Raw genomic sequence first — 72,089 nt, forward strand, 5'->3', positions numbered from 1 at the left:
GGAGGTCAAGGCCAGCTTCAACTTTGTAGTAAGTTGGATATTAGCTTGGATCACAGGAGATCCTATCTCTAGAAATAATTCCCAAACACCAAACACATACATACATACATACACACATACATACATACATTCATACATACACACACACACAACTCAAATGTGTATACATATAGCTAATGCCATGTATGTGTGTGACTCTGTGTGTGTCCATGTGTGTGTGTGTGTGTATTCAAGAAGCAGTTGTCACTCACAAATACAAACTGGGAAAGAAAGAAATCTTGAAAATTACAATATGTAGGAGGCAGAGGCAGGTGGATCTCTGTGAGTTAGAGACCAACCTGGTTTATATAGAAGGTTCCAGGCCAGCCATGGTTAGATTGTGAAACTTGTAAAAAAAAAAAAAAAAAAACAGAAAAGTCAAAAGATTATAAGTTAGAGTTGAAAAATTCCCCAGAAATAAACAGCAGAAATTCGAGGTGATTTTAGATTTTTTTTTTAAGGGAGCTATTAGAAGTGAAATGATGTTTTCAAAATCCCCAAAGGCACAGGCAACCTTGACTTTTACACCCAATACAACTATCCAGTCAAGTGTGAGGACAGAATGGGACAGTTTCCTGTATTTTTCTCAGAAAAATTATGTCCCACATATGCCTTTCACAAAAACCTGATAAGGGCTGTGCTTTTACAAAAGAAATAAAAGAAGAAACACCTAACTAGTCCACTCTTTGGCCCTTATCCAAAGAACTCTATGTCTTACCATGGGGATATTTGCACATCCATGCTTATTGCTGCTCTATGTACTATACAAAAAATAAGTAAGTAAATAAATTAAATAAAATTAAAAATGGAACCAACTTAGATGTCCATCAACAGATGAATAGATAATAAAAACATGGTGCACATACACAGTGGAATATTATTCAGCTGTAAACAAAAATGAAATTGTGAAATCTACAGGAAAGTGGATGGACCTGAAAAGCATATTTAGCAAGGTGAAAGAAAAGAAATGCATGTTCTCCCTCATATGCAAATCCTAACCTAAATTGTATATATGTTTATACGTAAATGGGTATAAGTATGGACATACTTTAAAATTTAGAAATGAGACCAAGGGGCTAATAACAAGAGATGAGGAAGGACGGATCGCAGGCAACAGACACATGAGTCCTGACTGATAATCTAAAGCTATTTTTTTTCCTAATTTCAATTCAGTTAATACATTCGTGTGTGTGTGTGTGTTGTATAAATGATTAAAAATGCAATTTATGTTAGAAGTATAAAACCCTAAGTGAAGCTCCTGGCTTCAGAATGGCTATCATAATTGTTCAAAAGTTCACTGAGAAGCATGGAGGTTGGGGAAATGTTTGAGAGGGTTCCTTAGACCTGCTGCTGGACACTGTTTTCATTTAGTCAATCAGACTAAAGCAATTTTATTTTTATTTTTTTTTAAAATAGTCATGAAATAACGAAATAAATCAGAAAAGGAAAATGGAGACCTAGAAAAGAGGAGTTGCAACCCAAAAGAGAGCAAAGGAGATTTGCTAATGACAGTAAATGGGGCGCATGGGGTGTCAGCACAGACAGGGTCTGGAGTGGGACCTCCAAAGACATCTGGGGAGATTGATATGGATGGGTGTGACTGCAGAGACTTACCTGTCAGGGCTTGGTGTCAAACTGATTGGACAGGGAGACCTAAATCAGAAAGACACTAAGATTCAGTGGGTTCTGAATAAAAGGTTGATTACCAGCATGGCTGTCAACAGCACTGTGTTTGTTCAGTCATAGAACAGGACACTGATATAGCCAAACTCTATGGCATAGTTCTTTGAAAGGAAGGGGAAGGAAAGCTGTGCCTGGGACATGGTTGAAAGACTATCCAATTGCTTATCTTTCATAAGGGGGAAAACACCATACAATAATACAAAAAAATATTAATCTGAGCTCAAAAACCATTCATATATGCATGAGATTTGGAACTGGATGGGTTTGTCGGGAGCAAGTTCTGTTTGGCCAGAGTCGCATGGAAGTCCAGGGTGATACTGCCTACTGATTTTCATTGCGTGGTCATCGGCTAAGATCAGCTTTTTCTTTTTTTTTTTTTAAATTATATACACAAAAGGCCTTAGCATAAACAAACAAAGCCAATCACATTCCTGTCTATCCACACGTGTGTATGAAGTCCAAATTAATTCTAACAATGTAAAGGGCAGATCCCAATGAGAGGGATTTTGAATACTTTAAGGAAGCAAGACAGTGGAGTCATGGTTTGCAGAGAAAACATCGCTACCAGGAGAATATGACACTGGACAATCTGACATGGAGCAGCCTCTACCCTGAGTCTATGGGAAACACAGGAGAGAGGGAAAATAGGCCAAGAACTGAGCCCCGGCCTTGAGCCATCAGCCCTTTCTCACACGTTGGCTGGCTCAATATTGGTGGCTGGTTTTATCATTACTAATGGAAACTATTTCCCCTGGTCAGGAGCCACACTTCAGAGGAGCCACATGACGGCAGGGAGGACAGAGGCACAGTGGGACTTGGCTTTGAAAAGCCTCCTTCCTTCCTACACATTTTCTTAACATTTCTTGAAGTAGCAGAAAGGTCCATTTTTCAAAAGGTCTATAGCACGTATTTTGTGTTTCTTCAAACTTTTACTCTTTCTTTTCTTCTTTGAAGTGATTTTAGTGGTCAAACATTGCTAAGAAAACAGAAACAGAAGTTCTACTTGAAAAAAAGAAAGCTCGGATTGTAAGTGCAATTTCTGGGTTGTTTTCAGTGTCTGATGGGCACCCCACTCCCATTATAGGACCCAGCAAGTTCATAGATCTTTATCCCCTAGTGCATTAACAAAAGACCCTGAGTTTGTGGTTACTTCTGCAGGATAGCTCCACCGCCCCAGCTCCCATCCTGACTGCCAGGACACCACCCCCCATTCTTTATCCCTTCACCAGGAGCAGAGATAGGATTTTGCTTTTGATTTGCAATCTTACTGAACACCATGGGGAAAAAGACCCACAAAGACTCAGGGAACACAAGCAAGTTTGGGCCAATGCAGTCACTGAGTTACAGGTAAAGGTGGAGGTCAGAGCACTCAATGCCAACCCTGAGGGCCATCCCCTCACACACACACACACACACACACACACACACACACACACACACACATCCTATGCCCTTGGCTGCAGTCTTCCCATAAGGAGACAACCCTTTCTGCAGTCACAAGCATCCCTGCATCCCTTCTTTCTGTCAGCTAGCACTGCCTGCCCTGTGTAGATGGCTATTCTCTCACCCTCGACCTGCCTTGACTGCAGGTCTTCATGGCCTTTCAAGTCAAGAGTGTACTCAATGCACAGCAGCTCACCCCAGGCAAACACAGGCAAAAGAAAACTAAGACACCGCATGTATAGTGAAGCATCTGCAGAGCTGTATGAACGTGTATCTGACAGCGTGAACATGCCTGCTGGGCGAGAACCAGCCATTGTTGGGTTTGGACAGCAAAACCTATGTGCACTTTTCAGATGGGCAAAGGCTAATGTAAGGAGATGACCAGTCAGCGAGGAGACAAGGAAGTGGCTCAGAAGGACTGGGACAATAGTGCCGTCCTGGAGGGGGTGGAGTTAGATACCTAACTTCAAAACACAGCCTTCCCTCGTCCATTCGCCTTCTATGGGACAATCCCACAACGTCAGGACTCATCTGCACAGTAAGCATAAACTGCTTCAGGACAGCTCGGCTGGCTGAGTTCTGGGTGCACTAGATGGAGGGAAAGTACCAGATACCGACAGCAACTCTGTGTGATAACACAAAGCGTCTCCAAGATACATTTCCAAGAGGCCAGCTGCATGGCAGAGCAGGTGGGAAAAAAATCAGACCATCTCCAGTTCAGAAAGGGAGTTGGTGTCGGTGGAGAACGAACGGCCTTGGTTGTATGTCCTCTAGTCTTGCAACTTCTTAGCTTTGGCTCCTGTTACTTTTCCAAATGAGGTTAAAACCGCCTTGGTGAATGCTTTCGCATACACTGTGACTTTCAAGTCTGTCAAAAGGGAGAGGCCAGCTCATCTACACTGGTGGTGACAACAGCCTTACCTCCCCTGACAGGAAGCTGGGAGGAAGCAGAGGATACCCCCCCCCCAAGAGAACCCCCTGCAGAGGAGTACCGCCCCTGGTAAGTTCCTCAGAGGCAAAATGAGGAAGCTGACCTAAGTCATCTTAAAATCTGGGTTCTGGTGCAAAGACATGGAATTTTCATTTAATCCGATTTCCTCCCCTAAGGGAGCAGGGAGAACGCAGAGCAATGGCTCCTGGTATGTTCTCTGCAGCACACCATTCTCAAGTCATCCATTCAAAATAATTATACACAGAAACATCATTTACATATATTCAGAGCACACAATTTATTGAACATTATATGGAGACAGCTCATACGGAAGTTTAGGCCGAGTCAGGGCAGGTTTCATCAGGCCAGTATACAACAGGTGAGACCTCTGGGTGAATGGCTCTTTTGGTCTGGACACTAGAAATCCGTTTCCTTCCCTCTGGAAAATGTAAAGTTAGCCGTAAAACCATGGATTTATCACACGTCAGACAACCAACGTGCACCACGACAGAGAGTCCCTCCCTGCTCTGATTCTGTGAACGAGTCCCACACCAGAACAGGAAATACAGCTTAAGAGCATAAAGGAGAGATCAGGGAAGAACAGCATTCTAAAACACCCCTTAAAATGCTCAGTCCCTAAAATGTTGACATATCCTGAGGTCAGAAGTGACAATGCACAGTCACAGGCTGCAGAGATTTTTAGAGATGAGAAAAGATGTAAAACCGGATGGGGAATTACTGAGACTGTGTCTCTCCTCCACGAGGAGGGGCCAGTGACGGGAACATTATATTGTGTTTATTATAGGAAGTTCCAAATGCCAGCAGCTCATATATTTTATTTAAAAATCAAAACAGAGGAAGAGGAGGAAGAAGAGGAGGAGGAAGCATGATGCATTTTGCATTCGACTTAAGACTGCTTACCAGTGAACCACACAATCACTAAATGAATCCTGCTGATTATTTTCTGAGGACCTCGTTGTATGGAAAATAGAGACAGCACTTTAGGAACGTCTGCCACATGGATCATGAACAGGAGGCAGTTTTGTACACACGGTTTCACTATCACAGACAATAAATTCTGGCCTTTGAGGCCATGTAAAAGACTCAATGGGAAAAGGCATTTTTTTTTCTTTTAAATAAATGCTGCACTAGAGGGCTAGCAGCTGAGTCTAGTTTACTTTCTAAAAAGCAAAGAGATGGGAATGCAGGCAGCCCGACCACAAAAAAGATGGAGGCCTTTCTTTCTGTGTTACAGGGAGAGCTGATGAGTTGGCATGTAGTGCGTGCATGATAATTTATCATGTCTGTACGCCATGTAAGCTCTGTACTCTTGTTAGCATGGAGCCTTAATGAGATTGTGTTAAAAGATCTGATTTGTCTCCCATAGTTGGTGTCTTCTGGAGAGAGGCAGAGAGGAACAGGTGATCTGTTTTGTTTCGGCCAGACACGGAACTGCAGCTGCTGCTCCAGTACACAGCAGCCCTGATGGCTACAGAGGCTCATCAGGATGCAGGCAGGGAAGCAGGACAGAGCATCCATCCTGCACCCACATCTATTAGAGAGATGATTAAACCCGCATCAGCCCCTCGCTGCAATACAGCAACTGTAATAGGGCATTGTTACAGGACCAGTGCTTCCTGGTTCAAAATAAACAGCAGCATTTATAGGCTGCAGTGCTCAGCAACACGCAGCCACTCTGCTCCCCAGTCACATCTTTTCATCAGTGGAACCCACACTGTGGCAAAATTCCAAAGTAGCATAACCACAAACATCTGTGGCGAGGTGGATAATAGCTGTGTTTTTTACTGTTAGCTTTCCTTCCTTTTCTGTAGAGCAGAAGCACACATCTTCTAATTCATTAATTCCATTAAGGAGAAAAATTAAAGTAATTATATTCGCTGTATCCACCTCTCTTCCACCTTCCCGGTATCTCTCTGAACCATAATACACAGATGTTTGTGTGTGCTGTGCCTTTAAAATGTTTACACATACCTATGTGCCGGAAATAAATGAAAACAACGTACGCACTGCTGTGGAAATGGCACTAGCCCCCTCCCTTAAGGAGTCTGGCTCCCTTGTGCACTCCAAACAGCAAATATTCTTAGTGGCAGAGCCTCATGTGTTGAACATGCAGTAACAGTCAGAGGGCAGGGAGCCAGGCAGCGATCCACTCACAGCGCCCAAGCTGCCTGCGCCCTATGCTCCTGTGACTGTCGCCTGTCATTTGTTCATGCATTTCTCCACAGGTTTAGAGGGAGCCCAGACACCATGAGCTCAGCTGCTTTCAAACCTCAATAGGCCACTTCTATAATGCCAATTTTAATGAACTTCTCTCATTCACATTTAATTTACAAGTTATGAGGAGCCTCCAGACACAGCAGCCTCACCTCACTGAGACACAGTGGTAATTTTCTTTCTAAAGCTCCCACAATTCCCCAGGCACATGGGCAGTGAGCAAAATGGAAACCACCATATGCATTTATCTTGTGGGATGTGTTCAGGCCACACTAGAGCCCTGGCTCTTCCTCCTGCTCAGCCTGGAAACAGCAGCTGGATCAGGGTGGCAGACAAGGCGGCTGGTGAGCTGAGGTGCCTGGAGCAGATACCTCCCTCTGCCTTGCTCCCTTCATTGATGTGCAGATCTCCAACAAGCAGTGCTTTAGCACGCATACACAAACTGGGGCTAATTTAGTTCCAAACTAAAATGCTGCCCACCTCAACGCACTGGGTCTTTTTTATAGGGCAGAGCATAACTTGAGGTTTTGTGAGGTGCTCTGCAGCCCAGGGTAGTGTTGACAAAGGTTCCCACAGTTGTAGCTCTGTCTGGGGAGAGGAAAGACCTTCTCCATGTCCAATCAGGCCAGGGAACCCTGAGGGAGCCATCGGGCCATGATCCCAGAGAGTGATAGCCCAGCCTCCCTATGCTGCATCCATCCATCTATGCTCTGCAGGGGACTGTTAAACACAATTGCATTTCTGCTCGGCTTTGAGAAGCATTCATTCTCAGTAACAGCAGACAAGGCCAAGTGTAATTAGGATGAGTCTGGTGCCTGCCTTCTGGTTACTTACAAAGTTTTACTCTTCCCCTCTGTCACAGCACAGGGTCCACAGGAGACACAGCTACCACGGCAGCAAGGGGAACATGGGCCTCTATACTGGAGAAGGCCTGGGAAGGAGAATGTCACTCAGGAATACAGAATGACCTAGATCACAGGACCAACTGTCCCGTGTTCCAGTCTCTCCCTTAAAATAAAGGTTTTGCAAACTGTAACTAGAAATTTGCATTCAAGCCAGTTAATTTTGAGAAGCCTGAAAATGACAAACGATACTGCATTTTGGCGTGGACTCTGAGTTTGAAAACACCAAGATCTGTGTGCAAAGAAAAAGCTACAGGCACCATTTGGGAACTGTCAGGCTGCTTACACATGGCACATATGCTACACACAAACACACACATGCACACACGGGGCTTGTTTTCAAATTAATCTGAGGGGCTATTTAGCTCTGGCTGCATTCAGTTCTGTCTGACTCAACACAGCCTGCAGGCTGGGTACTGCTATCTTCACACAGCAATGCTGCTCCTAGGATTTGTTTGAAAGCAGTTAGCTTTTCACGGCTCACTGGAGGCTCCTCATTCCCTCTTCTGTGTTATGTAGGTATAAGCCGTCTCTCTAGGCATAAACTGTCCACTGGTAAAAATCAATTTTGATTTTATCAGTATTTATTACTGCTGGTGCCAGCAGTTTAAAAGACCAGAGAGGGAAAACATGCAAAGTAGGAGGAGAAGAAAATTAAAGCCAGGGCCTCACACGGACAGATAATAGTGCTCGCTGTCTCTAAGAGGTGCTCTGTCTCTTTCCAAGCTTAAATTATCAACTTGGAAATTCAATCAATAGCAGTTGGTGGGACTCTGCTACTGTGTCCATCTGTGAGCACGGTGGCTGCGCTTCCAAAGCCGGGGCACTTAATAAGGAGGGGCAGCGGGCCCTGTAACCATGGAGGACCTGCCCTGGCTGCCGCAAGGCTGCTCTCCTACTGGCTCTCAGCTTCCTACCTTCCAGAACAGCTGATTCTGTCTTCTTTGGAGACGGCAGGGTTGCAGTACAGAGTGACACTCACCTCTTCTGTGTCAGAAAAGACACCCCAAATGTGCACAGCTTTCTTTAGAGCCCCCAGGCAAGTACGCTTCCTACTGACACCTCTCTTACAGCATTCATCAGTGACGGGGTGACTCAGAGATTTACCCACTCTGCCTTACTAACCTCCCTAGAGCTCCCATCATCCCCTTGGTCAAGAAGCCCCAACAACTACCACACTGCCAGGCATCTTTCCGAGGTCGGACTTGCGAGGACCAGACAAGTGGAGGATACCCTTGTATCTGGAGTTTGGTTGTTGCTGCTACAGCAGAAGTGTCTGCAACCTCTGGCCCTCTAAGAGCATTCTGACAGCGTTCACAGTCACCTTCCATGGCCCGAGCCACGGCAGCTCCCAGACACGCTTTAATCTCACGGCAGCTGGCTGTGCCTCTCAAGAGCTTTTCTGGCACACAGAGCCATCCATCCCTTAAGAACACTTGCAAACCCTGGCTCCTGTGTCATAGAGCTAGATGACACCCCAGGTCCTGTCAGAGGCACTGAGTTACTCTGCCCTCAAAAGCTACAAAAGGATTACTGGCAGCACCTGAGACTGCTGAACCTCAGTGTAGCAAGGGAAGCCAGGTGGCAGCTCAGACCTCACCCTCAGCTCAGTTGTACCCTTCCTCCCTTCTTCCCTTCCGCCCTCAGGTACACGGAAAGGGTCTGGAAACTCGGTAAGAGGCATCAGAGCGGGCGGGCAGGGCTGCTGAGCATTTCCTGAGGGGGCCTCGGGCTGCTTACCGCCCGGTCTCAGCCGTCTCCAGCTCCCACCCGCCCACTCAGGCACAGCAGCAGTGTGGTCTCGGGTGTCTAGGCCTGTCACTGAAGGGCCAAGGTCACAGAAGGGGAAGGACAGCCAGCCTGAGATGGCTCCTGCTGTTAAGCTGAAGCCAACCAAAATATAATAATAAAAGTAATAGTAATATATGTGTGTGCGTGTGTACACAGATGTGTGCAGAGTCAAATCATTACACATGTGTTTCCCACTGATGGAGCTCATTTTAAAATCAACCTTCCATAGCACACTAACGATGATTGATAATAAGAACCCCACACAGCAAATGTGACAAAATGACAAAAGGACTCTTAATTTGGGGCTTTATTTTAATCTCTTCCTTTAAGATGCTACATAGTTGAGCAGAACTGGATCGGTCTTTTATGGCATGAAATTAATTCACAGTCAGGACTCTTCATCACCAGCAGATGGATTTGCTGAGGGGCTCCCCCACCCCCACCCCCTCTATGCCCTTCACCCTCTGCAGCCTGACTCACTCATCCTGAGAAGGGCAGGTCAAGGCTGGCCTATGTTTTAGAAGGATGGATGGTAGGGCAATCTAGAAGACTGGGTAATCCAGAGCTGACTGTCGTTAAAAAGAGCGCCCCTCCTCAGGACAGCTCTTACTGACCTACAACAGAACACTTCCTGACTCAGACCCTCCCCATCCCTCAGACCTCCAGAGCCCACAGCAGCAGCTCCTGACTGGCAGATCTGCAGCACTCACTGCCTGTTCTCTGGTGACAGCAGGAACACCCGAGATGAAATAGGTCACGTGTGCATCTCCGAGAACAACTCGGTTCACGACTCGAACCAGCGGTAATTTAGCTTGGTCCCGTCAAGAGAACAGAGCACAGACTTGGATTTCCCTGTGTTGGACCCGCTGGTCCACTCATGTCTCTCCCGCACAACCCACAGGTACACGAGATGTGGCCGCTGTGCAATGCACTTTGGCACCTACAGCTCTGTAGGCCTGAGGAGACGATGCCTGGACAGAACAGCAGGTCTGGGGAAGCCACGTGGGTAAGAAAAGACAACTCACCCCACCTTGCAGGACTCCCGCGCCCACGGGCCAGCCCCAACATGCGAGGAGGAGCTTCTTGCTTTAAGAGTGATCTAGCAACACGTGCCCAGGCCTACCCGAATTGAGCGTGACAGCTACAAGATGCCACTGTGGTTAATCACGGCCCGTCCTACGGCAACAGACCATTCTTTCCCCATCCATTCCCTATACATTTTTAACTTTCTAAAAGATCATTATATTATGCTATATTTGTGTGTGCATTTGTGTGTGCATGGGGAGGGGTATTTAAAGGCAAGACCTGTGAGATGCCGTCATACATTAATTTCTTTTTACGCATGGTTATGATAAATTTGAATCCCATGGTGTGGTAGATCCGTCAATCCAACCTGCCATCCTTCGCATGCGGCCCCTATAAGGCAATCTTCCCTATAATGACACCAACGATAAAGAACAGAACCACCAGGGCCAGCAGCCGGGCGCTCAGGCCCTCCTCCTTCCCGGTGGCCACCAGAGCCGCCACGGGGCTGTTGCTCGGCATCGCCTTTCTCACCCGAAGTCCGTCTTCTTCCTGGGGGAACAAGGGCACATTTCAGAAGCAGCTCAGGGCTGGGCAGACACAATCCAGCCAAACCATACTGTCAGGCACCTCCTGGCTCGCTCTCTTTCTCTCTCTCTCTCTCTCTCTCTCTCTCTCTCTCTCTCTCTCTCTCTCTCTCACCAACCAAAAACACCCCTCATCTCTCCATGAACCACAAGGAAAGGTCTTCAGAGAGGCAGCCAGGCTTTTTAGCCATGTCTCAGCCTCACCTGTCTACCTGCAGGTCTGACCTTTGCCCTGTCTTGAACCCTCAAGTTTGTTCAGTCAGCTCATCTCTGGGTGAAATCTCAGGTATTCCTAAGCTGCAACCCACGGCCAGCTGTCCAGTAGGGACCTGCATCTCCTGCAGCTCTGGTGGTCTGGAACAGGTCTAGGGGACTGCCAGATCAAGTGTCCCTTCCAGTTTTAAACACATACTATGAACACCCACTGTCCCCATGGGGAAAGAGGAAAACCTTCATTTGCCTTCTAACTAATGCGTGACTTCTGGTCTTCAGGCAGGCAGACACCAGATCATACCCATCACAATCCCCAGGACAGGTGAAAAATAAATGAAGTGTCTGTCTTCCTTTGCTTCTGCTGCAACCCACCCCACCCCCCACCCTGGGCTAAAGGCTCTGCAGGTTCCTCCAACGGCCCATCCCAGGCCCCAGTTCTGCACAGGGCCAGCGCCAGGCCGACCCCGACCCCGACACTGCTGACACTCTCCGTCCTTTTCCTCTGCTTCTTTCTTATCTGCCAAATGCCAAGTGGATCTGCAGCTCTCCACAAGCCTACCAAGGACATGGGTTGTAACCATCACTGTCTTGTCTCCCCCTCAGCCCCACTCACAGGGAGCTCCCAGGGTAGCCTGCTCATAGCTGAGCCCACAACGCCTGGCACACAAGCAGATCTCACTAAACAAGAAGGCAATGTCTGGCAGGGTAAAGCACCCGGCACACACCCCACCCCACCCACATGCACATCAAGATGGCTCTGATATTACTTTAAAGACATTCTGCTCGTGGGCACGGCCAGCATCACCGCACAGTGACGAATGAGCTGCAGCATTTACTTTCCTGGGTTTACATGGAAGCTATCCCTACCTGTGGATCACTTTAAATGGTGCCGAACTCTGTTTCTGAGGAGAAAGAAACCTCAAGAGAAGCTTCTGCAAAGACACCGAGGGCAGCTCCAAGCTGCCATTTTCCTGCATATCCTTCAGAGCTAACGCAGGGGAGTCGGCTTAAGGGAGTGTGCTGTGTGCATCTGCTGCCACAGCAGGTAAAGAGGGGAAACCTATTACATGCTTGGGTGGCATCATCAAGATTAAGAACAAATAGGCCCCAGAATTTAAGCTACAACTCAAGTTCCTATACTCAACTGTTCAGGTATATCCACATCAGCTAAATCCACAGTCAGATGCACAGGTCTCCGGCCACAAGTCAGCCAGAGACACGCTCAGCAAATCGGCCTGAGGCCTGAGACCCAAGAGCTCATGCAAACTGTGTGGACAGTAACATGCAAGGGAGCCTCGGCCTCCCCAGTCATCCTGAGTTATCTACAGCCTAGTTAGGTGCCTTGGCTTTTGAGAACTGGAACAAAGCTCTGCAAATATGTCCCCTGAGGAGAAAAAAAGCAAGCAGATGCAAAGAAACAAAACAAACCCTCTAGGCTCCCCTCCCCCACTTCCCAGCTATGACCACTGGACCCTGGAGGGTGGGCGTTACCTTGAGCTGCCTGCTCTCCTCCCGAAGCCTCTGCACCTCCCCCTGTAGCCGCCTGCACTCTTCCATCACCTTCTTTACTTCTGTGTCATCGAGGGGCGATGTCAGGGACTTTGCAGCTGCCGGTGCTTCTGTCTTGGATGCACTTGTAGGTATAATTTTATTTATTTCTACATCATGCTGTTCAGACATAAATGAGAGCCCAAGTGTTACCAACTATGTCAGGAAGGATTTTATGCAAAGTCGTCCTCGACACACAAGACACAAGGCAGCATTTCATCCACACTGTACAATGTCACATTTATTGTTTAAATGGATCACTTTATCTAATATCTTGATAATCTAAAGCTACCAGGCCCTAGAAATTATGAATAAGGGCAAATAATGAAGTTGGGCTGAGGCTAATACTTCAAGGAGGAGAAAAGGGGCCATGCATATTGCACTATCAAATTCCTGCCATGCAAAAATTAGCATACTGCAATTGTGCAAGCTCAGGAATTATCAGCTGCAAAGTACCTTTGCAGGAGAGCTGAGCATCCCAGCAGTGGGGGCTGGGGATAGAAGGCCCAGAGAGTGCTACACAAAGGCCACCTATAGGCAGGGCAACAAGGCCGGGAGTCAGCATGGTTCTGCAGGGGCTGTGTTGGGGGTGTCACAAACTCTCTGCATAAAAGGAGGGAGGGTACCCTCTTGGAGGATGAGCTAGTCAGTGGAAGCAGGGCTAGGAAGCACTCAGGATGGTACCTGAGGTTCTAGGGCAGCAATCTGAAAATCAGGCATCCAGCTCCACTGTAAGGCAGAGCCCAGGCCAAGTCCACTTATCATGGGACTGGGGTCAGGATCCATATCTCCCTGCTTTTAAGTTAACTTTCCTGCAACAGGATGCTATTCTCTCTCCATTCAAAGAACTAAGATGCCAGTAGCTGATTACAGAGTAGAAGAAAACACGACACAGTTCTGACCCCAATCAACAGCATTCTTGGTGCTCATTACGATCACGTGAAGAAATACTGCAGAGCGTTTCCTCTTCCCAGCTCCTGCCATCACTGGTCCTCAGTGAGGGTCCAGATGAAGTTACCACAGGGAGAGGGGGCAGCCAGGGAAGCAAGGGAAAAGAAGGGCTCCCAAAGGGGCAGTGAGCATACAGCAATGTCTACGAAAAACTGGAGTTACCCCTAGTGTCTAGAGAGCAGGGTCTGGTTCATGCCTGACACTCCACAGTACACAGGATGCTGCTCCCAATCCAGCACAAAATGCCAGCAGCACTGGGGCCAAGAGTTTCTTGTCTCAAGGCAGACCTGCTGGGCTGAAGTGATGTGGGGATGGGGAAAGGGACACTGACAAGGAAGCTCTGAGAGCTGACCTGATGACAAAGGCAAAGACTTCCATTTTGGTCTCCCTACTTTACCATCCCAGCATTAATGACCTTGGGAGCCAACAGGCTGCACTTCTCAAGGGGAAACTGTTTCCGGTAGCCGCTTCCCCAAGGTTGACTTTATAAAGCCTATCTGTTGACTTGAGCTTATTTTTTCCTTCATACATTAGAGAGAGGAAAATAATTTGCCAACTTAAATCTTGGTTTCACAGGAGACAGCATGCAAATCAGTACCAGCTTGCAGCATTCGATCACCTTAAATCAGAGACATACTTACCGTTAACTAGAGACACACTTACTGGTTAACTAGAGACATACTTACTAGTTAGCTAGAGAGACATACTTACTGGTTTAGCATTTTCTGCTGGCAATTCAAACACACATCTAAGTTTTGAATCCATAAGGTCTTCCGGTTTTGCCTCCTTCCACTAAAACAATTTAAATTTAATAATCAGGGTATTATCAAGCTGCTGGAAGAATAATTCTCCTCCTATAACTGACAATTTCAGAAAAATACTCTTAATGAGAAAGCCCTGATGTATATCAAATAAAGAACTTAAGTCTGCTGAGATTTCAATATTTTTAACATGACAAGATTAAATGCACTAGCTCTCCTGAATATTTATCACACTTTGCAAACCCTGCAGTCTTGCTGCCTGGCTCCTTAGAGCCTGTCCAAGCTCACTCATTGCTGCTGCATGGGCAGTACAGGCCTGGGGAGCATAGCTAAACAGGGTCGCCCACCCTCTATAAAGGCAATTCCAGGTCTCCTTAAGACAATGAAATTTACACGACAGGGCAAACACTACCTAGCGAGCTGGAGGACGAGTATCTAGCCCACGTTGGCACATGCCAGTGGGGCACATCCCACTACAGTGGCTGCATCAGGGTGGCCCTGCCCAAGCTACCACAGCCATCAGTGATATTTTCTGGTATGTGCCCCTCACTGATGTCTCCATTCAGATGTGGAAGATGGGACTCCAGGAAGGGTTGGGAATGACAGACCAGTAGAGCAGCAAGGTGACAACTCAGAAAAGGAAGACACCCACCCTCACCCTCCCAACTGTGCATGGCAACTAGGGCCCTCAGTTTGTCTGGCACCAGAGCACTGCCACCCTAGGTGTGGCACAAGCAGTCAATGTGACAGCACATCCCACTCACAGGACCCCTGAGAGCAGAGAGCTACACAGGAAGACACTGCCATTCTGTACAAGGTCTGTGATTGTGTGCCACTTATGAGTCAGAGAGGATCATGAGAGGGCCAGCTCTGGGTGCTCATTGCTGGTCAGCAGGACACTTAAGTGGTCTCGGAGATCTGCCTACAATCTACAGGGCAAACAGGCTTAACACTGCCTGAGCCAACTCATCAAAACACACCAAGAGTGGGACAAGCCACCAGTAACACCACCTGAGTATGGGCCATTCTTACCCCCAGATTTGAATCTGAATTTAATGAGGAAATAATCAAAGCCCTCCAAGCCCACAGAACTGAGCCCTAAAGCAGTGAAACCCAAGGGGCTGTGGGTTTGTTAAAAACCACAGGCCACTCTGGAGTACTCAGAGAGCACTGGATGGGTGAGTGAGCCCTTTTGGCTACTGATAACTCTAGCTCACTGTACTGACTGCATATTGTACTATGTAGTAAACAGCGTCCTTGTTCTACAGGGCTCAGGGACAGTCAACAGCCATCCTCTGTAGGCAGCTAGCACAAGAAAGCCTACGACAGCTCAGGTAACAAATGTTCACACACAGGATATCGAGGCAGAAACATTCGGGCACTGCTCTTGGTTTCCTGCACGGTGTCAGCTTAAGAGTAACACGGGCTCTCTGAACAGCAGGGCCTGGTGTGGGAGAGTCAACAGTCACCTGCATCCAACTCAGTTTCACTCAGTGGGGTGTGTCCACAGTGCCCTCCAAGCTGCCCAAACACTTAAAATAGTTATTCAAGAACAACCCACCGAGAAATAAAAGTCCCTTTATCAGCCTGCAGCGCCCAGCCCTAATTACGTGGGTGACGTGTCAGACGTGGGCACACTCTCCTCAAAATCCTGTGGGCTGCATTTTTATGCCCAATTCACAGGTGGCCTAAACCTCAAGAAGTATCAACAAAGTCCGTTCAAAACAGGCCATAGCACGGGTAAAGGCAGGCCTCAGCTTCAGACGAGGACAGCCAAGCCCCCACCTTTCCAGCTACACCACAGAGGAAGCCAGGCCAAAGTCACGGCCTGTCAACGGTCCACCGTCTGTGCCTGTCATGTGTCCCTTCAGCACATAGACTAACACAACACAAATCTGGAAACGAAAGGTCAGAGAAATGCCCTGGGTCGGTCTTATGACAAGGTCTCGCTCCAACTCAAAACTTGTCTCAACCTTCTCTTTCTGCCCCAAGGTAGGCACCAATGCGAACAGAACAGCGGGCTCAAAGCAAAGCCTGAGCAGTGGGGGAGAAGGCCTCACATACAGCTCGGAGACAGAACAACCGCTGAGAGGCCATCTCTGGGCTGGCTAGATACTGAGGATCAGTGCCCCATGTGCTGTCCCCCAGGTCCTTGTCTCCTGGAGTCGGTGAGGAGCCACCTTTGGGAGAATTGCCATTCTAATGCCTCTTCTTCTGGACAAATCAATGCCATAAAACACTGCTTATTTATAAAAACAAAGGCATCTTAATTTTACCAACATTAGGGACACTGTTAAACATGTACTTACATGGGGGAGGAGGGATGGAAATGAAGGCAATTAAAGCACAAAGAAGCAGGGTCTGTTGTTCAGAGACAGACAGAGCCCATGCTTAGTGTGAACAAGACCCAAGCTCCATCCTCAGTAAAGCATCGGAAGAACGAAGCTGCCCACAGCTACTTCTACTCCGCAGAGAAAGCAACAGCAGGCAGTATCACTGGGGGGGAGGGGAGGGGCATTTAACGTTAGGCAAACCCTTCCGGGCATGAGGGCTGGAGACAGGCCAGAAGCATCCTGAGTGGAGACAAGCACGCCGCTGTGGTGCAGGAGAGGGAGGAGAAGGAAGGTCCACAAGCGCAGAGAATTGAAGCAAGTTCAGTTCACCGAGTCGGAAAAGAACAGCCATGTCAAATGTTAAAGCTATTCATCAAAGTTAGGAAAGCGGCACAGGGGCCTGAGTGTACACCTCCCTAACAGCACAGCGCCCCGTCCACAGCAGAAAGGCATGCACCCGCCATGGCCTAGTGGGCTGGAGAGAAGAAGAAGTGTTCGTACTTACTACTGCCTCCATATCAGAAGTGTCAGGTGGAGCAAACATAGACTGAACCATAAACTTGTGTTTACTTTTCTCATTGGGATCATAATCGAAAGGCTGTAACATCACTGAGAAAGAAAATATTTCATTAGGAGGGTCACAACGTGGTTATCGGAGTCGTTTGTCACGCTAATACTTACACTGTGGAGTAAAACAGCTCCCCAGCTCTCCCATCTGGACCCTGAGGAAGGCCGTGGCCAGCAGGGATATATAACCTCCCCAACCCCCATCTTTCAGGTCAGCAGCTAAGGTCAGAAAAACTGGGGCCTGTCCCAGCCTGACAGTAGGTGCCAACTGAACTGTAGGTGGGTCTGGAACTTGGGTGCCTGATTTCTGATACAAAGATTGTGTGCTCACACAGAGCCACCCTCACCTATCTCACAGCTCTCACCGAAGACATAAAATGGGAGAAACACCAAAGTCCTATTTTTCTCAAGAAAGCATTGTCAAATGATCTTTTTGAGAAAGAAAACAGAATAACTCAAATCGTTTCAGGATGGTTTTCACTTCTCTCCACCCCATTTCCCACGCAGCTCATCAAGGTAAGGCTTGAAATATGATTTTGCCAATAGAATTCTGGAGACGGCATAAAAGCTGGATTTGCCACAGCAGGAAAAGCAATTCCAACTCCTGCCCTACCCCCCACCCAGAACCCAGAGGAAGATCACCAAGGCACCCCGCTGTACTGAGGGAGTCTTGTATTCTGATTCACTTCCTCGGACCTGTTTCCCTGATGACTCAGCCAGGCCCAGTTAGAGGAGGGCTGCCATACTCTCTGCTGCACAGCTTTAATAAGCTTTGCCCTTAGTGGCCTTCCCTGAAACCTAAGTTCACAATCAGGGGGTGCCTCAGAGTCAGTGTGGGCCTTGCATCTCCAACCAGAACCTAGGCTCCTGCTCTTCAGACTGCCATTACCCCACTCCATCCTAAGAGGCAGGCGCTGCTGTGGGAGGAGGGCATTATTCTGCTCTCTATTTTTCTGATTAAAACAACAACAACAAAATAAAAAACAAAAAAAAAAAAAACCTGAAATAGCACCTAGTTTCCTTAGTCCACAAATGCGCGCGCGCGCACACACACACACACACACACACACACAGGCACGCACACAAACCCAAAGGTCTGCTTCACAGCTCCTGCTACTGTGTATCAAAGGATATCAGGCCTGCCCACTGCAGTCTGTCCCATGAGAAGTTTTTCCTTCCTAGATAGGAGGAGATAAAAGGCTAGGAGGGGTTCCTGCCTGGCTGATTCCAGGCTTACATTCATTCCCACACTATGGGTCCGATTTGCCTGTAGTTGGTAGCCCACACCTTTAATCCAGCACTCTGGAGGCAGAGGCAGGTGGATCTTAATTTGAGGCCAGCTTGGTCTACAAAGCACATGCAAAGCCTGGGTCAACCCTAGTATTTAAAAAAAAAAAGAAGAAGCAAAACAAAGAAAATGCTTCTTGTCTGCCTCAGAGCTGTCTAAAGATGCTATTAACTTCCTGTCTGGGAGACCAACCCACCACGACAGCAGTGCAGCATACTGAATGAAGCAGACATGAGAAGCAGCCTATTAAGACGTCAGATTTGCAGAAGCTGTCAACAACGCCAGCCTTCCAATTTCTTTGAGAATAGCTACTTTCATAAAAAGTATTACTACTAACATGTAATTGACGGATTGTAATTTTTAAAGAAATTAGTCATTTAAAAAATTTTAATATAATAAATATCACTACAGCTCACACAAACCTGCTACACTCTTTGGGGTCTTCAATTGTCCCTAACACAAAGTTTAGAGACTACACAGGAGCACGGCTGCCACATACACTGCCTTCCTGGCCCTCTCTAGAGGGAATCAACTGGACTAGTGCCTATGGGCAGCCTTTTTATAAGCAATCTAAAGAGAAAGGAGCTATCTGCAGCCATGCTTGAGCCACAGGGGCAGGTTTGAAGCCAGCACTGCATATGGTCCCTGTGCTACTCTGAGTAAGAGTATATCTCAAGACCTCAAAACTGCAGCTTTGCCTACAACCATCACTACCCCACTCCTGGGCCTACAGCATCCCTCACTACCCCCATTCCTAGACTACAGCACCCTACTGCTCAGCCCCATAGTGCACTTGAGCCCAGAGAAACCCTTGATGGCAGGGCACACAGGCAGGCCTAGTGGTGGCCAGTCACAATTCCTAAGTCAACATACATCAATGTTCAGGGCTCCAGTGAGGATGACCAGAGAACCTCAGCCCAGAATGGGAACCAGGGCCTCTGGAGGGCTCTTCTAAGAAGCTCTGGGTATAAGGTGGAGACTTGCCCCTCCCCCACTGCGGAAACCAGAAGAGAAGCAGCTGTCTGCCTCGCATTGGCTGTCCTTTTTGTAGATGACACTCTACAGACCCTTGGTACACCTAGGACCCACCCCCTGCCTCATGGAGCCCTTCACGTACACCTCCGAGTCCCTGCCTCAGCTGCCACCAGCACCTGTCAAACCCAGTCTCAGCAGAGGTTTTATGAGAACATGGAGGAATAAATGTTGGTCAGCGCTAGCTCGCTGCAAATTGTGGCACAAATTATGTACTTTTTCCATGACAGGCTATAAAAGAGCTTCCCATTAACTTAATTTATTTCATTTAAATACCAGAGACACTGATGATAAAAACCCTAAGTGAACCGTCCCTCCTTTCAGAGCGCATCTGCTGACAGAACATTAAAAGAGGCCTGTTACCAGGAGACAACCTGGGCTCAGTCACCCTCACCCACACGGGGATGAGGACACAGCCTGCTGCGTTAGACATGAAGGTAGGTTCCTTGCAAAGAACCTTCAGGGTCGTGAGGAAGTGGATCGATCACTCCAGACTTCCCTCAAAAGAGGAAAACCGGGCCACTTAAAACACACACTGGCTTAGAAAATGACGATCTGATTAAACGCAGCATACAGGCTGCTTCCGGGGAGCTAGGCAGCCACGGCCGTTTTCATGTACACCACAGTGGGTCAGGCAAGTAAGTAAGGAACGTCTATACAGCTCTACTGCGCAGTCTTTGAATCTCGCCTGAAGATGTCTCCACATTCGACAAAGCCACACCCATTTGACTCTCACTCACTCACGCTCTTAGTCCCAAGCAGCAGTTCTGCAGACCTGTCTCTTTCCCACCAAATTAGCTTTCTAGACCTAGGAAGACACCCTTACAGCCCCCTACAGCGCTCAGATGACAACTTCCTGTAACAGCAGCTACTGCCCAAGCAGAAGAGACCCAGTGGAGCTGCTCACGGCCTCTGGGCTTCCTCCGTCCTTTCACAGTCCGAGAGTCCATCTACCAACTCGATGCATTTGCAGCAGCGTCGTAGAAGACAAGTGTGAGCTTCTTACAGCTAGGGTGGTTAGTGTGGCCATGAATGCTGGACTCTAGCCTGAGACAACTGGGTAGGCCCCAAGCTCCTGCCATGAGTAAGTTCATTATTTCCTTCAGGGGCCACTGTGACTACTTCCCTGGGCCTCTACTATTCAAACCGAGCAGGTCTATAACTAAGCTCACCTGGTTATAAGAACACTGCTGCTCTACCTGTGTCCTCTATGGGCCTCTCTGGCTCACATGCTCAGCTCAGGTAACAAACACCTGGCCGTCTGCTCCGTCTGTTTGTGCAGAGCCCACGGTGAGGCCCTCAGCCTTTCTTCAGGATCAAGAGAGAGGATGCATGTAACAGGCTATACAGGTCAAACAGCAAGGCCCCTCACCCTCCCTATGCCATAGCTAACAGCAGAACACAGCCTCCTAGTATAACTGTGCACCCGGAGCCCCACCAAGCGTTAGCTGATCTCAGGGAGACTGAGACAAACCTCTGAGGACTGACCATCTACAACAGAGACCAGTGTGGCCTAAGGCGGGCAGGGGCAGTTCCTGTGCCTGGCAACTTCTCTCTCGCCTGCTTTCTGGGTGCTCATGGCCAGGAATCTCCCAGCTAACTTGTCCTCTCCCTTCCTTCTGCAATGAGCTGGCACTGAAGTTACAAAGAGTAGGTAGGATGGGACTTCAAGGGGAGCCAAAGACACCACCTACAAGGACAGACTGAGATAACTTTCAGCACCTTCTGCTGCCCCAAATTTTATAGACTGTACTCCTGGCTCACCTTGCAGAGCCAAAAGGGACCTTTCAGCTAAGTATCTCTTGAGCAGTCTTCTAGGTTGTGCCCGTGGGTCATATTCATGAGAGGATGGGAAGGTCTTCCCAAGAAGCCTGCGTCCTACAGCAAGATCTGAAAGGCTGTAAGCACAATTAAGCTACGTTTTTGTTGGTAAATATTTTAAGCCATAATCTAATCTGGTGAAAAGATTAGAGACTTATCTTAAACTGCAGCCTAGGCTGCTCTTCTCTGGGAGTGGGGAGGACGGCTCATGGAGGCCACCCAGTGAAAGGGCTGCGCTTATTCATCAGAGCCTCCAAAGCAAGGGTTGGATCCAAGGAAGGGCACTGCTGTTGAAGTCCCCACAGCAGCCCCTCTGTCCACACTGGAAGACAAATGCCAGGCTTCTTTGTCAACAGGTTAAGTACACTTCTACCCTGAGGCTCAACACCCGAATGCTGCAGCCCACAGCTGCTTGGTCCAATGCCAGTAAACAGCAACATCCCCCACGAGCCGGCACCATCATAAACGGATTAATTATCAATTGCAATACTACCCACTTACATTAATTGACCAACATCCCCATCCCACGAGCTGCTGATTCTCATTCTGTCCTCTGCACCTCACTGGAAGAACTTTATGTCTAAACATAATTAAATCGAGTCCTGAAGAGACTCTCAGAAAGCAACATGCCCCCTCTGCTCTGAATTCCAGTTTAAAACACAGACTCAGATCCTGGGAGACCTACGCTGGGCTTCAATCCCTCTTCAATCCGAGGGCACACTGAGTAAAGTGAGTCTGTATCTAGATACTGGTGTCTTTAATGATTCTGCCCCTGCTTCCTGTGGACACCCTGCATGTGTAATGCACTTGGCATAGGGACAGGCAATGTGCACAACTGAACTGCAAATAAAAGCTTACCACTTCGTGCGATTAGAATTCACAGAGGTTATACAAATACTAAATTTAATGTCATATTACAGGAAGCCTAAGTATTTTTGATGGGCTCATAATTCTATCTCTTCACCTGCTGTACATGCTGGCAAACACGGTTTTGAATATTAATGGAAAAGTCCCTCATTATTAAACTGCGTCATTAAAAACAAGATCCGCCACCACTAACAGCCTTCTACAAAGACATCTTCAGAAATTACATGCTTTAAAAAATATTTCCCTGCCATACAATTTGAAAGATACTTAGTTCTGTAAAGCTAGAACACTGCTGCCCCCCCCCCACCCCGCCAGACCCCAGGAGTGATGAAAGCAGAGTTTCTCCCCTCCCCATGTCCTCTGGGAAATCTCCTTCCTTCCTGCAGGCTCACCTCTGCATGCCTGTGCTGTCAAGGTGCAGATCCACAGGTGCAAGCCTAGTCCTGAAAGCCAGTGAGCATCAGCAGCCCAAGCCTTGGCACTCTGGGAGCAACTGCTAGCTGGGCTGTGTCTCAGAACAAGCAGACTGCTGAGCAGTACAGAGGATAAAGACAAAAAGGAAGGCCCAGAGCACTTCACTTGGAAATGTCCACACGTCACACTTTACCCTCTGTCCACCTGCAACTGGACTGCCTAGGTTACTGACAAAAACCCCATGCACATAGATTTGTTATGTCAGAGCCTGAGCTGTTGAAGTGTGACTTAAGGTCAGGTTCACTGGGAAGGCAAGCAGAGCACCTCGGGGTGTGGCTGGGGAATCACTATCCATGCCTGCCACAGCCAAGATGCCAAAGACAATGCCTTTAAAGGGCCAGCCCTATCCCTATCACTCCCATCCCCCTCCAACTCCTGCTCCTCACCCCGCCTCCCCCAGCCTCTTACATGGATGATTTATAGCCTTGTCTAATAGCTAGCACCTCCCAGGGGTCTTCAGAAATGCAGGGATACACTAACCCTGTCCCTTCCAGATATCCTGGGACACTCTAGGTACTAAAGAGAACCATGCTGATACAATTTTAAGTCTATTTCATGGCCACCATTTTGTAAATTACAAAGGAAAATTCACTCCTAAGCGCACGTGCTTTATAGGACTTCACGAAGGCCATGCATACGTAAAATGCATAGAATTCCTTTGCTTTTTTTAAGGCAATGCAAACGCTTTGTGCATGCACAGCGGCACCAGCAGAATGTGCACAGGTGACCAGGCTGGCAAGATGTCAGCCAATGGGATCAGGACAGGCCTAGCTTCACGCTTGCGTGTCCTAACCTCTCAGTCAGTCATAAGTGGGTGTGTGTGAGAACACTAAGGACAATGTTCTTTCTGCCTGTGTGCCTGCCTTCTCCAGGAACTCTGGCTCATCATATCCTCACCCCAACAGCTGTATTCCTCAAGGAACAGGCCTGGACAAGCACAGCACTTCCCAGCCCGAGATATACATGTGTAGAATGTGACATTTGTACACCCAGCACCTAAAACTGAACGGGCTGTGCCACTCTCCTGGTCCCCACGACCACCACCAGCAACTCTTCTCATGTGCACTCCTACCTCAGCAGGAAAAAGCTGCAAACATGTTTCTTATTCAGTCACTCCTCCTGTCTCCTCAACCCTATGATGCATTACATTTCAGACGCATTCTCAGGCTGCCCAGGCAGCAACACAGAAACACAGAAGAACATCTGCCCATATCCCAAATGGCTGGTGGTCACGTGACAGAGCCCATGTGCCGGGGAAGGAGCACATCCATGCTGGCTCTTTATTTTCTAATTTGCAGAGAGAAGACTCAACACAAAGGCTGCCTTCAACAAGGAGACACTCATCAGTCAGAGCACTCCTGGGACAGTGAAGGATTTGCTCCTGGTGAAAGATACACAGAGGCATACACACAGGCACTCAGACACACACACACACACAGACACACACACACATGCAGACATGCACACACAGGTAGACATGCACATACATTGGCACTACACAACTACCTGCTAAGATTACTTTATTCAGATAACCAGGCTGCCTGTTTCATATGAAAATTGGTGATTTTATCTGCTAATAAACTCAAAATTTCTGAAATGTGTTAATGAGAAAGAAATTGGCAGATGGTGGTTAAAAAAAGGAGAAGGCTTAGACAGTTCAACGCAAGGCCCTCAGGCACCACACAAAAGGGGGTAAAGGCTATTAGAATCCAGCTGCCCTAATCTTAGCAAAAACCTTGAGACACTCAGAGAATCAAGCCATCACATCCTGACCACTCCCCCTATATCTCAGCAGGCCAGACGTAGAGCACTAGCTCTGTCACACACCACCCCGGGATTCAAAATGGACACAAAACAGAAGGGACAATGTGTCCTGCACATGATGGCACTGTGTGGGGTCCAGCAGTGGGAACCCTTCTACAGGGCTGGCTACCAGCTAACTGCTCCTGACTGAAAGTCTGACTCCTAAGTCCAGACCCGGCCCTGCAGACTCAGAGGGGGAAACACAGGGGGAGCTGGGGCAGGTGCTCCATAATGAGAGGCACCAACAGAGGCGAGGACTCAGAGTCTGAGATAATGAAACACCTTGTATCTTTCCAAAGAGGTGAATCATTTTCTTTTAGGTGTCAAATGAATAGCCAAATGTATCACAATCAAAAGCTACCATGGAAAAACCCCCGACAGGCACTCACTTCAAAGGAGAAGTGCCCTCTCACGATGCTGAAGCTGAGGGCCACTGAGTCACTGGTGTCTAAAGGACATGCACTCCCCCACAGATCCTCTGAGCATCACGAGTTCTAATGAGCTGCAAGTTCACCAGTTTCTAAATACATTTAAACACTAACATATCACTCAGGCTTCCTTAGTTCTGAAACTCAATTTTCAATTTGGGCACTTATCAGCATCTTTTCAGAAGCCGGGCAGTCTCACAGAGAGAGGGGGCCTCAGAACACACAGAGCCCACAGCCTTGCCTGTGCATCTCTTCAGCCCCACCTCCTCAGCTTTCAGGGGGCAAAGTGTACCTCCAATTACTAGATGGCATGAGCAATGTCAGAAATCATTTAGCATTAGGAAAATAATGCTATTTAGCATTCTCCCACAAAGCAAATTTGTTATTCAGCCCCTTCTGATTTGTCAAGGTGCAGAATGAATTCCAAAATAACGGAGGCCCTACTCTACAGCCACCTCTACAGCCACCACGTTAATTCTGCAGCGGCTACGAAGGTGCTGAGACTTTGAAACATGAACTATGGAAAGTCGGAGGTGATAGGCACCAAGTATTGTATCCAGAGGTGGGATAGGAGAGGTGGAGGGACGCTTGTAACTTCCTGTACTAGCCCGAACTGCCTGCACTGACAAGGCCCTATGACTCTGGGGCTTTCAGAACCCACCCATGACCTCGCGGCTCAGGACTTACCAGACACATTGAGAGAGGCCCCGGCATCAATGACCCCACTGTTGGGCCGCACGCAGTACCTGCGAGGTGCTGTGGTCTTCACTTTAAAACACACATTTCGGTCTGTTGGGTTGCCAAGCTTTAGGTTGGTGGTGACGACATCAGTGAAGGGACCTACGTGGAGAGACAGACACTAGTTGGTGTCCTGTAAGGAAAGTAGGAGCTCAGGAAGATAGGAGACCCCTGTGAGAGCTGAAAGGACATATGGACATAGATACACACAGTCCGAATCTGACAACAGTCACTCATGCCCAACACTCACTCCCACAGAACCACAGTGGAGTCTAGCAGAAACTGTACAAAGGACCAGGCATGGGTCCCCTCTGACTACTAAGAGCAGAGTGTCAGGTGCCAGGTGGACTTTGGGAGGGTGGGATTCTGTAGACAGGAAAACACCTACACCTACCAGTGTGTCTGTAAGGACAGCCGGCTTCATTCAGAGCCCTGCTAGCAGCTCTAAGCACTGAGGCTCCCAAGAAGCCTGGAGCCGTGTTCCGTGGCCCTAGGCTGTTGTTCATTACTATTACTTATTCATTTCCTACTTTATTAGATTTTTTTTAATTAAAAAAGTAAAACATGCTTCTTAAACCAAAGCAAACAATGGAAGATTAAGTATCAGGAGAAGTTAATAAGCTCTCTCTCCTCTGTGCCCGAGGTAACTAACATTAACTATGGAGGTGCTTGTCCAACTACCTAGACTTAGTAGCAATGTACAGTGCACACAATTGTTTCTTGCTCACTAATCTACACGCGAGCAAGTGGGCATCTAACCACTAGGCTTCTTAGGGTCAACCGGGGGGAGGCCTCTCTTTCTTGTCATGTGCGCATGCATGTGTGTGCTGACGGCTCTGTGTGTTGCTATGGAGCTAACTCAGGGACCTGTGCTTATGTACCCAGTCACTGAGCCACATCCCCAGGCCTACATCCACTTCATGTTTACCTATTTCAACAGGAGTGGCACATCTTTGTTTCCTATAGGCAGGCCTTCCACTCCTGCCTTCACAGTTACAAGCAAGCAGGGAAGGGGGCTCTGTTTCCGTGGTTACACAGAATCTCTACCAGCTCACCTGTCACATCTCAGAAGACAACAGATACTCGACAGTGTGCTCCTGAGGGAAGGGTTATCCCTCGTCCATCTCAGTCCCCAGCCTTGTGTCTGGGCTCAGTAAAGGCCTCCAGACACATGCCCCAAGAAGAAAACTACTCAGGGTTACTTCCTGAAAAATGAGTGCCTCAGGCTGGCTTCCTCTGAGGTACTCAAAGTATGAAATACCCACTGAATAAAGGCTTAGCTTAAACACAAATGGTGGCTGGGCTGAGAGGACGGGGCTTGAGTCCAAAACCAAGCCTACAGCACCCAGTGCAGCTCCAAGAAAGCACTGAGCTGTCCACATGGGATAGATGTCCGTGACGGGGAACAATCTGACCATAAGACAATCCCCACATTTGCTAATGGACAATCTTATCCATAAGAAGGCCCAGACAAACTGCAACCTCACTGTGCCAAAACGAGCACTCCCAACACGGCTACTCAGCTTGGCTCTGTCACACAGTGGTCTCCAGTCACACTCATGCAACTTCAGAGTGCAAGCCTGGTGCCATGTCCATACAGGAACCCAGGGTAGGTGGCAACTCAGGGATAGAACCTGCTATTCCATCAGCCCCTCCTCTACTGCCTCGGGATGCACTTCGCTGCCTGCAGGGATGCATGCATGCACTGCAGTACATGTGACAAGATGGCTAGCATTTGACAATCATTTACCTAGAAGCTCTTCTCATATCAGGGACAGCACCATGGACATCTAAGCACCTGAAGAGGTCTCCTCCTGCTACCTATCTTTCAAGAAGCCCTGACCCTGGTCCTCTTGGAACCAGGCTGAAGACAGGAGAGAGAACCTCCTGAAGGATCTGGAATGCAGCTACATCCAGAACTGACTCCACTGAAAACCAACCCCTTCCCCCACTGGAAAAGCATGGGAGACAGCTAGCCTTGGCCCAAAGGGTTTGCAGCCACGGGGAAGGAGAGCTAGATGCTGGAGGCAACAGGTTCTCGGCCTCTAGAGAGAAATGAGACACTTGGTGTTAAGACAGTCCAAGGGTGTGTGGGATAGCAGCTCTCTGGAATTCTACCCTATCCCACCTGCACTGCATGTAGGCTGACTCATGGGAAGATCGGAAGGCTGATACCCCTTTACTTAAGGTGGGGATCACTTCAGTAAGCACAGGCTATAAAAAGGAGAGCTAAAAACAGCTCAGCTTTTCTAGGGCCAAAGACAGTGGTAAGCCCTACAAGCCTGTACGGGTACAACTCGCAGGCATGAATTTCATAAACCACCAAACCCTGCTCTGCAAATGTGGTCATTCAGGGAGTTCTAGGGGCAGGGGCGGGGGCAGGGGCGGGGGCGGTGGGGGAGTCACTCATGAAAGGCCCCAATAGGCCTATGGAAAAAAGGCAGGTCATAGTGTGTCATGCCTATTTTCCTGAATTTGGGAAGGTGAAGGCAGGAAGATCAGAAGTTGAATGTCATCTTTTGGTACATGACAAGTTCTAAGCCAATCTACAATACAAAAATAAGCCCTGTCTCCAAAAAACAAACAAATAGGAAAATATACAGAATGATCATTGAGCCTCAAGTGCGGACATACTATTAGTTCAGGTATATAACATACCCACCACAGCATACAGACATCCCACCATGGAGAAGACAGAACACTTACTATGCCCACCACAGTTTCCAGTGTCTCCCCTTCGGCTCCCCATTAAGCTGGGGTGGGGAGCCCAGTTATAGGCTTCACCAACATCTTCTGGGATTCTATAAACATAAGCTAGATTCCACTGACTGAGCACACTGTGGCAAGTTACCCAGGTCTGCCTATTATGTGGCAATATAAATGGTATTTCAATTTACATGAATCACATAAAAGATGGCCTAAATTATTAAAAGACAAGCAATATTGGTAGCAGTGAGCGGTATTTCTCCCCGAGCACCCCGCCTTGGGTCTGGCACTCATCTGTAGACCTCTGGAGGGAGCTGTGCTGGAAATATATGCAGTGCAGACATCACTAGGAGAACAGCAAAGTCTCATGGGTAAAAAATCAAGGCATTTTGCAAAAACAGGCCAATCCTCTTCGCCCCACTCTGGGCAATTTACTTCAAGAATTTTATTGAAAATAGATTCGATTTGAGTAATTACAGGAGATAAACCGTGTTAGTGCTTGCCTTTCCCCTGCACTAATGAATTAGAACACACAAAAACCTCAATAAAAATGATGGGAAGGCTTATGAGCATCATTCAGATTTTTCCTAGTCACTTTCATTTCATAAAACTGCCATTTCCATTAAAGCGTTATATAAAAAATGGGATTTTATTCCACAAACATGCATATTTATCACCAATGAACTTAAACATTGCTTATAAAATACAGTCAATTTTACAAATGAAATCTTCAAAAGTTAAGTTTTTTTTTCTTTTAAGAGATTGAAAAAAATGATTTGTGTCTCCAGAGTGGGAGCACATCACATCCTTTAATTACTTTCTTCCATGTCCTCTATCCCTTGGTCCAGATGTCTGTGTGAAATTAGAAACTCCACATCTCCCAGCGAGAATGAGCACAGAGCAGCAACCCCAACCTGGAGTAGATTCCTGACGCGTGTGAACATTCTCTTCTCCTATGGAACAGGCTGGATGGATTCTTCCTTCCCCTGTTACAGCTGTGTGCACCTGCAAGCATTTCCTAAGGACTATAGGGTGCTCAACCAGCACTGACTAACAGAATATGGACTCCCCACTTGTTCTTGGAGGGATTAGATCCAGGGAAGCTTGCCATAAAACCACCTGCAGCCTCCCCAGGCCCTACCGCTTGCCTCTCTGTCTTCTTTAAATTACTTAAGAAAGAACTGAATTCTACCTGATGAAGAAAGCAAAGATCACAGACACAAAGAAACACGTGTGTTTATAAAAGGAGACGGGGAGGACGGGTCTTGTGTTGCAGGTCACAGGACAAAAGCTCAGACTTAAAGCACTATCTTAAAGTTCAAGGGAGGAGGCTCCAGGTGCTGAAGTTCTCTCCAGAGACAATGAGGTTCAAGCCAGGAACCAGTACCCACATGTGTAATCCCAGAGGCTGAGGTAGAAGGAAGGACTGTGAGTTCAAGGTCAGCCTGAGCCACACAATGCACACCAGGAAATTCCAGGCTACAGAGTAAGATCCTGTCTCAAACAGAACAAAACAAAACAAGAAGACTAGATTTACCAATCAAGAAATATCCAGGTAATACCTGAGTGTTTCCCCAGCTTCCCACGGACTGAACACTTCTGGTGACTGTTGCCCAGAGAGCATCATTAACATGGAACTCTTCCTGCTGGGGAATCCAAACACCAACTTCACAAGACAGCGATGTGGGAGGTCACATTAAGCAACTACACAGGCCACAGTGAGAAGTCCAGGGGCTTGGGGCTCGGCCTGGGTCTTTCTCATCTGCAGATTTAAGTCTGTTTTAAGACTCTCTCTGCCTAATAAGTGGTAAGACTACATGATGGAAGAGGAAAAGATAGCATTTTTCATTTTTAACACTGCAATTCAATCCTATTAGAAATTAAAGACTGCCTTGTCTGGGCATGATGGCTACCTCTTCTTTCCCAGCTCTCAGGAGGTAGAGGCAAGAAGATCTCTGTGGGTGAGTTCAAGTCTAGCCTGGTCTACACAGCAAGTTCCAGCCACCCAAGGCTACATAGTGACACCCTGTTTCACAATGAATAAATCAATCAATGCTAAGTAAGACTCCCGGAAGGTAACACGGAAGGGAATCTAAATGACTTGGGTGACTTTTTAGGGAAACTAGCAAGGTGGAATGCAAGGAAGAATCAGTAATGAGCTGGACTTCATCAGAACTCAAAGCCTATGGGCTAGGCAGGGCTCTGAAGAAGGGGAGCCTAACACTCAAGAAGCCCTGGAACCCATCCCCAGCACAGAAAAAAAATCAAATAAATAAAAATAGAAACATCTGCCTGCTGAGGAATATTGCCGACAGGATGGAGGGACAAGAGCCACAGACCAGAAGGGCTGGTGTAAAAGATACACCCGATAACGGGTCATCTGCTGAACATATGGAGAACTCCTGGAACTCAACAGCAAGGAAACATGCCACCTGGTTTAAAAACAGACAAAAGAGCTTCAGGCATCGCACTAAACAGGCTGAAAACACAACAAAGTATCACCACTTCTTCTTTGTGTGGCTAAAGTCCAACACTGAGCACCAAATGTGGGGCACATACAAGGCCACCAGACTTACATTGGTGTTGTGGAACATGGTCTATGCAGTCACTTTGAAGGACAGTCAAGTATTTTTTCCTTTTCTTTTTGTGGTTCTATTCAAACTTAAACTGAGGGGCTCACATACGCTAGACCAGGCTCTAACTCTGCGCTGTACCCTCAGCCCAGCTGGGTGCATTCTTCCTGGCATTCTCTCTTCATTCCCACACTGTAAATGAAGGGTTAACAGCCTCACCAGAACAATGTCCACCACAGAGGCAAAACAAAGTCCTTCAGAAGGAGAATACAATAAATTACGGAACACCTAAATGTAGATAATAGTAGTAGTAATATTAATAATAAATACAATAAACTACGGAACATCTAAATGTAGATAATAGTAGTAGTAATAATAATAATAATAGAAGAAGAATCCACAGAAAGGCATGGGAGGAGGAGGAAGAAGAAGAAGAAGAAGAAGGAGGAGGAAGAGGAGGAGGAGGAGGAGAAGAAGAATCCACAGAAAGGCATGGGAGGAACTTAAACTCATATTTTAAGTGACAGTCACCATGCTACCATGCAGCGTTCTGGAAAGGGCACAACTACAGAGAGGGCAAACAGGTCCTGGGCTGACAGTGAGTACCTGCCGGCCATGGGCAGACCCCAGGGTAGACAATGAGCTTCAGTGGGCAGCTGCTCTGTTGGGGGCTCCTTTTTCTGCACAAGCTCCACAAGCCACCACCGTCTATAGAAAAGCTGTATTTGATAAGAGGAGCACGGGGCATGCTGCATCCACGTGCCCAGTGGATTCTGTTTCAAACGCACACAGGCGCAGGTGCACAGGGAAGAGTCGCTGACCCTCTGTTTGGTCTCTCTTCCTCTTCTAGAGCTCATGAAATCCTAGCTTATAAATATGCATCCTCCTTGTGTAATTCAACTCCTGGTGTGTTTTTGAGCCTTTGATATTCACACCGCATGTACTGCCACACAAGTTACACACCACCCTGACATGCAATAATCCGGGTCTCAGCCTTCCACACAGGAGCTTAAATTATTAGCTTGGCTGCAGCTCGAGACTGCACAAAAGGCTGCATCAGTTTCCTCTCCTACAAACCCTTCCCTCTCCATGACCCTACAAACAATAATCGGCCATATTCACTTCACCCTGCAGAGAGCCTTTGGGCAGAAGCAAAGACCTTTGATGGAGATTGCCGGGACAATAAACACAGTCCTTGAGGTCTGAATACAATAGCCTTTATACATAGGAAAATATATTAGAATTAGGAGACATGGGCCTTCTAAAGTCAAAACTGCTGTTTATGTTTATCCCGCCAGTCTGTTTTTACTGAATATCAAGCCCTGCTGCTTCCCCTACCTGACTGCAAGGCCTATATTTGTTCTACTACAATGGAAACAACAAATCACATGATTCTGCCTCTTGCTCACACTGGTGATTTGCATCTAGAAAAGTTCCAGGAGCATTACAGCAGCTTAGCAAGGCTGGAAGAGAAGGGCCAGGCAGAGGACCCCAAGGCTGGAAGAGGAGGGCCACAAGGACCCCAAGGCTGGAAGAGGAGGGCCAGGCAAGGACCCCAAGGCTGGAAGAGGAGGGCCAGGCAGAGGACCCCAAGGCTGGAAGAGGAGGGCCAGGCAGAGGACCCCAAGGCTGGAAGAGGAGGGCCAGGCAGAGGACCCCAAGGCTGGAAGAGGAGGGCCAGGCAGAGGACCCCAAGGCTGGAAGAGGAGGGCCAGGCAGAGGACCCCAAGGCTGGAAGAGGAGGGCCAGGCAGAGGACCCCAAGGCTGGAAGAGGAGGGCCAGGCAGGGGACCCCGAGGCTGGAAGAGGAGGGCCAGGCATGGGACCCCGAGGCTGGAAGAGGAGGGCCAGGCAGAGGACCCCAAGGCTGGAAGAGGAGAGCCAGGCGAGGACCCTAAGGCTGGAAGAGGAGGGCCAGGCAGAGGACCCCAAGGCTGGAAGAGGAGGGCCAGGCAGAGGACCCCAAGGCTGGAAGAGGAGGGCCAGGCAGAGGACCCCAAGGCTGGAAGAGGAGGGCCAGGCAGAGGACCCCGAGGCTGGAAGAGGAGGGCCAGGCAGAGGACCCCGAGGCTGGAAGAAGAGGGCCAGGTAAGGGACCCTGAGGCTGGAAGAAGAGGGCCAGGCATGGGACCCCGAGGCTGGAAGAGGAGGGCCAGGTAGAGGACCCCAAGGCTGGAAGCGGAGGGCCAGGCAGAGGACCCCAAGGCTGGAAGAGGAGGGCCAGGCAGAGGACCCCAAGGCTGGAAGAGGAGGGCCAGGCAGAGGACCCCAAGACTGGAAGAGAAAGCCCAGGCAGAGGACCCCAAGGCTGGAAGAGGAGGGCCAGGCATGGGACCCCGAGGCTGGAAGAGGAGGGCCAGGCAGAGGACCCCAAGGCTGGAAGAGGAGGGCCAGGCAGAGGACCCCAAGGCTGGAAGAGGAGGGCCAGGCAGAGGACCCCAAGACTGGAAGAGAAAGCCCAGGCAGAGGACCCCAAGGCTGGAAGAGGAGGGCCAGGCATGGGACCCCGAGGCTGGAAGAGGAGGGCCAGGCACAGGACCCCAAGGCTGGAAGAGGAGGGCCAGGCAGAGGACCCCAAGGCTGGAAGAGGAAGGCCAGGCAGAGGACCCCAAGGCTGGAAGAGGAGGGCCAGGCATGGGACCCCGAGGCTGGAAGAGGAGGGCCAGGCAGAGGACCCCAAGGCTGGAAGAAGAAGGCCAGGCAGAGGACCCCAAGCCTGGAAGAGGAGGGCCAGGCAGAGGACCCCGAGGCTGGAAGAGGAGGGCCAGGCAGAGGACCCCGAGGCTGGAAGAGGAGGGCCAGGCAGAGGACTCCAAGACTGGAAGAGGAAGGCCAGGCAGAGGACCCCAAGGCTGAAAGAGCAGGGCCAGGCAGAGGACCCCAAGACTGGAAGAGGAAGGCCAGGCAGAGGACCCCAAGGCTGGAAGAGGAGGGCCAGGCAGAGGACCCCAAGGCTGGAAGAGGAGGGCCAGGCAGAGGACCCCAAGCCTGGAAGAGGAGGGCCAGGCAGAGGACCCCAAGCCTGGAAGAGGAGGGCCAGGCAGAGGACCCCAAGGCTGGAAGAGGAGGGCCAGGCAGAGGACCCCGAGGCTGGAAGAGGAGGGCCAGGCAGAGGACCCCAAGGCTGGAAGAGGAGGGCCAGGCAGAGGACCCCAAGGCTGGAAGAGGAGGGCCAGGCAGAGGACCCCAAGGCTGGAAGAGGAGGGCCAGGCAGAGGACCCCAAGGCTGGAAGAGAAGGGCCAAGCAGAGGACCCCAAGGCTTGAAGAGAAGGGCCAAGCAGAGGACCCCAAGGCTAGAAGAGGAGGGCCAGGCAGAGGACTCCAAGACTGGAAGAGGAGGGCCAGGCAGAGGAATCCATGGCTGGGCTCTTTCCCTCTTATCCCCTGGAGTATAGCTCTCCCTTTAATGTCACTACCTTCATTCCTTCCTTCCTTCTCTACAAGACCTATTCTGCATGTTTGCTTCTGTTTCCATGAACTGGCCTATCCATCATCCCATTGGTCTTGAATAATGTATTACCAATAGCAAGAGGGTTGGAGGAATGGCAAGCCAGTGTGAGGTTTTCTATGCTGCTGAGTGTGCTACTATCAGGTGCAAATATGAAGTCCTTTCATGTGTGTGTCGTTCTCATGAAAGGATCTGTATCAAAAGGCTATCGTCAGAGCTCTTCAGTTTTTAAAGTTTCCTTTCTTCTAAAAACAAAGAAAGAACAGGCTTAGTGCACTTGCCTGTAATCAAAGGAGGCAAGGGGGGAAGGATGAAGAGCTTGAGGTGAGTCTGGGCTCCAAAGTGGGACACTATTAAGGATGAAGGAGCACAAGGACAGATACCAGGAGGTCAGACAGCATGTTCACAGAGGGTCAGCTCTTCAACTGCCAAGAACTCTTCAGTTGGTTTTCCAACTCTTACACTAGTTCAACATTAACTCACTGCTTTGGAAACAGAACACAAGCATTGAACCCAAGCCGGGTAGTGAAACTGCAGCAGAGACAGAGGCAGGCAGATTTCTGAGCTCCTGGCCAGCATGGTCTACAGAGTGAGTTCCAGGACAGCCAGGGCTACACAAAACCGGGTTCCAAACAACAACAGCAAGAAAACAAAACAAAGAAAGAGAAATGAGAACCACAGGCCTCACGTGGACCCACTTGTTCACAGAGGCCCAGGTCCCAATCCACAGTCCTAAACACCGCCCACCTCCTTTGTTTCCACTAAGCTTCAGTAGTGAGAGTTTCTGCCCACAGCCCAACCCCACCTCTGTTCATTATACTAACTCCATAACGTGTGTGGAGTTTGATGCTACACCCTATAACATCAGCACGTGTGCACATACACATCAGTGGTTTGTCCCCTGGTCACCCTGGGCTCCTGAAGGATGTCACTAAGAGAGAACCACAGCCCCAGCAGTGTTTCCAATGCATGTGCCAACACTATGCTGCCTCTATCCAGATGCCAGACCCCACGCTGGGTGGTGCCACAGATCTTCCCTGAGGAAGGGCTTAGTGCCCTCGAGGAGGTGACAGGCAGGCTCCCTAACAGCAGGGATGCTGGGTGTTAGGAGATGTGCAGAGTGGGGAATAGAGGGACCAGGTAAACAGGACCAAACAGGAAGAAACCTGCCTGAGCCACTGTGCCCTGCAGGGACAGGCATGGGGTCTTGCAAGAATCATGAAGCCCAAACCCAGGAGATGCATGCCAAGAATGGCTAGGGTAAGGAGGGTGAACTGTGTTATTCTCTACAAAATTCATCTAGCCCTGCAGAAGTGGAGACCAGAAGGCTCACACAGAGGTACTGGAATGTACTAATGTCCTGAGGTTAGCTGACTAGAGCTGAGGGCAGTGTGAAGAGTGGGGCAGACCCTTATCAGGATCTGACTATAGGACCTGCTGGGCTGGTGCCAGAGCATCCCCACAGGGCTTCATACTCACCAGTGCACTTTGCAGGGGACACTGGTAGCCAGTGGGACGGCAGTGCTGTCTCTCTGCCCAGTCTGTGGGGACATCCCCAAGGAACAACTCCTCGACTAGATGGGGTGCCACGCCAGGCTGCATGTGACGTTGCAGGTGCAGCAGACTGAGTTCATGCATGCTGAAGCCCAGGGCCACCATGCAGTCACCTGGGACCTGGGAGCTCAGCAGCTTATACAGCATCCCTGGCAGCCAGGCCTGGCCTAGGGGTGGCCGTCCTTTACATTCCTGGCCAGCCTGGGTCTGGTTGAGGTGCCTGGCAATGTCAAGTAGGGTGTGGTGGCTGTGGAAGACCATGCCCACCTTGTGCAAATGGTAGTCAGCCTCGGTGGCACCCTGGGTGATCCAGGAGGCCTGGTGCAGATGAACTTTGCCCTTGATGAGCATCCCTGGCAGGATGGGTCCCTATAGTAGAACTGGTAGCCATGGAAGAGATGGTTGGAGTAGAAGGTGTAGGAGCGGCTGAGGAATTCTGATCCTGGGTAGATCTGAGTTCAAGGCCAGCCTGGTCTACAAACTGAGTTCTAAGACACCCAGGGCTATGGAGAAAACCTGTGGCAAAAACAAAACAATACATCAAACCCACCAAGGTATCGCAACCACTGTGTTTGAAACAGCACGGGCTGAAGCTCAATCCCATGGCTCTTATTTTGAAATAGTCATATAAAGAACCCTACATACAGATACAATTGTTTCAAAGAAATTTTAAACTCAAAAGTATTCTAAACTAATAAAGTACCCTCCCCAACATCCTCAGGAGACAGGAGGCTGCCAAGCCATGTCACACCCATTATTACAGCAGAGGAATCAACACCCAGAGCTGTCACTGACAGGGCCATCAAAGGGACCTAGGGCCAACTTGGCAGAAGTAGATGACAACCCCCTACTGGAGGCTCACCTGATTCCTAGCTTCCTAGCTCCTTAAACCACCTGCCCCTAAGTCCTCCACAGGTGGTAAAACTGGAGTGCAGCCAGCACTCTCTTAGCTTTAAAGGCCTGCAATCAGACTCACAGCTACCTAGAAAACACAGGATGTCAGGCAGGAGGGGTGGCCCAGGAAACAAAGGAGCTGAGACTTTGGATTAGAGAGAATTCTCTTGTGCAACACATGTAGTACATCTGTCTAAAGGAATATGACACAGCCATTTGAAAGAATGACCCGTTTCTATCTGCCTCTCAACTGTGTCTGACAAGCATGTAGAGGAACACATGGATTATAGCTAACTATTACAGCACACACAGAGAGGCCACACTAAACTCCTCTGGTGAGTAAGGAAAAGCAGGAGGTGAGGGCTGGCAGCCAAAGAGTAAAGACACCCAAGTCACTCAGTCTCACTTACCTCACTACAGAAAGGTTTAAATTACAGTTAGCACCCACTAACATGTAACTACATTATGTCTGAAACTTACTCAATTATCTGGCTAGGTCTATTCTTACATAAAGAAAGCTCCTGTGGCCAGACATGATGGCACACACCTTTAATCCCAACACTGGAGAGGCAGAGCCATGTGGATCTCTGTAAGTCTGAAGCCAGTCTGGGACACATAATGAAACCCAGTCTCAAAGAAAAGCTATGTAGTATGAGAAGTATGTGGTATACTTCTGCAAGAAGGCTCATGCCCAGAACATCCTGTGGGTACAAAAATATTGTCCTAATCCATTGGCTGTCCAAAACCAACAGACTTCTGGCGATAGTCATTGTAATGTAATTTATAAAAATCAAAGTTCCTGCTTAGAACACGTTCAGCACAGCAGTGGTTTCAGTAGTTCTAGGAGAACCTAACTTCCAACTTTGGCAGAAGTTGTTATCTGTATAGGAGATAACCTCACTTACCCCATGATAGACATTACTCAGATCAATGCGGTGGGTCACTCCTGAAACTGCAGCACTTGGAAGACTGAGGCAGGAGAATTGCTATGAGTTCTAAGCCAGCCTTACAAATCACACCCATACCACACACTCACAGAGAAAGAGAGAGACAGGCAGAGACAGAGAGACAGATTTGCTGTGATATTCTAGATTTTCCTAAACAGAAAATTGGCTGCCTACAGCCAGCACAGCCCTTTACACTTCCTTAGGATATCCAGCAGGACAGACCCAATGCAAGATGAACCTTATATATCCATCCCCCCAAAATCTTCAAAAGACAAAGTTTTCCTGTGCATATTCTTCACCCCATCAACTAACAAACACCTAGTAATTTTTCTCTACATAAAAGACCAAAATTCATGGTCACTGTGACCATATAGAGCAAGCCACTTCCCCTAAACACAGTCTGAGTGCACAGAGGAGCCAGCTGAGAGACACCCAGCCTGGGGGCTGGAGTGATCCTAAGCAAGGGCCCCAACTTCTCTAGGTTGCAGCTACTGCAATACTGCAATAATGGCTCATGGTAGTTTCAATCTCTCAGGCTACAGGATTCCCCAAAGTTGCCCCTCTCCGCTATAGACAACACAGACCATGGAGGATATGTCTGGCCTTCAGTGTCTCTGCTCAACTGGCTTTCTCATTTCACCAATGGGAAAAAGGGCAGCATGTAGCTTGTTGGTTAGGGTGGATTCTAGTCTGGTTTCCCTATTACTGAAGAACCTAAGTAGCCATTCCAGGGCTGCTTTGGGAAGTATGTTCATTCTTCAAGGCTCTGCTCAAACATCTTCTATTTTAGAGAGGGTTATGGAATTCCTTCAGCAGGAAAAATTACTCCTTTCTATTGTGCTTTAACAAGCTGCTGACTTCCATATGTGTGTGCAGCCTGGCTCTGTCTTCTAGGCTTCCCAGCCCACTATCCATTTCCTATCTCTCCAGGCACATTTCTTTACATATGTATTTGCCACACCTACCCAACCTGCCTGAGACCCACTCTCCCTATTCTGCCCCTCCTCAAGTCTTGAGACAGGGTTTCTCTGTATAGACCTGGCTGTCCTGGAACTCACTTTGTAGACCAGGCTGGCCTCAAACTCAGAAATCTGCCTGCCTCTGCCTCCCGAGTGCTGGGATTAAAGGCGTGCGCCACCACGCCCGGCTCCGAGTTGGCTTCTATTACCTGGTGACTGGCAGGTTCTGAGGGCTCCACCCTCAAGACAGTCAGAACCCAAGTACCTCTCCTCTTTCATTGCTGCTACTCTGGTCCATCATACCTGTCTCTCTTGTCCTGAAGCTAGTCCAAAATCACCAGACATAGCAGGCAGGCCATTTTAAAAATAAATCTCTCCAACTCTTCCTCGTACCCATCACAGCATAGTCTCATCTCTCCAGCTGTCTCCTTGTCTGTGCCCTTAAAAGCTCATCTTACCCCTCTGTCATTCAAGGCACAAGGCTGCTGCTATTCCTTGACCTCAGGGACTCACAGCCACCTGCTCTGCATCTGCCATTCCAGGTATCTAAAATATCTTTCTCCAAACATCTCAGGTTTATATAAGTTGTATATAGGTCAATCTTCCAGCTCAAATATCACCAACCTCAGTGAAGTGTCTTCCCCAATGCCCTAGTTAAAATGGAGCCCAGGGGTCAGGATACAGCTCAATGAAAGTGCATATGCCAAGCATGGACAAGGCCCCAAGTTCCATCCCCAGAACCACAAAATCTTTTAAATACTTTAAAATGTAAAAATAAAACAAAAATCTTTTTAAATGTTTAAAATAAAACACACAAATAAAAATAAAACACATAAAAGATAAGAACAGAGCTATTTCCAAATCCTTTAATTCATGCCTGTCTTCACCCAGCATTCACCTCCAGCTGATACCAGAGTCCAATTTTCCTCACTGGAAAATGAGCTCCATTAAAAAAAAAAAAAAAAAATTTCCCCAGGGTCTCCTCCATAGGAGCAGAGGCATGCTGTGGGCAGCAGGAATTGGCAAACTAATGGTCCAGGCTCTGGGTTGGACTCTCAGGCTAGAGAGATGGACACTACTGCCTCCCAAGCAGAAGACTAGAGATAAGAGCAACTGGTTCACTGGAATGAAGGAACCATCCATAACTAAGACTGTGACTGAGCATGCAACTGAGACCAACATGGTCTATCTTTAAAATTCAAGTGTGACACGAGCCGGAATCTTGAGGTCTATCATAAGCTCTTCAAAGTAACTCACATTATTCTCCCAACACAGTTGAGGTGTGATGCAAGCTTGAAGGAGCCAACAAATGTTTTTAAATAGAGAATTCTCAAGGTCACGTTTCAATTAAGGAAGATTTTCTGAGCCAGGCCTGGTGGCACAGGCCTGTAATACTGGCCAACCTAGGAGGCTGAGGTAGGAGCAGAAAAAGTTCCAGGCCTGCCTAGGTGTCGTAGACACACCTCCCTCAAAATATAAAGTTCCCCCTCCGTCACAAAGGAAGGCTGAGGATGGAGCTCCACAGGAGGATGCCTGCCATTCATGGGATCCTGTCAGTCCCCAGCGCTAAAGAAATGAGTCTGTCAACTGTATACAGTTCAAAGTGTGGCAGAAGCTGGAAGACTGAGAACACAGTACTACATTCTGAAGGGTGTGGGCAGTGAATAGGCTGGTACTTTAATGATTTAAATGGTGTCACAGGTGTGAGAAAGGGGGAAAGTGAATTGAGGATGTCTGCCTAACTGGACGTGAGAACATTCCCAAGACACAGGATCAGATTCAGAGGTAAGAATCACCGAGGGGGGGGGGGGGCTGAGTCTACAGTTCCCAGGACAACCAGGTTGGCAGGAGTTCAACCCAGCCAAAAGAGCCAAAGAACCTCCTGGAGCTACAAAGTAGTTAGGGCACTGTGTGGAAACACAGTTGAAAGGGCAAGATAAGAGAAGCCGAAGGCCAGAACCCTGATGTACGGAAACAGAAACAAAAAGAGGCAAGTTTCCAGGAGACCCAAGGACAAGTCTGGTAGGTGTCACAGAGAGAAACCTGGTAATGGATAGAGTCCACAGAGGGGTAAGGAGAGGGGTTCAAAGGCAAAGAGAAGCTGTGAAGTAATGTGTCAAACCCACTGTACCCTCAGCTGTCGTAAAGAATGATCAGCCAAGTGAGGATGGAGGGAGAAAGGCTCTCTTCAGGAAAGGGCACCACAGGTACATGGAACAAGGATGGAGGAGACAGGAGACAAGATAGGAGAGGCCTGGGGAAGAATCAGGGAGCAAGAAGCCCTGGGCTGAACACACTGTGCCCAGTCCTTTGGCTACACAAGGCTTGGGGGGGAAAGAGACAGGTCCCAACTAACACAGTACACCAAGGAAAACACACAGGGTCAAGTGTGAAACCTCATCCTGGAGCAATGAAGAAGAGAAAGCAAGAGCAAAAGAGAGACAGAGATCGACAGCGCCTCAGAACTAGGCAGGAGAGCAGGGAAGATGGTCTGTGTCAAAGTCCTGTGGCCAAGGTGAGCACAGACTAGAAGGGAGATGACACTGAAGTGAAGTGACAGCCATACTTCATCTGTGAAAGGATACAATCTTTACTGGCCACTGGGCAACATTAACATACTTAAGCAAAATATGATTAGATTTGCATTTCTGAAAGGTGTACCAATGTGGAGAAAGACAGGTCTCAGCCTGGAAGATCTGTTAAGGGGCTATTAGTCAGTCAGAGCAAAGCAAGCCTACCACAGAGGGAACAGGGTAGAGGTAGCCACGACAGTCATGGCCTGTCATGGCTGCTCAGCACAGATGTGAGTGCCACTCAATGAGCTGGCAGGAAGAGACGAGGGCAAGGAGAATGTGGTACTGAGGGCACGGATGCTACAAAAGGAAGGATGCCCAAGTACCACAACTGTGGATAAATATCATCCCACATGTGACACAACAGGGTGCACCTCAAGTTACCCTGAACTCACCACTAGCTTCATGTCATCATTCTGGGCACACCAAGTACAGAACCTTAAGCTGCCCTCTACCCATAGAAGGGATGCCAAGAGTCACCAGATAACTCACCCTGCCCTGCTTCTCTGCTGGGGGCTCAGACGGGAAGGTTCAGGGGTCAGCTGGGAAAGGCTGTGCAGCACCTGTTTACCTTAGACAGTGCCTTCTGGGTGATTCACACTCTGTCAGACTCTGTAAGCTGAGGAAACCTCTATCATTCATGAGCTCTGCAGACACCCAACACCCAAGAGATGGTTGGAACCACAACCTGCTCTTGTCCAGGGTCTCTGGGGAGGCAGTAATAAATGCCACAGACCCTGACAGGATGGGCTGATCTTCCCAAGAAGGATGGGTGCACATGCTGCAGTCACTAGCCTCTACAGGGTCAAAAGATGACCTAACATTAGGAAATTACACATGAAGGAGTGACAGGTCCCTTGGCCACTGTGCTGGAGTCACATCAGAACTCTGAAAGGAGTCCTTGCTCTTAGTAAACACAGGTAGGATGGATTTGTGCCTGCCATGCTTCCATAAGTACTGAAAGGGCACAGGCTTCATTAAGTTGAACCAAGTGATCTTTCTTGAATAGATGATTCAAGGCTACCCAGGATGCAAGTCTTGTACATAATCATTTTTAAACTGTTAGGGCTGGATAGGTGGCTCAGCAGTTAAGAGCACTGCCCATTCTTCCAGAGGACCCGGCTTTGATTCTCAGCACTCACATGGCAGCTCACAACTGTCCTGAAACTCCAGTTCCAAAGGATCTGACACCTTCCCACAGACATACATGCAGACAGACACCACATAAAAATAAATACATCTTTTTAAAAAATTAAACATGGTAAGACCTTCAAAATAAAAGAAATTACCCTGATGGCCATTTATTCATAGCTGCAAACCTTCCATCTCACTCTACAGAGAATGAAACTGTGTGAACCAGCACCAAGGAGCTATCGTAAAGGGGGTGGGAGAAACATGTACTAAATATCCTTTTAGACAACCAATTTTAAACACTGAATGTGTATTTTTAATATTATATATAAATAATGAAGATTTTCTTATGAGACTATATACGTTAACAGCAGTGACTCCAGATACCCCATGCATGGGAGAAACCCTGAAGTAACCCTGAGGGCCTGTTTCCAGTCAACAACAGCTTCTGTTTAAAGGATGCATTTAGCATTTTTAAAAACGAGAATTCCAGGAGGTATTTTATTACCACACCATTACTTTTTAAGATAATCCTGGAATGACTATCAAGTTCAGTGGGCAAGGCTCTCTAAGCCACTTTTGTTTCTGAGGTAGAGCTGCCCAGGTCCCCTGGTAAAGGCTTCAAAGAACGAGTGAACAAGGCCAAAGCTCTCTGGGTGTGGTGTGCTGACCGTGCGTGGGCCTAGAAGGCCCTGAAATGACAGAAAACGAGACACGCCGGCACCATAATGCACCCTTGTTTTAGTACAATTCAAGGCTCTTATTTTATGAAAGACTCCACGGCAAGCTCGTCCTGACTAATGGAAGGCTCGTCTGTGTTCATCTTCTGTCATCTCGCAGACAGCAGTGCTCCTTCAAGGCCAGGTCAGCCTTCAGATGGCAAAGTTTTACCAAATAGAGAGACAGATGGAGCAGTGTGGGAGGAAGTTCTTCACCTTAAAACTCGAGTTTCTAGTTCTAACACTCTCTGGGACTTACTCCCTTGTCCCACCCCTCATTTCCAACTACTTAGCCTAAGACTGCAGGCACAAAACACATCTCTGTGGTGGAAAGGGTAATGATAAAAAATGGCATTAATGCTGCGTAAGAGCTGGGCTCTTTAAGAAGCATCAGTTCAGACTAATTACTTCAATATGTCAACACAGGGATGAAAAGTTACTAGGGAATTGCCAGGCTGCGCGACACGAGCCCTCACAGAGAACCAGGCTGCCTTCCAAGTACAAGGCCAAGGGCTGCACAAATGTTTTTAAGAAAAAGAATAAGATAAGAGAAAGTTACCTTCTAGTTCATTTTTCTCCGAGGGATAAGGTTTCAGAAGTAAACAGTACTGTCAGTGAAGATTTAAGTTTGACGCGAGCCCAGTAAACTTAATGCCACTTGCTTTTGTGATGAGCAAGCTGGTTAATAATTAAATACATGAAGATGATCTATTCAGGATGGATTTAAACCAAGGCCATAAAGAACCTTAAGCACACTGCTGACATTTTGTTGTGCTGTAAAGCACTGTCTGCCAACAGGATCCTGAAATGTTAAGGAAACCGGAGCTCTGACCCACTGAGCGAGCGAGCAAACAGTGGAAAGGTAATTCCTGCCGGTGAGGACTATAGCCTCTGGTTGGGAGACCGCTTCTGGTTTCTTCCCACCAAGTTTGTATTATACCAACTCCATGACCTGAACTAACAAGTCTAAGACTCTTCTCTCCATACAAAAGACAGTGTCTACCTACAAGCTTGGAGTGCTCAAGTGAGTGCCCCGACCTAGGTACGTAAGCTGCGTCTGACTTCCCAATTGTCACTGGCTTTGAACCAGCTTTTGCCAGAACAAGGCAAGGAGGCCTTGAACCTACAACAGGTTGGTGTCTCAACCCAGTGAGGTGCTTAGCTATCATTCCAGGCTATGACTTCAATAGAACTTGGTGTAGGGGTGTTGACTCCTGAACAATGACCTAAATTATACAAGACATCACATACCACAGAGGAGATCCGACAGGAGAGAAAGGAAAGACAAACCTTTGAGAGGCTAGGCATAGACACAAGTCAGAGCTCCCAGGAGGAGGTAAGAGGCAGTCAGACCCTACAAGGCCTGGATGGAGAAAACAGAAGGGAACAGCCCTTCCACAAGCTTCTCAAGTCCTTCACTTCTGGCTCATGAAGATCAGACTCTGTGTCTTCCCATGAGCAGTTCTCCTCGGGTGTTTACTGCAGTGCAATGTGGCATGGTCCACAGAAATAAAAAAAGCACAGGAACCTGTAGGCTGTTTTCATCTGTAATTGTGTGTGCATGTGCATGTACATGTGCACATAATGTGTGTGTGTATTGCCTGTGTATTGCATGTGTGTACTTGTGGGTGCATAGGCAGCTGTGTGTATATACATGTGTACATGTGTGTGCACATGCAGTGTGTGTGTGTGTGTGTGTGTGTCTAGGGATTAAACCAAGAGCCCACTACCACTGACCTATATCACACTTCAGCCGTTTTTGTGTTTGGTTTTATTTTATTTTTATGTTATCTTGAGATGTAGTCCAATCTGATCTTGAATTCACAATCTTCCTACTTTAGTTTCCAAAGTACTTAGTTTACAGGCATGTGTCACCACCACGTCCACACTATAACACATTTAAACTTAACACATCACACAAAATTCCCAAGATTAACGACACATACTAAATCCCATAGCATCATCTTCAACTGCAGTAAAAGACCCATGATTCCCTGGATGACAAGCACTTTGATTAGCTCATAAGTGTAATTCATTTACATGAACCTCAGAAATCAGAGACATTATTCTGGATAACATGAAGGAGACCAGTTAAGCCTGAAGGTTCTCACCCTGAAATGAATTCCCTTAACATAAATGAGCCAACTTGCTGGGTCTCTCATTCTATGTCTCGGCACTCAAACCAAGGAACAAGAAAACAAACCAAGAAACTCAACACCCTAGTTGGGCTTGGTGGCACCAATCCCAGCACCAGGAAGCTGTGGCAGGAAAACCACTCACCCCATACCAGCCTGGAAGGCTTAGTGAGACTTCATCTGCAAGGCAAGGGCTACGCGCTAATGTATGGCTGGCACTCCCAAGACCCCCATCAAGTCTCCACACATCCCTGGACGACTCTTCCAGAGTAAGGACATTTGGACACCAAACCTTTGGATTATTTCTTTGCCAACCAGTGATGTTGGCTGGAGATGTGTCACCTTCTTAGCACTGCCACCAACCCAAAGGGTAAGAGAGCAAATGGCAGATAAGGTCACACACGCTAAACTGGAAGAGCTGGAACACTGGTGTCCCCTCCTTCAGAGACAGCAGTGTGTGAGGGCTTCAGGCATCAACCTGAGGAAGGTCAGTCAAGTGGGTGTGTAGATCTGACTCTCAGGTACTGGCCTGTCTGGCCCTCTACTCCGCCCCACACCTTCTACCCACAGCATTCCCAAGAAGCAAATACTCCCTCTTGGACCTCTATGCACACTATTGTCTCCTATCTGCTTCCCCCTTGCTGTCACTGGAACTCTGTAACCAGATTCAGTGATACTCTGTCACGATCTGACCTCCCACACCCTGGGAAGTTGTTTCCTAACACACGCTAGTCTGGGTCACCTCATCTGCCCCCTTTTTCCCTGGATGCAAAGGAGAGGTGGGTGTCAGAGAAGAGGAGGCAAGACCAACCAACTGGATTTGAATTTTCCTGGATTCTGACACACAGAGGCAGATCAGCGGGATAAATGTGCCATGTCACGGGGAAGAGCTTCAGGCGACCCCACTAAAGTCACTTTGGCTATGGTCTTCCTTTCCCAGTCTCCCCCTCCAGAGAAGCCACTGAGAACATCACAGAAAGTCAAAGCTGTCCCTCAATAAAGTTAGATCCTGACAACCCCTTCCTAAGTTGAAATATGTTTATGTATGTAAAAGTGCATTCGACCTACTACTTGACCCTTTTTTTTTGTTGATGCTGTTGTTTGTTTTTTGAGACAGGGTTTCTCTGTATAGCCCTGGCTATCCTGGAACTCACTCTGTAGACCAGGCTGGCCTTGAACTCAGAAATCCACCTGCCTCTGCCTCCCAAGTGCTGGGATTAAAGGCGTGCGCCACCACCGCCTGGCTCTACTTGACCTTTCTGAACATCGCAGCTGACATGCCCCAGACTCACGTCATCCTACAGGTGCACAGTGCCCATTTGATAACAATACGCTATTCAAATATGTGCTGAGACAGTAACACCAGCCCTGGGGAAGCAAAGTCAGGAGGGTTGTCTCGTGAACTGACCTCAGCACACGAGAACCCACGTATCTCTAAAAGAGAACACCAGCGTGTGACAGATCAGGAAACAAAAGCACTGTTGCGCAAGACGGGAGATCTAAGTTCCACCCCCACGGTGGAAGGACAGAAATGATTCCTACAAGTTGTCTTCTGGGCAGCACACACTCACTGTGGCACACATACCGCCATTTGCAACACCTAGACGCAAAATAAATAAAAACACCAGCCAAAGAGTTTATGCACATGAGCACCCCACCACAGATATGGACGCCTTGCACACGTGACAGGGTGCAAACACACAAAATACACAGAGCTACAGTTATAACCAGGCGGCGATTCACTGCTGTACAGTCAGGCACGGGATCCCGCAACACTGTAACCTGGAAAAGAATCAGCATTGGAAATTCCAAATAGTCACTACCAAATGCACACCACTTCCTTGTCGCTAACAAGTGGGATCCCGATAAGTGGGGGAACCTCTGGTGACGAGGGTCCACATTTAAGTCGATGCTTCTATTGAAAATGTTTTGTGTATGTGTCTGTGTGTTTGTTCACAAGTGTGCCAGGCTGCACCCGTTGGGGTCAGCGGACAACGTGCACAAGTCGGTTCTCTCCCTTGACCATGTGGGTCTCAGGGATTGAACTAAAGTCCTCAGCCTTGACCGCAAGCTCTTTATCGGGTGAACCATCTCCACAGCCCTGTGTTAGGCTGCCTAAGGTTTTTGTTTTCAGGTTGACTGGACGGCCTTTGCTTCCTTGTAAGAGTCACAGTGCACACTCTGAACCTGGAAGGCAAGGTGAACAGCCACAGATATGAAGCGTTTTCCAAGAGTCTGTGGGTACAGTGGCTAAGTATCTGAACGTCTGAAATCAGAACTCAAATGCGACAACTAGATAAGAGCTGTGATCCTACGTTACTTCCCAGCGGTGGAGAAACGGGTGACTCTCGGCCACCCAAAATTGTGCGCGCCAGCTGTGGGCTACACGTGGGCAATACACAGAGGATCCCATCAGCCAACCTCAAGTACACCTCCATAGAGTCCAGTTTCTTCCTCTTCCTCCTAGTGCTTACCACTGTATCCTGCCATCTTGCTTACTGGTTGTTGAACTTTATAGGCCTCCTGTGCCCAATCTCATGACTCAAACTTGCAAAGAAGCAAGGAACAGGCTGGGCATGGACCCTGTTGCCTCGTGGCCCTTAAAATTAGTGAATGGAAACATTCATGTGTACATACACACAAGTGTGTATGTATGTACATATATGTACGCACATGTATGTATACACACTATCTATAACATGCGTATACCATGCATATATATTTGTCCACGTGCACCTTTTTAATCACCTGGGCATGCACCTTTACACACAGATGTATACAGAAAGTGTACTACACAGAAAGTGTGCACAGACTTCGTGGGCTGTAGCCCCGGCAGCTCGCTGCCTCGGGGGAGCTGACGGAAGGGTACTCAGGCAAACCGTTTCCATGCACTGACGCCACATGCATGCATTAGACGCCTGGTGCATGCGGGCCTCAGGCGGACAGTGTCCTGCCCTCAGGGCGCGTCCCTTCCGGCACCGGCCCGCCGCTGAGTGACAGCTCCCGGGCCGGCCGGCCGCTTACCTCGGAACTTGAGCTCGTGTTGTGGCTCGAGGCTCAGGACCTGTTCCACCTTCGCCATGGTCCTCCCCGTCGGGGGCGACGGCGCGGGCGGGGGGCGGCGGCCTGGGTGGCGGGGCGCAGGGGCGGAGGGCGAGGCCGCGGTGCCGGGCGAGCTCACGGCACGCACGACGTACCCACGCACGCCCCGACGCACGCACGTACGCACGTACGTAGCAGCGGCCGGGCTCCAGCAGTGGCCAGCGGCTCCAGCGGCAACAAGAAAGGGAGACTGCGCATGCGCAGGGTTTTCAGGGCCACTGCGCAGGCACAGACCGGGCGGCAGAGGGCGGAGCTTCCGCGACAGGGGGCGTGGCCTCTCGAGGCTTGGGAGGAGGGGCGGTCTCCAGTGAGACTGTTCAGTAAGCGCCTGCGGGGAGAACTGTTGTTAAGTGCTTTACTTAATAATAATAATTAACAAGAATAAACTTCCACTTTCTTCTCGCACGTGTGGTGCCAGGCTCTACTGAGTCTGAATATAATAAAGTACTTATTATTCTTACGAACACAATGTTTACGGGTTAGTGATATGTGCCAGGCCTTGTGACAGTTCATAAATAACAATTATAAATATAATAAACTGGCAATTATTGTTTGCTTATTTCGTGCCACTCCGCTGAATGCTTTCAGTAACTGTCATAAATAAAAGCTATTCTGCATTCAGTGTTTACCAAACCGCAAAGCGCTGCACTGAACCATTTGCTGATAGTATTATTTGTTTATGCAAGAAATATTTAGAAATACAATAACCAGAAAACAACCTGCTTCATACCGTGCTAGGACCTCACTGAGAGAATAAATTAGTTACACACATAAATCACATGACTAAAAGTAACTGGGAGCCTAGCTCTGTCTGATACCCAAAATAAGCCCAGTATGTTCCCATTGGCACGTGACTAGTATTTCATTGTGTAATGTATACTATGTAAAATAGACCTTCATAACCTCCTCATCAAACATTCGTATGAGGAGTAAACATGACTCTATATGGCAGGAATATCCATGTTGTTCATGTACTTCCCATGTTCTATACACCTGAACTTATTTTCATAATAAAAGTTTTCAAGGGGTAGTCTTTGTCTTTTAGCTTGTGCATCTAGTCCATTTATACTTATTGTATTTGTTGGTGTACCTGGGTCTATTTCTGCTGCTTTACGTTGGTTTTCCCGTTGGATGTACTGTTTCTTTTGGCCTCTCATTTCTTGCTCTTCAGGATTGTTTTCCTCTCCATCTGTTCTTTCCTTGTGTTCTGCTACTACTGCTTCATGAGTACTGACTCTATGAAAGTCTAGCTTTTATGACATTTTGTTCTGTTTTCTTGAGGTTTTAGGGCTTCAGTTCATCATAGTCACCCACTGCTCCGTTATAGGCCTTGTAATTTTAAAGGAAACACGGGTTTCCCTCAGTCTGTTTTTGTTTGTTTGTTTGTTGTTGGGGTTTTTTGGTTTTTCGAGACAGGGTTTCTCTGTATAGCCCTGGCTGTCCTGTAGACCAGGCTGGCTTCGAACTCAGAAATCTGCCTGCCTCTGCCTCCTGAGTGCTGGGATTAAAGGCGTGCACCACCATGCCCGGCCCGCTCTGCTCTGTGTTTTGCCACACTGTCTCTGCGTTGGTTGTACTTTGAACTCCTTGGGCTTTCTAAATTTGTTGATTGAGTATTTTTCATCAAGCTCAAAGCTTTTCAGTCAATATTTTTCTTACTTTTATTTTTTCCGTTGTTGTTTGCTTGTTTGCTTTTTTTTTTTTTTTTTTTTTTGGTTTTTCGAGACAGGGTTTCTCTGTGTAGCCCTGGCTGTCCTGGCACTCACTTTGTAGACCAGGCTGGCCTCGAACTCAGAAATCCGCCTGCCTCTGCCTCCCGAGTGCTGGGACTAAAGACGTGCGCCACCACGCCCGGCATTTTTTTTTTAACAATTTATTTTATTAATATATGTAAGTACACTGTAGCTGTCTTCAGACACTCCAGAAGAGGGAGTCAGATCTTGTTGTGGATGGTTGTGAGTCACCATGTGGTTACTGGGATTTGAACTCTAGACCTTCGGAAGAGCAGTCGGGTGCTCTTACCCACTGAGCCATCTCACCAGCCCGTTTGCTTTGTTTTTGAGACAGGATCTCTCATATTCCAGTCTGACCTTGAGGTCACTTGGTAGCTGAGGATAACCTTCATTCTCCTGCCTCCACCTTTCCAGTGAGGAATTTCAGGTGTTAGCTTTCATACCAAGTGCATGCAGGGCTGAAGTTGGTCCAAGGCTGCATGATAACCAAGCACTACCAGCTGAGCTGTCAACTTAGCCTCTAATTCTATTTTGTCTTTGAAGTAGGGGCTCACTATGTAGCACTGGCTAGCTGGAACTCACTATATAGAGACCAGGGTGGCCTCAAGTCACTTTGTTGTTGTTGTTGTTGTTGTAAATTACACCTAACACGGCACTTCCCATATGCCATTTTCAAGACTGTGGCCCAGTAACACCACTTTCCTGTTGCCTGCAACCAACTAACTCACCCATCCCAAACGTTCACCTTGCAAAGCCCAAACTCCACATCTCTTAAATGATAATTTGCATTTCTCTCTGAAGCCCGTCCTTGGCATTCATCATTCTGTTTTCTGTCTCCGAATTTGAGTGCTCTAGGCACCTGACAGAAGACAGGTCACTTAGCACTGAGATCAGATGGGGATGGAGTCGGTGGAGGGGCAGCTAAGGGGGTGTGTGAAGGAAAGGAACCCTCCCACCCTCCCTGGGGCATAATTTGCTGACTAAAAGTCAAAGTACCTCCACACAACTGATGGTCAGTGAAGGCAATGGCCCCTTCCAGAGAGGACTAAAGGAGGTAATTATTCTGAACCTAACGGAAGTGACCATGGCAGGGCAATGTAGATGGAGCTCTTCCAAATTCCATATTCCAATGAAGTAGCAACCCTGTGGATTTCTAAAAATAATACTTTTCAAATACATATGTGAGGACATCAAGCAGGTGGGTTGCAGCAAACCGGGTAATTCTATACTGGCCATAGATACTGTCTGACGGCATTCTCAGCCCTTTGATTGGTAGAAGTCAGGGGTTTGTTCATATGTTCGTAAGGCTTAACCAGTGGTCACAAAGATGCTAGGTCAGGTGCAGAAGAGAACAATAGATGGCTATTGGGGGGCATAAGGTGGCCTTCAGTGATTGTCTCTGGATCCGTAGCCTTCCCACCTCTCCTCATTACTGCATGTCTTGGGAGAAACAGCTTCTATGCAAGGACTCTGGTTCACAGGATGAACCAAGCTAGCCAGAGAGCTAATGTGTGTTTCCCTGAACGCACCTCAGACAAGGATTAAAAAAAAAAAACCAAAACCTAGCAACAGTGAGTCCTACCATAGGGGCACCCCTCTCACATCCCTTAATTAGAACAGTGCACCTCAGATGGCCCCTTAGGGTGTCACTGACGCAAAGCACAATCCAAATAAGGCTTTTTACTTAGTTTCAAGCTCTATTAATCTCTAAATCTTGTAATAAATTGCTTCCTTTGAAGAATGCAACTTAAAGCCACCAGATCATATACACAGCCACTGTAAAGCCACCTAAGAGTTGTCAGACATGTGGGTGGGGGGCAAACCAGCCCGCATTCAAGGTCCTCTTGGTCTACAGAGCAAGTTCCAGGCCTTCTAAGAGAACTCTCTTGAGAAGCACACACCCATGCCTCGAGTGTACACTGCCTTTTTCCTATGATTCTGTCTAAATACTTAATAAACTTATTGACTTTGCCTTTAGCTTGGCTCGTCTTGAGATTCTTTTCAGTGCCATTGTCAAGCATATGGCTTTACCTGAGCAGAGGTCTCTGAGGGAGAGGGAGCTCTTCAGGCTGTTGGCAGCAGTGCTGGCCTGTGTCTCCCTGCCACCACTGCTGACAGCATGAGGTCCCTCAGGGCTCATCCATTGTGCAGCGTGTGTGACAATATCGCTTTCAAATGCCACCTCAGCCTCAGCCCCTCACTCTTAACATCTGGAGTTCCGGTTGGCATTTTTATTTATGATGTTTTTGAAACTGTAGGTTGTTTTCCCGATAGCGACTTATAAAATGAGTCCAGACGTCATTAGCAGAATCTGGAAAGCAAGGCTGGGATGTACTGAGGTGCCTTCTGTCGTTCAGGAAACTTCTACATGGCCGTGCTAAAGTTCATCCACTCATATCTAGGTACAGTGTCACAAGTATCAACATAAGACATTTATTATTGGCATTTGATAGAGTAAATAAGTGAGGAAGGGGTTGGGGGGGGGACAGGTAAAACGTCCCAGTTTTTCATGCCAGCCTTCATGTCTCTTAAAATAGCACATTGTCATCACTGTGATTGGACTTGGTCTTGCTATGTACCTCAGTTGGACCAGAACCCACTTCATAATCCAGGTTTGCATCAAATTCATGATCCACCTGCCTCAGCCTCATGAGGGCAGACATCATAGTCTTAGACCACTACCCTCAGGTCCATACACTTGCTTGCTTGGTTTTCTTTTCTTTTCTTTCGTTTGTTTGTTTGTTTGTTTGTTTGTTTGTTACAGGAGGCTCTTGAATGCTAGGTAGTGTCCTAGAGCATCCAGCCCAGGCCTCTGGATTCCACCCTGACCAGATTGCAGATAATTCTAGACCTTCATGTTGGTTGCTTGTTGTCCCTTAGACTGCAGGTAACCCTCTCAGATAGTTTTTCATCTGTCACTTACTGCATGCCCACAAGCTCTGCTGTGCCCCTTTATCTATCTGCTTGGCCACATGGTTTGTAACAGACTTCATACTCTCCTCCCCCTCCCCTAAGGCATGGCATAACATAGCTTTAGTGTTGGCTTTCTAGGTACTCAGCAATAACAGCAATAACAGTACCCAGGCCAGTCTGGGGGAAAGGAAGGTCATACGGAACCTGAGCTACCTGCCACAACGGCTGCTTTGTAAACGGACCCACTGAACAGGCAGGGGCACAAGGGAAGGATATTGTCCTCTGGGTGCCTGCTTCATTACTCCAGAACCACTGCTGTGATGACACCTTCTCAGGGGAATGTCCCACCTTGAGAAGCATCCCTAGACCTGGTGACCAAACTTCTACATCTCTACTCTCTGCCCATGGTCCTATGTCTGTGCTTCTGGCCATGAGGCTGTGTTGTTGCTCGTGTACCTATATTCCTGTTACGAGCACCTGAGCTCACGGCTCTGTGCCTCTGCTCCTGCTATCCTGTTCACCTGCGCTCCTGACTGTGGGTCTTCACTGCACACTTGTATTCTTGACAATGCACCTAGGTTTCTGTTCTGTGTGCTTGTGCTCCTAACTATGCACCTGTGCTCCTGACCATGCACCCCCTGGCCATGCACCTGTGTTCCTGTTCGTGCACCTGTGCCCCTGACTACGCACCTGTGTTCCTGTTCGTGCACCTGTGCTCCTGCCCATACACCTGTATCCCTGATTAGCTCTGCTCCTGACCATAAATCTGTGCTTCTGACTGTGTCTTTGTGCTCCTGATCATCTCTCAGCCACACGAGTAGACAGCCACATATACTCTTGTAATTCTGACAGATGGTAACGTCCAATTGACCTGTTACAAGCCTGTTAGATCATGGGTGTGATTTTCATCGAGTTTGAAAGGGTTGCCTTTCTATGGAACCCCTGATTCTCTGGCTGTGATTTAAGCTGGAAGTACAAAAGCTGGCGCCTGCCATTCACTTCCCACAGTTACCCCATGGCCTCAGAATAGCTGTCCCTCCCCAGGTCCTCCAGTCCTCATTGCTCCATCACCACAGCAGCTGCAGGGCTCTCCACATCTGTGGCAGATGACTATGGCATGCAATTGGCAGTGATGTCGGTACCCGGTGTTTCATAGGAAACTGGCTTCATAGGAGCCAGAATAACTCCCATTTGTAGTGTTAAGATCTCTTCAGCATCATCAGTCAACGTCAGTCAAGCCAAGTAGACGGTAGATGTGTTTGGTTGGCTCTCATTAGCTGTGTGGACCCCTGTTGGTGTCCAGCTCAGCCAGGCCCTGTTCCTAAAGCCACACAGGAATCTGGAGGAATCAAAGGTGGAGCTCCAGGAGATACTGCCATCCCTAGGCCAAGGGAGACCGTGAAAGAGACAGGAGTCTGAGACCCTAAAAGAGAGCTCAGAGGAGCCTCAAAGAGGTGGACAGAGCCCCAAGAAAGAAGTGTTGTCTGGCCAGGGCCTTGTTGCTTGTTACAGGAATGCCCTGAGGCTATAATGCACCACTCTTCCTAGGAAGATGAGAACCAACACCCATTCATCCCCAATAGCATACAAAAGGCTAAAGAAATACTAAAGAAATGACTCTACTCTCTTCTTGCAAGTTCATCCAGTGACCCACGCACGTAGTTTAGAGGGTTTACGCATGGGAGCAGAGATGAGGGGTTACATGGATGGCTCAAGACTACCACAGCATGAGTAACAACTCAGGAACACTGTATCCCTGGAGCTAGCTGTCCAGATTTTAGGCAGCCCCACTGAAGCGCCTCCCACTCAGCAGGTTCTCGGTATCTGTAACTTTAGGGCCTTGTGAATCTTAACAACTGTCTGACCTTCCTGCGGGTTGTAAGGTTTATGGGCTTTCTGAACCTTGTGTGTTTCCTGAATTCCACCAGACTTCCTTCTCCCCCCAGGTGGAACTGCTTCAATGTAGAGGGGGAAACCCACACAATAGGAACATCAGGAGACTGTGACGCTATGCTGCTGGATAAAGGGCCATTGCTAAATTGACAGTGACAGACATGAGCAGCAAGTCTTCCCGGTGCCCTCATTCCTCATTCCTGCTGTGATGTCTTTCTTAAGTACCTGTCCTGGTGGGACGTGTCAGGAGCCTTACCTGACAAGAAATGGCAGTTGCAAACCCACAGAGAGATACCAGTTCCCTGTCTTCCACCCACTTTCCTTTCTTTGAACATGATAAACATTTTTTTAAAAAATTTGAGAGCATGTCTTGCTATATAACTTGGTTTGTGCTCTCCATTCCTCTGCCTCAGCCTCCTGAGTCCTGGAATTATAGGGGTGGAGCTGACATTGCAATTACTGACTGCCCTGTAGCTAAGCAGCCGCGAACCTCCCTCAGCTTCAGCAACAGCCGGTTGTCTTCTTTCTCTTGCACTGGCAAAAACCTGATGGTGACTCTCATTTGTGGGCTCTCGTTGCTGCCATCCATCACACTGAGCAGGAATGTGAGGGGCTGGTCTCATCGTCTCCATGGTGAGGAGCCAGAGATGATTGCTGGCTCTCAGCTTGTGTGAGCGAAAGCTCCTGAATAGAAGCTGTGTCTGCAGAGACTGACGGGCTAATTAGAATCTCAGCAATGAGGGGAGATTGGAATGTTGCAGGTCCAAAGGCTACTCGCCTTATCTCGGGCTAGTTCTAGGCCTCTGGAACAGCCACTCCTTCTCTGTGTGTGTGTCAGAAATGACATCCTGTGACTCATAGGTAAAGACTGTTTAGAATCTGGTAACTTAGCTGACTGCTAGTTTCCATCAATCCAAGAGCTAAGAGTGTTTCAGATGGCACCATGAGCCTATAGAAAAATCTTCCCTCATCTCACTGTGCCTGCCTCTCTGATGGACTCACCAATGTATTTTAACCTTGCTCTGATCTATACCTTTCTTTGCTCTGTAAAACTATTAAAAAAAACAAAAAACCTCATGAAACTGCTTACACATTGGGATGTGGAATTTGGGGTAAGCTACATCTGTGTGCCCGAGCCACAGCCACTCATGATGGCTCTTTGAAATGAGAGTTCTTTTAGATTCCTTGCTCTCTTTTGTGATGATGCTTGCTCTCTCCATTCATTTGCTCCAGGCGCCCAGGCCACAGAATGGTTCCCCTATGCTAAGACTGGGTCCTACCTCATTTGGCCCATTAGAAGCTCTTTCCCATGAATACTCAGAGGTTTGTTTCCTAGGTGATTCCAGAGCCTGTCAAGTTGATAATATTAAGCACTGTGGACAACAACTGCAAGTTTGGTGGTTGTTTTGTTATTGTTGTTGATTTTTAAAATAATTTTTAGGTGTGTGTCTGTGTGTCTGTGTGTCTGTGCGTGTGTGTGTGTGTGTGTGTGTGTGTGTGTGTGTGAGAGAGAGAGAGAGAGAGAGAGAGAGTGGTTGTATGCACATGAGTGCAAGGATTCTCAGATGCCAGAGGTATCAGATCCCTTTGAAGTTGGAATCTCAGGCGGTCGTGAGCCCCTTGACATGAGTGCTGGGAATTGAACTTGGGTTCTCAGCAAGAAAAGCATGTGTTCTTAACTGCTGAACTATCTTTGCAGCCCCTGGCATCTTTTCTGAAGACACTGGCAGGCTTAAGAAGTCTCTGTGTTTTGTTATTAGTCATCATCTGTCTTAGGCAGGTCTCCAGTGAGAAGGAGAAAGTGGGAGGAAAGGAAATACAAAAGGTACAGTTGAGAAGAAAAAGGGAGCAGAAGGGAGTTTAAGGCTGAAGCCAGAGCTTGTGTTGAAACACATAAGGGGATTGGGGGGACGCAGGGGGCTGATCTGAGACTGAGAGAAGAGAGAGAGCCCTCAAGATCCCACCCAGATAAGTTCAGAAAAGACTTTGGATTTGTAAATTGTGTTGAGACTGTGCAAGACTATCAGGGCTTTTGAAGTTGGCCGTTATGATATGGCTAGGAGCCTATGGTGTCCAGGTAGTGGGATGTGATAGTTTGAATGACGATGCCCCTCATAGGCTCATAGGGTTGAATACTTGGTCCATAGTCGGTAGAACTGTTTGGGGGAGGGTTAGGGGGTGTGACCTTAGGGTCTTATTAGAAGTGGTACATCACTGGGGGCAAGCTTTGAGGTTTCAAAAGACTCAGAACATTCTCTTCTTCTTCTTCTTCTTCTTCTTCTTCTTCTTCTTCTTCTCTCTCTCCCTCTCTCTCTCTCTCTCTCTCTCTCTCTCTCTCCTCCCTCTCTGCCTCATGGTTGTGGATCAAGATATGAACTCTCAACTGTTCCTTCACTTCACTGTCATGGACTCTAACCCTCTGAACCTGTAAGCCAAACTAAACATTAAACAAATTAAGCCAAACTAGAACATATAAGTTGTTCTCCCCTGCCCCCCACCCCAACCCCAGTCATGCTGTTTCATCACAGCATGTAGAAAAGTTAGAAAAGTAACTCAGACAGTGTTCGCACAGATGTGTGCTCTTGCTCTGAGGTTCAGTCCCACGTTCATTAGACCATTCCATCCCTAAGACAACGGAGGTTCTTGGGAGAGAAAGAATGACTCATGGTCCAGGGAAGGAATATAAGAGACAAGCCTTGAGATAACAGACAGGACTGGGGAGCAAGGAGGTCTTCAAAAGCTGAAACAGTGGGAACAAAGGCCAGCTGAAGGAGATCCTAATGGCCAAAGCTTAGAGGGTCTGAGTAACAAAATCACATGACATAGCTACGGAGCTTAGCAGGAGCTACAAAAAGAGATAGCCTTTTGTGGGCATTATGTGACACATAGTAGACCTTGTGTCAGAAATTAAATATATGCAAATATATATATATATGTGAATATATGTATATGGAAATGGCAGTCGATGCCAAGCCTGATGGGCTGAGTCTGACCCTTGACCTCTGACCCTGTACCCTGGGACCTACATGATGGAAGGAGACAACTGAGTCGAGTAAGCTGTCTTCAACCTCTACCCCACCACCTCCACCCCACCCATAAATCAATAAATCAACAATGATTCAAAAACAAGACAAAAGTAAAAAAGAAGATAGACTTGTATCTGTAAGTATACAAATAAATAAATGGCCAGGCAGAGCCTGGTTTCTACACCTCGGGCCGCGTAGCTGAAAGTGGCCTTAGGAAAATGTTGGCAATAGTAAGGATTCCTGAATTCAGAATCAAATGCAAAATGAATGCAAAGTGTTTTGTCATGGGACCTTACTCCAGCCTTGGTTCTGAGCGCGGGACACCCACAGTTTGGCTCTTCCCAAGCTAAGTCACTGGTCATTGCTGCTAACATAACCTGAGACATGGTGCCTCAGATTTGAGACTATGAAATGTTACAAAGTTTCAATGCTTTTACTGTATGCATAAAAAAATTGTCTGCTCTTGTAGAAAGAGAATGGCTTGATTAGGAAAAACAATATTTAATATATTCTAATGTCACTCCTCAGCCTGTAAGTGTCAAATTAATATATGCTTGGATTGTATTATGCTAGAATGTTTGATTTTAAAAATTGCTATCACACACACACATGCAAATGTATGTATATAAGTATGTATGTATGTATGTATGTATGTATGTCTGGTTTTGCGAGACAGTCTTATATAGCTCAGGCTGGCTTCAGACTGACTGTGTGGCTGAGGCTAGCCTTGAATTTCTGAGAATGTTACCTCAGCCTCTGAAATGCTGGGATTACGGGTATGGACCACCAGACCCTACAAAACAAACAAATAAAATCTAACGCTGTCTGATTTGCTGACTTGTGTGTTAGGGGAATTGTTGGCAGTCAAGATAGGTCAGCAGGCAGAAGCATTTGCAGCCAAATCTAACGACCTGAGATTGTTCCATGGTGCCCACACCATAGAAGAGACGACTCACACATGCCATCCTCTGATTTCTGCATGCTACTGTGCACACACAATAGCATGTGCACACATGTGGGTACATGTGCACATTCACGCAAATGCCTGCACAGAGTAAATGGATGTAATGAAGAAATTTAAAATTTGTTAGGTGTAGTGGTGCACCCCTTTAATCTTAGAGCTCAGGAGGCAGAGGCAAGCAGATCTCTGTGAGTTCAAAGCCAGCCTGGTCTACAGAGTAAGTTCCAGGACAGCCAGAGTGAGAGTCTGTAAGCCAGGTAACTGCTCCTGTCTCCAGCGCCAGCATGAGGGAAGATGAAGCAGGAAGTTTGTCATGACTGTAATGGAGAGCCCCAGACCAGTCTGGGCTCCAGAGTGAGATCTTGTCTCCAAACAAATGGAACCACAAACATTGCTAAGTGAATTCTGACTTGAGATTAGGACAGACTTTTCAATGGCTTCAGAAATGACCTTAGACAATCTTCTACCATCTGATACTCACCAGTTATGTGAAGTAGTGTTCTCAGAATTGACAATTATGACATCAAAATATCAATCCATTCTGAGAAAAACAATCTGCAAATACTTGTCCACTCCATTCTTTTTATTTATTTATGAGACAGGGTTTCTCTGTGTAGCCCTGGCTGTCCTGGAACTCACTCTGTAGACCAGGCTGGCATTGAACTCAGAAATCTGCCTGCCTCTGCCTCCCAAGTGCTGGGATTAAAGGCATGCACCACCACGCCCAGCCACTCCATTCTTTTAAAAAAAATAATGTAGTGTGTGAGATGTGTGTGTGTGTGTGTGTGTGTGTGTGAGTGTTCATGCCATGGCACATGTGTGGAGGTCAGAGGACAACATTTAGGCGTTTTCTTCTTCCATTACATGAGTTCTGAGGAGGGAACTCAGGTTATCAGGCTTGGAGGCCAGCACCTACATAAACTGCGTTAACTTTCCAGCTCTACAATTTCAATCTTTTTAGAGGGAGGAAGGGGAGTTGATTCTCTGTGTAGCTTTGGCTGTCCTGGAACTTGCTCTGTAGACTAGGCTGGCCTCAAACTTGTAGAGATCCTCCTGCCTCTGCCTCTGGAGTCCTGGGATTAAAGGTATGCACTACCATCTTCAGGTTCAAATTTAATTCTTAATGTAAAAATTAATGGACACTGTTATCTCAAGATCTAAGTTCGCTTTCATCTTTACTAAATGGAAAAAACTTGTATGTGTACCAAGAGGTTTTTAAAATACATCTCTTTATGGTGTACCTGCAGTAAAAGTTTGTTTTGTATACCTTTTTCACATGCCTCTATACCTAGAGTCACATAACATTTCCCAGGTGACAAGGGATTGTAAAAAGAGAACATGACAGAGGCATAGAAGAATTTCAAATGTGTCAGAGGAGCTGGGGAGGACCTTCCTGTGGAGTCTGCAAGGGTTGAAACCAGCTACAAAGTAGCTTTAGAGAGGCCTTGACCAAGGTCAAGATCCAAATTCACAAGCCCTGTTGGTGGAGCTTGCCCTTGCCTACAGGATGTGACCAAGAGGGCATCTCGCCTCCCAAGTCACAGCTCTGACATCACAAGACCAGAGTGGAGTGACCCACCTGCACTCCCAGCTACTTTGGGGACTAAGGTAGGACCATCACTTGAGTCTAGGAGTTCAAGGCCAGCTTGGCAACTCGGTGAGGCCTGTGCCTCGAAAGAAAAATATTAAAATCAGTGCATAAGAAAAATCTCTAGGAGTTTGAGGCTAGACTGGTCTACATAGTAAGTTCCAGGACAGCCAGAGCTACGTAGTGAGGCCAGGCAGGGCTCCTGAGACTGTCAAGGTCACCCAAGAGAAGTCGGAGAGGCTGACACAGCCCAGAGGAGCGGAAGGAGACATGACAACTTATGATTGTGTGAGAAAAGGACATCCGGGGACAGCTGAGGAAATCGGTGTAAAATGTGGAGTTCAGCGAACAATAACATATTACTCGTGTTAATAATGCCTCATTAATTGTGATAAATGAGCCACTCTAATGGAAGGTTCCAACAATAGGGGAAATGGGGTGTTGGGTAACAGTCATTCTCTATTGTCTGTAACTTTTCTGTAACTCCAAACTCTCTCAAATTATAAAGGTCTCATTTATTTTCACACTTCAGGGACAGATACATGCCAAGCCAGGATCCCACTGCTCAGCCATACTCCCCAACCCTGAGGGAGAAAAAGGCCTTTTGAGACAAAGTCTCATTGTGTAGCCAGACTGGCTCCTCCCCCTCCTCCTCCCTCCCCCTCCCCCTCCCCCTCCTCCTCCCTCCTCCTCCCCCTCCCCCTCCTCCTCCTCCCCCCCTCCCCCCTCCTCCCTCCCCCTCCTCCTCCTCCTCCTTCAGCCCCTGAGGTGAAAGCATCACAGCACCACCACATAAGGCCCTCAAATTTCCTTTTAATTTATGGAAACTCACCAAGACCACGCTAGGCTCTGGTCAGTGAACTCCAGGAATCGGCCTCTCTGTCTGACCCTTTGGAGCTAGAATTGTAAGCACTCACTAGGACACTCAGCTTTTAAAAACAACAATAACAACAACCACAACAGCAACAACCCTTACTTTTCCACAATATCATATGTATGTCACACATACACACGCACACGCATGCACACACTGCTCGCTCTGATCATATTTCCCCTATGAAATTCTTAGCCCCCTTCCACTGAGCTCTTCCTGAGTCCTCTTCCTACTCTCACCCCTTTTACTTATTTACTTACTTATTTATTTATTGACACTTCCTTGCTTATTTGTGGCCCGCTGCATCTCATTGTGGCTGCTCCCCGTGAGCTTGGGAAACTTACCCATGGCTATGAGACTAAGAAATATGACTCCCCTCTCACAGCAACCATCAGAAGCTCCTCGAGGAGAACCAGGGCTCTATGAGCCCCTCCCCCACCCACGATGGCCTGTTGATGGGTCTGATCTTATGCCAGTAGCCATGTGACTGCGAGTTCACGGGTATAACCGTCACACCACATCTAGAATAACGCACTCCTCCCCTCCCTCAGCTCTTCATCTTACTCCCTCCTTTTCTACAGTGTTCCCGGAGCCGTGGGGGGGTGGGGGTGGGGCGTGCAGCTATCCCGTTCGTGGTTCTACTTTCAACCATTTCAACCATTACTAACTCTCAGTGCTCTGACCAGGGGTGAGTCTCTGCATTGACCGCTAGCCACTGTAAAGAGAAGTTTCTCTGGCTGGCCACGAACGGTATTAATCCGTGGAGAGAAACGTGAATACTTAGAAGGCCGTTGACACAATACCCACTCAGCTGAGGAGCAGTGATGGGATTCCTTTAAAGTCTAGGACCTGTCCAGCCCTGGGCTTTGCATGGGCTGTGCAGTACCAGGCACGGACTCCTCGGGTGGAGCAGGCCTCACATCGAATCAGGAAGTGATTTTTTTTCCCATAGACACTCACAACACTGTTGCTTCCGTGGGCACATTTTACCTGGCAAGTTCACATGACAGCACACAGGTACAGGAGACCATGGCCTCCCTGTTTAGCCTCCACCTTTCTTAGCTTCCTTCCTCTACAGTCACTCTAAGATCTGAAAATTCAAAGCTAGGATCTTCATATAAAAGACAACATGCAGGGGCTGGAGAGATGGCTCAGCGGGTAAGAGCACTGACTGCTCTTCCGAAGGTCCTGAGTTCAGTTCCCAGCAACCACATGGTGGCTTACAACCATCTGTAATGAGATCTGATGCCCTCTTCTGGGGTGTCTGAAGACAGCTACAGTGTACTTACATAAAATAAACAAATTAAAAAAAAGAGAGAGAGAAAAGGAAAGGAAAGGAAGGAAAGAGAACATGCAGTGTCTGTCTTTCTGGGCCTGGTGACCTCACTCGGGATATTTTCCAGTTCCATCCACTTACCCGTGAATTTAATTTTCCCTCATGGCTGAGTTAAGACCCACTGTATGCGCACCACGTCTAGACTGGTTCCAGTCCCTTGCTATCATGACTAGAGCGGCATGAGTGTGCTGTTCGAGGGTCTCCCTTGTAGGATATGAATCCTTTAGGTAAATGCCCAGAAATGGTCAAGCTGGACCATGTGGCAGTTCGAGTCTCATGCTTGTGAAATGTGACTTAGCCATCTCCCTATCTTCTACGTGGTAAACTCTGCAGGCCAACTTGTGACCATTGCCCTGTGTCGACTGAAGCCTCTGATGCCCCAAAATGGCCAAGGCTGAGCCATGTCAAGGAGACAGGTGACAGTTCAGTTGTCACCCTTGACTTCAGTCTATTTTCCCGTTTGGAAAGCCCCTCCCCTCATTCACAGCCTCATTCACTCAGCGCCCCTTCAGCCATTCATTTACGCCTCTAAGGTTTTCCTTTGTTTATTTGCTTTGAGACCAGGCCTCACTACAGACCAGACTTGCCTCATAGTCGGGGTAACCCTCCTACCTTCTGCCTTTTGCTAGCTTGTCTTTCTCTAAGTTTTAAGCAAGATTTTAAACAGAGTTGCACGTGTTGTGTGTATTTGATGTGTGTGTGTGTGTGCGCGCGCGCGCGCGTGTGCGTGCGCCCGTGTGCATGCACGTAGGCCAGAGGATAACCTTGGGTGTTATTCCTCATCCTCCCATCTTGTTTGTGATCAAGAGTCTCTCTCTAGTTCACTGTTCCTCAGGACAGGCTGTCTGGTTCACAAGCTTCCAGCGGTTCGCCTTCGCTCTCCCAGGAGAGGTACACGATACATTGTTGCACCTGGCTTTGCATGAGGTTGTGGGACTGGCACTGAACTCACCAGGCATGCTGGGCAAGCAGTTTGCCCACAGAGCCCCTAAATAGAATGTTCTCACCACTGCTCCGGAGCCAAGCTTACTTATCTGCCTTGTTATTTTTTGTTTGCATTGCTTCAGAATGTACTGTTTGAATATCCTGCAGTGCATACATTTATTGTGTTTATTTTATTCTATTTTTTGCAGTCCTGGGAATTGAATCTAAGGTCTGGTGCCTGTAGACAAATGCTCTTCCGCTGAGTTACAGCCCCAGCAACAGTAGATGTGTTTAGGTTGGGCTGCCAGCCCGAGAGCTCCCTTGAAGAAAAACACCAACGTGATTACAATCTATGATGAATGGCAAAAAAGACGAAAAGGAAACTGAAAAGAATAAATACACTTCACCTTGGAGTCTTGGAGAACTACATGCTCAGAAGATATTTTAAAGGGGGCTTAAAAAATCACAAGAAATGGCTGGAAAGATAGCTCAGTAGGGAAGGGTTCCTGCTGTGCATGAACCTTGTGTGTGTGTGTGCGCACACACACACACACTGTGTGGTACAGAGAATGACCTATATGGTACCTGTGCTTCAATTTTGAATGAGTGAGTTTATTAAGTGCACAGCAAACAGAAGTGCATAAACAAATAGCAAGGAGCAGATAGAGAAGCCGCAAACACCATCCCATCAGGAGCTAACAGCACACATTCTGGACAACTGGAGTGGCCAGATTGAGAGAGGGTAGCCTCATCAAACCAGGGCTTTCAGCATCCAGCAGAAAGAGCCTGGAGAAGCCTCTGGAGACAGCAGCTGAGTTTCGGATTGAGAGTCTGGGAAGAGCAGCGTTCTCTTTCCATGGTTTCCTCTTTCTCCTGCAGTATTTCTATATTGTGGGGTAAGTAAGTAGAACTTAAAAAAAGTATTACTTGATAAGCCAGTCATGGTGGCACATACCTTTAAACTCAGGACTTGGGAACAGAGCCAGAAGGAGCTCTGTGAGTTCAAGGCCAGCCCGGTCTACACAGAGAGTTCTGGGCTAGCCTGGTTTGTATAGTTAGACCCTGTCTCAGAAAAAAAAAAAAAAATTACAAGGAAGGTCTTACTGGACGGAAAAAACAAGGAGGGGTCCTTCAAGCAGAGGAATGACCTGTGCAAAGACCTTGGGGTTTAGGGGCTTCTGGGGACCTGCTTGAGGAATGGCAACGGGCAGCTTTCCCATTTAGTTATCCCTACTACTGTCAATCATTACACTAGCATGTACACTTACTTTAGGTGGCTACACTGACTTTAGGTGGCTGAACACCACAAACCATCCACATGGCTTGAGATTCCTGCTCATCTTACACTGCGAAGTCCTGATGTCCAAGACTGGGTTGGATGGGGCTGCAACCAAGGTGCTGTCAGCCTGGAGCCCGTTTGAGCCCTGAGGATGCATTTGTTACCATGTTCCTAGGTTCACAACCACTTTTTCCGTGAGAAAAGCCAGGCATGTGGTTATTCTGAGTCTTCTGTTGTCTGTATCAGAGCTCTGCTCAACTGCTAAGCATCCTTCCTGCCATGGCTTTTCTTTGTCCATCTCCCACTTTGTGTGTGTGTGTGTGTGTATGTGTGAATGTGTGTGTGTGTGTGAGAGAGAGAGAGAGAGAGAATGTGTGTGTGAGTGTGTGAGAGAGAGAATGTGTGTGTATGAGAGATAAGAGAATGTGTGTGTATATGTGTGAGTGTGTTTGAGTGTGTGTGTGTGTGTGTGTGTGAGAGAGAGAGAGAGAGAGAGAGAGAGAGAGAGAGAGAGAGACTGTGTTTATCCCCTCTTTATTGTGTATGTGCTGGGGGGATAGAGACAAGCAGATCCCTGGACAGACCAGCCTAATAGGTGAACCCCAGGTGCCAGTAAAAGGCTCTGTCTAGAACTCAAGGTGGAGGGCGCCTGAGGAGTGTTGATACTCAAGGTTGCTCTCTGGCCTTTATTTACATCCATGTATAGCATGCACATGCATACCCACATATCTGCACATAGATGTTATCTTCAAAGTCCTAACCTGTTCTGGCTGAGTTTAGCTCCCAGGGTCAGTAGAGAATGAGCACCTTGTAGCCTCCCTCAGCCTTGAAGCAAGCTGATCCAGACTTTGACCTTGCTGCCACTAAGAAGGAGATTACCTAGGGTGGAGCCTTCTGACCTTGACGGCTCTCTTTGCTCTTCTCCAAGCCTCTGCTTCCTGCTGAAAGGTCAAGATGTTCTGAGACACACCCTGTCAATCGCCTACCGGCTGGCTCCAATCACCAAGAATGGGCCGGCAGGGGATTGGGCCTATCCTCTTTATAAGCACGGACTCTCAGTAAACTTCAGGGGCCTTGAACAGAAACTTGTCTTGGCTTCCATTATTTCTCTCCTTGGTCTCTCCCATACAGCTCCTGCCTCCCACTCAGGAACCCAGTTAGTGAGGCCGTAGGTGGCTACAGCACCTGAGGGTGGTTGAGCCACCCACACACCATTTCTGGGCCTTCCATTCCTCTACACCTTGTCCTGAATGCACAGAGCACAGGCTCCCTCCTCCCCCTTCTCCATTTGCTTTTCTGTGTAGAAGGCCGGAGCTTCGCGTGACCCCAGGCACCTTTCTTTCTCTTTGGCTCCCTTCTCTTTCTGATCAGTTTCCTATACTGGATTCAGAAAGCCTTCAGCGCTCCTGGCACATTCCACATGTTAACAGTGGGTTTTTCTTGACGAGAATCTAGTTGTTAACTCGCACATTTGCAGTCATGAGGACCCTAGGGGCTAGGCAACGTGTGCTGTAGAAGCTTCCGGTTTTTACCCTGTGTGATGGTTAAATTATCAGCATGGCAGGATCTAGAATGACCTAGGAGATGAGAAACCCGTGAATGAGCCCGTGGTGGGGTTTCTGACCGGGTGAGTTGACAAGGGAGACCTATCCTGAACATGGATAGCACAGTTCCCTGGGCTGGGGTTATGGAGTAGAAATAAGAAGGGGAGCAGAGCTCCTTCTGTTTCTGGCATGGTTGCAACAAGGCCAGGATTGCTGTGCTGTGGCAGACTGCACCTCCAAACTGTGAGCCAAGAGACACCATCCTTCCAGGGATGCTTGTGCAGTCTTTATGCCACAGCAACAAGACACATAATGAATCCACCCGGGAGTACGTGTGGACTGTTCCTTTGTGAACAGCACCCACGTCTTGACATGTACTGTGTCAGTCCTCTTGTAAACCATCTCCATGCTGACCCAGAAGCCCAAAGACCCTGTCGGAAACCATTCCTCTTTCCCTCCCTGTCCATTATTTGGAATGAGTTTTTGTTCTGCAGTATTTTTACATCTTCAGAAAAAATTTCAAAGAAAACCCAGTGTCTGGGCATCTCTTCCCCCACAGTGTCTCTTCTTGCCATCCTCTCACACCAGCCTGCTGCATCTGTACTACCAGGGAACTAGCCCTGGCTTGGTACCAGCAACCACTCTCCAAATTGTGGATAACCATGCTTGGCCCTCTGACTGTGCTCTCTCTTAAAGGATCCAAGCACACACACAAATGTCTCTCTTGGGAAGATGCCCTGAGATCTGCCTGCTGAATAAGGTCACCATAACAACCGCAGCACCCAGCACATCCAACGGGGGCTCTGGCTGCCTGAGAGCTTTGGTCCGCTGTGTGTACTTCTCAGGAGGGCATGGCAGTCAGTCACTCCAGTGTTTTCCTTGTAGCACAGATCAGGATGCTGAGGCACAGGAGCTCCATACGTTGGCCTGTGAGCATGAGAACCTGAAAGCAGAGGCTGGGGACTGATTATGATGGGCTGCAGGGCAAGAGGTATTATCTGTAGGTCCACCAGTAAACAGGTTCCCAAGAGGCCATCATCATTTAGTTTTATGGGCCCAGGTTGCCTTGAACTCATTATGTAGCCAAGGCTAGACTTCAACCCTTGGTTCTCTTCTGCTCACCTGGGCGCTTGGATCACAGGGGTCTATCTCCATGCTTGGCCCTCCTCTCCTTTATTTTACCCCCAGCCCCATCTGCAGAGTAGAGTGAGACCTGTACCTACCAGATGCTCAGTGGACAGAGGAATGAAGACTCAAGGCTAGGGAGATGGCCTAGCCGGTAAGAATGCCTGGACCATAGACTTGAGGATTTGAGTTCAGATCGCAGTGCCTACATGAGATGCTGGGCATGGTCTATGGAGCACAACCATTCACCCCTCTGGGGCTTGCTGGCTGATGACATAGCTCTAGGTTCAGTGAAAGACCCTGTCTCAAGGAAATAAGGAGGAGGTGTTAAGAGACAGAGTAGGAGACTTGACATTGTCCTCTGACATCTGTAAGTACACATGTGTGAGTGCATACACACCATACACACATATGAACGTACACACATTCACACACACGCTTATACCATACATACCTGCACATATACATAAACATACCATGCACACACCACACACACATACTATACACACAAACACACACTCATGCATACACATATCATATATACACATACTTACACACTCATACCATACACACATGTACATATATAAACATACCATGCACATACTATACACATAAGCACACACACATGCACATATACATATACATATCATACACACACACACTTACACACTCATACCATACACACATACACATCATATATATATGTATATATATACATATATATATATATACACACACACACACATCATATCCCCATACACACTCATACCATACACACATGCACACATACATACACATCATACACACACACACACACACACACACACACACACACACTAAGAAATTAGTGAGAGATAAAGATTTACAGTCAAGGCCGGGCGTGGTGGCACAGCCTTTAATCCCAGCACTCGGGAGGCAGAGGCAGGCGGATTTCTGAGTTCGAGGCCAGCCTGGTCTACAAAGTGTGTTCCAGGACAACCAGGGATATACAGAGAAACCCTGTCTCCAAAAACAAAAACAAAAACACGAAAAACAAACAAACAAACAAACAAACAAAAGATTTACAGTCACTGTGCCCATGCCCTTTCACCAACACATATACACAGTGATAAATAAAACGTACAAAGGTTCAACTACTCCTAGGGTTGAAATGTCAAGACAAAGTATTTGCTAGAACCTCAAAGACCTGGCAATTCAAGGACAAGCCTAGATGGGTTTTGGGGAGATCACAGCCAATATGCTTCATAGACTCTTTAAAAGGGAGTGCCCAGGAAAGAAGGGCCCTTCAGACCCGGGAAGGAGGGCCTGGGAAGGGCTCCTTTTCAGCTGAGGGTCTTGATGGCCCAAGTGGCTTGGACAACTGTCCAGAAGCTTGAGACTGTCTCTGGAAGAAAGCTCTTCCCTGGACCTAGCTTTCTTGGATCCTTCTGCCGACTGAGAGAAAGCAGAGATGGATTTCTGTGCTTTGCACGGAAAAGGTGTTCAATAAATGTTGGATGGATGAACGAAATCATGTAATTAAGAATCAGAGAGGGCGGGGGTGGAGGGAGGGAGTCTTTCAATCCTTAGAATTTGTCCCCAGGCACCCAGAAGGCCACATTTGCATACAAATAATTGATATTCTAATTACAAATCATTCCTATTGATTTATTAAGCAGATCCCCTAAGAATCTCCAGATGATAATTAGATTCTTTCTCCTTAGGGGTGAGGGAGGTGTGTTTACCTCTGTGGGCGCCCCCACCCCTGGGCAGCATGGCGGAGCGGCTTGAAAAACCGCTTTGAGCAAACAAGAGAGCATGGGCGGGTGGCATCACAGTGGAGCGAGGTCTCAGGGCCCCACAGATTGCTATTGTGTTGGAGAGCAGAGGATGCGCCCACGTGTGTGTCTGTGTGTGGGAAAACCCTAGTGACCTTACTCATAGTGTTGATGCTTGAGGGGCAATGTGCTCACGCAGGATGGGGAGATAAAAGGCAAGCAGACAGTGAGATAGGCTGCCTGGTCCCTCCCAGTGGCTGGGATCAGGACCCAGACCTATCCCTATTGTCTGTGGGCATACTAAGGGCACGGCAGTAATGCAGAATGGCTTTAAAAAAAAAAAAAGATTACATATCCAGTGTAAGAACAGGCCATGAGTAAGGCCCCCCACCCAATGCCCCCCCCCCACGCAGATCAGGAAACAGAGGTGGAAGAAGGTCCAGGAATCTGCCCAAGGGGAGTGAGAGTCATTGGTCGCACTGACAGCTGCCATCATGGCTCACCTACAGAATGTTTCTGCCCTCATCTCTGTTCTGACTGGATGGCTAACCCCATGGTCCCTGAAAGCAGCTGCAGGGCTCTTAGATCCTCAGTCTTTGAAGGGCAGCTGAAATCTTGGAGCTGCAGACAGACATACAGACATAGAGAGAATACAGGGCACGGACAGTGACCATGACAGACATAGGACATGGCACGTTAAAGTTTGTTTTCTCCATTCTAGTCTTCCTGCTCCTAGGGATGCTAGGCCCACTGTTTAGTGGCTGACAGCACTCTACTTTTCTATCTAGGGGAAAACCAGGAACCCAGAGATGATGTAAGTCATACCAGTGCCAGCCTGCAGCCGCAGGAGGCCTGTCACATGTGTCCTGGAAGATTGGTGCTAGCTGCCTCAGCCCCTGTCTGTCCCTCTGACTAACACGGGTTACCCCCACCCCGCCCCCCAGGATAGGCTGCTTAGGCTATAGGCAACGTCTTGCAGACAGGAAGCCCACTGAAGTACCTGTAGGTGTGTGGGTTGGTGATGAGAGGACACTAGAAACGGGGTGTGCTGATGGAAGGTAGCTGTGGAGAGGCTGGGGGCTGTGAGCTTTGTTCAGGCGCAGACCCTGTGAGGATGCAGACCCGCACCTTTGCATGGACCACAGAAGCCAGGGAGGAGTGAGCTGGTGCTGTATGCTGGCACTCTGTTTTAATCCTAGCACTTGGAGGTACAGACAGATGGATGTCTGGGAGTTCAAGGACAGCCTGGTCTACAGAGGTCAAGGTCAGCCAGGACTACACAGAGAACCCCTGTCTATAAAACAAGAGTGAGGGAATGGCTATCACTACTGAGCTGTGTGGCTGGTTGGCATTTAGAGCAGGCTTTGTCTGGGCTTACGGGTGATTGCTGGAGGGTCTTCTGTGACGTGTATTCTGTGGGTCAGTGAACACCACAGCAGCTGTGGTGACTAGGGGGGATGTTTGTCTTTTAATAGTTTGGTCCTCAGTGTCAGCAGTCACGGGGAGGGGAACACAGGAACTTCGTGTGTGAGAGGCAGGGCCACTGGAGAAACAGAGGCCGTCATGTTGGCTGATATCACAGGCATGGTACATGCAGGAAGTCTCACTATGGGGATTTCACTCAGCTACCCACATCTCCTGTCAGGATGAGGGACAGGAGAGGCAGAGCTTCAAGGAGTAAACTAGGGTGGGGCCGGAGTTGTTGCATGGTGAGTGTATCAGTCATTTGTCACTATATGAGGGACATGAGTTCACCAGTTCTGCTGGTGACCTTCCTGGGTTCCAAATACACCGTCAGTATCCAGGCACCAAGGCCTCGAGAATTGGTTCATCACTATGCTCCCTCACCCTGAAGACATCCCCCCCACCCACCCCAACCTTAAACTGCTGTTAAACCGAAGCAGATGATTCTTAACTTGTAGCAGCAGGAACCACAAAGAGTAGTAAACACCTTGTTATTTTTTTTTTTTCCCTAGGGGAGAGGGCCCACAAAAGAACAATCTCCCTTCTCTTTATTTCTCAGAAGCTTAATTCCCTCCGGAGGCCCTGATTTGTTTGTGCTCTGATAATGCACGGTGTCTGTCTGGACTCATGAAGCCCTGTCCTGATTTCTCATTTATTTATCCCTCTGAGCCCAGGATGGAGGACTTTGCAGCGGCAGGGATGTTTTAACGTTTGACAAACCAAATAATAAACGATGATGGATCAGCACAGGAGCGATGGTACCGGGGAGGGGAGGGAGGCGACCTTCGGCTCCCAGTGGCAGTTGGCTGCTGTGCCATCTGCACCATTTGCAGGGCTCCCCGCCTCTTCAGCTGTTCTGTCCCTTCCTGGCTCCTCTGCTCCCTGCTCGGGGGCCCCCAGGTCTCCTGATGGCAGCCCTCCCCTGATCCTGTTACTGTGTTACAAGAAATATTTTGTCTTTTTGTCATTTTTCTCTGCAATGTAAACATTTGTCTTTTCTTCATTTTGTGTTTGTGCGTATACACAGGCCTACGTGGGTGTATCTTGAGAGAGAGAGAGAGAGAGAGAGAGACAGCATTATGAAAAATGAGGAGAAGCTCTCAAATCGTTTAGGCTCATATAGAACCAATAAAGAAGTGCCCCATGGACCTGCGGTGGAAGAGGCAGGTGCCCGCTGTACGTGGCCCCGTTACAAGCAATTGCATGCCAGGCCTGAGAACAGAATGTGTGTGTATTTTGTGTATGTGTGCACGTTTATGTGTATGCCCATGTGTCTTTGTGTGCAAGTGTATATTGTGTGTGTGTGTGTGCTGACTGATGGATTGACAGACACCTGGCTTCTTGTCATAAGAACTTTGCATCTTTCTCATTTAGCAAATAAATCCATCCACCAAAATTAGATGTGCCTCATACCTGTAACCCCTAGTGCTTGGGAGGACAGAGCAGAACGATTGTCCTAAGTTCAAAGCCAG

At 48.0% G+C, this 72,089-nt stretch overlaps 1 protein-coding gene and 1 pseudogene across 1 annotated transcript; both read right to left on the reverse strand.

The window, feature by feature from the left end:
• Positions 1-9,313: 9,313 nt before the first annotated feature.
• Vapb (VAMP associated protein B and C) lies at positions 9,314-48,310 on the reverse strand. The gene is made up of 6 exons (XM_021153711.3): positions 48,123-48,310; positions 25,408-25,560; positions 16,946-17,049; positions 14,058-14,138; positions 12,339-12,515; positions 9,314-10,599 (listed from the first exon to the last, which is right to left on the reverse strand). Exons 1-6 carry the CDS (start codon positions 48,178-48,180, stop codon positions 10,441-10,443), a joined length of 732 nt encoding a protein of 243 aa, XP_021009370.1. The 5' UTR covers positions 48,181-48,310; the 3' UTR covers positions 9,314-10,440.
• LOC147005718 (protein APCDD1-like pseudogene) lies at positions 35,612-38,838 on the reverse strand (annotated as a pseudogene).
• Positions 48,311-72,089: the final 23,779 nt, after the last annotated feature.

The sequence above is a fragment of the Mus caroli genome, unplaced genomic scaffold, assembly GCF_978045245.1.
Source record: "Mus caroli unplaced genomic scaffold, Mus_caroli_1 scaffold_2, whole genome shotgun sequence".
Taxonomy (NCBI): domain Eukaryota; kingdom Metazoa; phylum Chordata; class Mammalia; order Rodentia; family Muridae; genus Mus; species Mus caroli.

Coding starts and splice junctions, on each gene's coding strand:
- Vapb (XM_021153711.3), bottom strand. CDS start 48,180: ATGGCGAAGGTGGAACAGGTCCTGAGCCTCGAGCCACAACACGAGCTC. Junction 14,139..16,945: donor CTTCTGATATGGAGGCAGTA/GTAAGTACGAAC, acceptor AAATTGTTTTAG/TGGAAGGAGGCAAAACCGGA. Junction 12,516..14,057: donor CAGCAGAAAATGCTAAACCA/GTAAGTATGTCT, acceptor ATGTCTGAACAG/CATGATGTAGAAATAAATAA.